The sequence below is a fragment of the Oncorhynchus nerka genome, linkage group LG5 (assembly GCF_034236695.1).
Source record: "Oncorhynchus nerka isolate Pitt River linkage group LG5, Oner_Uvic_2.0, whole genome shotgun sequence".
NCBI classification, from domain to species: Eukaryota; Metazoa; Chordata; class Actinopteri; order Salmoniformes; family Salmonidae; genus Oncorhynchus; species Oncorhynchus nerka.
This window is the reverse complement of record NC_088400.1, coordinates 38136946-38208281: the sequence shown is the minus strand read 5'-3', so window position 1 is coordinate 38208281 and position 71336 is coordinate 38136946. Positions and strand designations below refer to the sequence as shown.

General features: G+C 45.1%; 1 protein-coding gene across 3 annotated transcripts; it reads right to left on the bottom strand.

Annotated features, from left to right (window-relative positions):
- Positions 1–60444: 60444 nt before the first annotated feature.
- Positions 60445–67109, bottom strand: LOC115124536 (protocadherin-18-like). Of its 3 annotated transcripts, none has more exons than XM_029653973.2 (4): positions 64199–67109; positions 63615–63703; positions 63135–63319; positions 60445–61961 (listed from the first exon to the last, which is right to left on the bottom strand). In XM_029653973.2, exons 1-4 carry the CDS (start codon positions 66695–66697, stop codon positions 61012–61014), a joined length of 3723 nt encoding a protein of 1240 aa, XP_029509833.2. In that variant the 5' UTR covers positions 66698–67109; the 3' UTR covers positions 60445–61011. The 3 variants fall into 3 exon arrangements, with proteins under 3 accessions (XP_029509833.2, XP_029509835.2, XP_029509834.2); XM_029653975.2 differs by having other exon boundaries at positions 63204–63319; XM_029653974.2 differs by having other exon boundaries at positions 63615–63670.
- Positions 67110–71336: the final 4227 nt, after the last annotated feature.

Below are 71336 nucleotides of genomic sequence, written 5' to 3'. Positions count from 1 at the left end.
CACTGTCCTCTCCTGTTGTTCCAAAGCTTCAATACTGTCCTCTCATTTTGTTCCAAAGCTTCAACACTGTCCTCTCCTGTTGTTCCAAAGCTTCAACACTGTCCTCTCCTTTTGTTCCAAAGCTTCAATACTGTCCTCTCATTTTGTTCCAAAGCTTCAACACTGTCCTCTCCTGTTGTTCCAAAGCTTCAACACTGTCCTCTCCTGTTGTTCCAAAGCTTCAACACTGTCCCCTCCTTTTGTTCCAAAGCTTCAACACTGTCCTCTCCTTTTGTTCCCAAACTTCAACACTGTCCTCTCCTTTTGTTCCAAAGCTTCAACACTGTCCTCTCCTGTTGTTCCAAATCTTCAACACTGTCCTCTCCTTTTGTTCCAAAGCTTCAACACTGTCCTCTCCTTTTGTACCAAATCTTCAACACTGTCCTCTCCTGTTGTTCCAAAGCTTCAACACTGTCCTCTCCTTTTGTTCCAAAGCTTCAATACTGTCCTCTCCTGTTGTTCCAAAGCTTCAACACTGTCCTCTCCTTTTGTTCCAAAGCTTCAACACTGTCCTCTCCTTTTGTTCCAAAGCTTCAACACTGTCCTCTCCTGTTGTTCCAAAGCTTCAACACTGTCCTCTCCTGTTGTTCCAAAGCTTCAACACTGTCCTCTCCTTTTGTTCCAAAGCTTCAACACTGTCCTCTCCTTTTGTTCCAAAGCTTCAACACTGTCCTCTCCTGTTGTTCCAAAGCTTCAACACTGTCCTCTCCTGTTGTTCCAAAGCTTCAACACTGTCCTCTCCTTTTGTTCCAAAGCTTCAACACTGTCCTCTCCTTTGTTCCAAAGCTTCAACACTGTCCTCTCCTTGTTCCAAAGCTTCAACACTGTCCTCTCCTTTTGTTCCAAAGCTTCAACACTGTCCTCTCCTGTTGTTCCAAAGCTTCAACACTGTCCTCTCCTGTTGTTCCAAAGCTTCAACACTGTCCTCTCCTTTTGTTCCAAAACTTCAACACTGTCCTCTCCTGTTGTTCCAAAGCTTCAATACTGTCCTCTCATTTTGTTCCAAAGCTTCAACACTGTCCTGTCCTCTGTCCTGTTGTTCCAAAGCTTCAACACTGTCCTCTCCTGTTGTTCCAAAGCTTCAACACTGTCCTCTCCTGTTGTTCCAAAGCTTCAACACTGTCCTCTCCTTTTGTTCCAAAGCTTCAACACTGTCCTCTCCTGTTGTTCCAAAGCTTCAACACTGTCCTCTCCTTTTGTTCCAAAGCTTCAACACTGTCCTCTCCTGTTGTTCCAAAGCTTCAACACTGTCCTCTCCTGTTGTTCCAAAGCTTCAACACTGTCCTCTCCTGTTGTTCCAAAGCTTCAACACTGTCCTCTCCTTTTGTTCCAAAGCTTCAACACTGTCCTCTCCTTTTGTTCCAAAGCTTCAACACTGTCCTCTCCTTTTGTTCCAAAGCTTCAACACTGTCCTCTCCTGTTGTTCCAAAGCTTCAACACTGTCCTCTCCTTTTGTTCCAAAGCTTCAATACTGTCCTCTCCTTTGTTCCAAAGCTTCAACACTGTCCTCTCCTGTTGTTCCAAAGCTTCAACACTGTCCTCTCCTTTTGTTCCAAAGCTTCAACACTGTCCTCTCCTGTTGTTCCAAAGCTTCAACACTGTCCTCTCCTGTTGTTCCAAAGCTTCAACACTGTCCTCTCCTGTTGTTCCAAAGCTTCAACACTGTCCTCTCCTGTTGTTCCAAAGCTTCAATACTGTCCTCTCCTGTTGTTCCAAAGCTTCAACACTGTCCTCTCCTTTTGTTCCAAAGCTTCAACACTGTCCTCTCCTTTTGTTCCAAAGCTTCAACACTGTCCTCTCCTGTTGTTCCAAAGCTTCAACACTGTCCTCTCCTTTGTTCCAAAGCTTCAACACTGTCCTCTCTTTTGTTCCAAAGCTTCAACACTGTCCTCTCCTTTTGTTCCAAAGCTTCAACACTGTCCTCTCCTGTTGTTCCAAAGCTTCAACACTGTCCTCTCCTTTTGTTCCAAAGCTTCAACACTGTCCTCTCCTTTTGTTCCAAAGCTTCAACACTGTCCTCTCCTGTTGTTCCAAATCTTCAACACTGTCCTCTCCTTTTGTTCCAAAGCTTCAACACTGTCCTCTCCTGTTGTTCCAAAGCTTCAACACTGTCCTCTCCTTTTGTTCCAAAGCTTCAACACTGTCCTCTCCTGTTGTTCCAAAGCTTCAACACTGTCCTCTCCTGTTGTTCCAAAGCTTCAACACTGTCCTCTCCTGTTGTTCCAAAGCTTCAACACTGTCCTCTCCTGTTGTTCCAAAGCTTCAACACTGTCCTCTCCTGTTGTTCCAAAGCTTCAACACTGTCCTCTCCTTTTGTTCCAAAGCTTCAACACTGTCCTCTCCTTTGTTCCAAAGCTTCAACACTGTCCTCTCCTGTTGTTCCAAAGCTTCAACACTGTCCTCTCCTTTGTTCCAAAGCTTCAACACTGTCCTCTCCTGTTGTTCCAAAGCTTCAACACTGTCCTCTCCTTTTGTTCCAAAGCTTCAACACTGTTCCAACACTGTCCTCTCCTGTTGTTCCAAAGCTTCAACACTGTCCTCTCCTTTTGTTCCAAAGCTTCAACACTGTCCTCTCCTGTTGTTCCAAAGCTTCAACACTGTCCTCTCCTGTTGTTCCAAAGCTTCAACACTGTCCTCTCCTGTTGTTCCAAAGCTTCAACACTGTCCTTTTTGTTCCAAAGCTTCAACACTGTCCTCTCCTGTTGTTCCAAAGCTTCAACACTGTCCTCTCCTTTTGTTCCAAAGCTTCAACACTGTCCTCTCTGTTGTTCCAAAGCTTCAACACTGTCCTCTCCTTTTGTTCCAAATCTTCAACACTGTCCTGTTTTGTTCCAAAGCTTCAACACTGTTCTCCTTTTGTTCCAAAGCTTCAACACTGTCCTCTCCTGTTGTTCCAAAGCTTCAACACTGTCCTCTCCTTTGTTCCAAAGCTTCAACACTGTCCTCTCCTTTTGTTCCAAAGCTTCAACACTGTCCTCTCCTGTTTGTTCCAAAGCTTCAACACTGTCCTCTCCTTTTGTTCCAAAGCTTCAACACTGTCCTCTCCTGTTGTTCCAAAGCTTCAACACTGTCCTCTCCTGTTGTTCCAAAGCTTCAACACTGTCCTCTCCTTTTGTTCCAAAGCTTCAACACTGTCCTCTCCTGTTGTTCCAAAGCTTCAACACTGTCCTCTCCTTTTGTTCCAAAGCTTCAACACTGTCCTCTCCTTTGTTCCAAAGCTTCAACACTGTCCTCTCCTTTGTTCCAAAGCTTCAACACTGTCCTCTCCTGTTGTTCCAAAGCTTCAACACTGTCCTCTCCTGTTGTTCCAAAGCTTCAACACTGTCCTCTCCTTTGTTCCAAAGCTTCAACACTGTCCTCTCCTTTTGTTCCAAAGCTTCAACACTGTCCTCTCCTGTTGTTCCAAAGCTTCAACACTGTCCTCTCCTGTTGTTCCAAAGCTTCAACACTGTCCTCTCCTGTTGTTCCAAAGCTTCAACACTGTCCTCTCCTTTGTTCCAAAGCTTCAACACTGTCCTCTCCTGTTGTTCCAAAGCTTCAACACTGTCCTCTCCTTTTGTTCCAAAGCTTCAACACTGTCCTCTCCTTTTGTTCCAAAGCTTCAACACTGTCCTCTCCTTTGTTCCAAAGCTTCAACACTGTCCTCTCCTGTTGTTCCAAAGCTTCAACACTGTCCTCTCCTTTGTTCCAAAGCTTCAACACTGTCCTCTCCTGTTGTTCCAAAGCTTCAACACTGTCCTCTCCTTTTGTTCCAAAGCTTCAACACTGTCCTCTCCTGTTGTTCCAAAGCTTCAACACTGTCCTCTCCTGTTGTTCCAAAGCTTCAACACTGTCCTCTCCTGTTGTTCCAAAGCTTCAACACTGTCCTCTCCTTTGTTCCAAAGCTTCAACACTGTCCTCTCCTGTTGTTCCAAAGCTTCAACACTGTCCTCCTTTTGTTCCAAAGCTTCAACACTGTCCTCTCCTTTGTTCCAAAGCTTCAACACTGTCCTCTCCTGTTGTTCCAAAGCTTCAACACTGTCCTCTCCTTTTGTTCCAAAGCTTCAACACTGTCCTCTCCTGTTGTTCCAAAGCTTCAACACTGTCCTCTCCTTTTGTTCCAAAGCTTCAACACTGTCCTCTCCTGTTGTTCCAAAGCTTCAACACTGTCCTGTTCCAAAGCTTCAACACTGTCCTCCTGTTGTTCCAAAGCTTCAACACTGTCCTCTCCTTTTGTTCCAAAGCTTCAACACTGTCCTCTCCTTTGTTCCAAAGCTTCAACACTGTCCTCTCCTGTTGTTCCAAAGCTTCAACACTGTCCTCTCCTTTGTTCCAAAGCTTCAACTGTCCTCTCCTTTTGTTCCAAATCTTCAACACTGTCCTCTCCTGTTGTTCCAAAGCTTCAACACTGTCCTCTCCTGTTGTTCCAAAGCTTCAACACTGTCCTCTCCTGTTGTTCCAAAGCTTCAACACTGTCCTCTCCTTTGTTCCAAAGCTTTGTCCTTCCTTTTGTTCCAAAGCTTCAACACTGTCCTCTCCTGTTGTTCCAAAGCTTCAACACTGTCCTCTCCTTTGTTCCAAAGCTTCAACACTGTCCTCTCCTTTTGTTCCAAAGCTTCAACACTGTCCTCTCCTGTTGTTCCAAAGCTTCTACACTGTCCTCTCCTGTTGTTCCAAAGCTTCAACACTGTCCTCTCCTTTTGTTCCAAAGCTTCAACACTGTCCTCTCCTGTTGTTCCAAAGCTTCAACACTGTCCTCTCCTTTTGTTCCAAAGCTTCAACACTGTCCTCTCCTGTTGTTCCAAAGCTTCAACACTGTCCTCTCCTTTGTTCCAAAGCTTCAACACTGTCCTCTCCTTTTGTTCCAAAGCTTCAACACTGTCCTCTCCTTTTGTTCCAAAGCTTCAACACTGTCCTCTCCTGTTGTTCCAAAGCTTCAACACTGTCCTCTCCTTTTGTTCCAAAGCTTCAACACTGTCCTCTCCTTTGTTCCAAAGCTTCAACACTGTCTCCTCCAAAGCTCTCCTGTTGTTCCAAAGCTTCAACACTGTCCTCTCCTGTTTGTTCCAAAGCTTCAACACTGTCCTCTCCTTTTGTTCCAAAGCTTCAACACTGTCCTCTCCTTTTGTTCCAAAGCTTCAACACTGTCCTCTCCTGTTGTTCCAAAGCTTCAACACTGTCCTCTCCTTTTGTTCCAAAGCTTCAACACTGTCCTCTCCTGTTGTTCCAAAGCTTCAACACTGTCCTCTCCTTTTGTTCCAAAGCTTCAACACTGTCCTCTCTTTTGTTCCAAAGCTTCAACACTGTCCTCTCCTTTTGTTCCAAAGCTTCAACACTGTCCTCTCCTTTTGTTCCAAAGCTTCAACACTGTCCTCTCCTGTTGTTCCAAAGCTTCAACACTGTCCTCTCCTTTGTTCCAAAGCTTCAACACTGTCCTCTCCTGTTGTTCCAAACACTGTCTTCAAACACTGTCCTCTCCTGTTGTTCCAAAGCTTCAACACTGTCCTCTCCTGTTGTTCCAAAGCTTCAACACTGTCCTCTCCTGTTGTTCCAAAGCTTCAACACTGTCCTCTCCTTTTGTTTCAAATCTTCAACACTGTCCTCTCCTCTTGTTCCAAAGCTTCAACACTGTCCTCTCCTTTTGTTCCAAAGCCTCACCACTGTCCTCTCCTGTTGTTCCAAAGCTTCAACACTGTCCTCTCCTTTTGTTCCAGAGCTTCAACACTGTCCTCTCCTGTTGTTCCAAAGCTTCAATACTGTCCTCTCCTTTTGTTCCAAAGCTTCAATACTGTCCTCTCCTGTTGTTCCAAAGTTTCAACACTGTCCTCTCCTTTTGTTCCAAAGCTTCAATACTGTACTCTCCTGTTGTTCCAAAGCTTCAACACTGTCCTCTCCTTTTGTTCCAAACCTTCAACACTTTCCTCTCCTGTTGTTCCAAAGCTTCAACACTGTCCTCTCCTGTTGTTCCAAAGCTTCAACACTGTCCTCCTTTTGTTTCAAAGCTTCAACACTGTCCTCTCCTTTTGTTCCAAAGCTTCAACACTGTCCTCTCCTGTTGTTCCAAAGCTTCAATACTGTCCTCTCATTTTGTTCCAAAGCTTCAACACTGTCCTCTCCTGTTGTTCCAAAGCTTCAACACTGTCCTCTCCTTTTGTTCCAAAGCTTCAACACTGTCCTCTCCTTTTGTTCCAAAGCTTCAACACTGTCCTCTCCTGTTGTTCCAAAGCTTCAACACTGTCCTCTCCTGTTGTTCCAAAGCTTCAACACTGTCCTCTCCTGTTGTTCCAAAGCTTCAACACTGTCCTCTCCTTTTGTTCCCAAACTTCAATACTGTCCTCTCCTGTTGTTCCAAAGCTTCAACACTGTCCTCTCCTGTTGTTCCAAAGCTTCAACACTGTCCTCTCCTTTTGTTCCAAAGCTTCAACACTGTCCTCTCCTGTTGTTCCAAAGCTTCAACACTGTCCTCTCCTTTTGTTCCAAAGCTTCAATACTGTCCTCTCCTTTTGTTCCAAATCTTCAACACTGTCCTCTCCTGTTGTTCCAAAGCTTCAACACTGTCCTCTCCTTTTGTTCCAAAGCTTCAACACTGTCCTGTCCTTTTGTTCCAAAGCTTCAACACTGTCCTCTCCTTTTGTTCCAAAGCTTCAACACTGTCCTCTCCTTTTGTTCCAAAGCTTCAACACTGTCCTCTCCTGTTGTTCCAAAGCTTCAACACTGTCCTCTCCTTTTGTTCCAGAGCTTCAACACTGTCCTCTCCTGTTGTTCCAAAGCTTCAATACTGTCCTCTCCTTTTGTTCCAAAGCTTCAATACTGTCCTCTCCTGTTGTTCCAAAGTTTCAACACTGTCCTCTCCTTTTGTTCCAAAGCTTCAATACTGTACTCTCCTGTTGTTCCAAAGCTTCAACACTGTCCTCTCCTTTTGTTCCAAACCTTCAACACTTTCCTCTCTTGTTGTTCCAAAGCTTCAACACTGTCCTCTCCTGTTGTTCCAAAGCTTAAACACTGTCCTCCCTTTTTGTTTCAAAGCTTCAACACTGTCCTCTCCTTTTGTTCCAAAGCTTCAACACTGTCCTCTCCTGTTGTTCCAAAGCTTCAATACTGTCCTCTCATTTTGTTCCAAAGCTTCAACACTGTCCTCTCCTGTTGTTCCAAAGCTTCAACACTGTCCTGTCCTTTTGTTCCAAAGCTTCAATACTGTCCTCTCCTTTTGTTCCAAAGCTTCAACACTGTCCTCTCCTGTTGTTCCAAAGCTTCAACACTGTCCTCTCCTGTTGTTCCAAAGCTTCAACACTGTCCCCTCCTTTTGTTCCAAAGCTTCAACACTGTCCTCTGCTTTTGTTCCCAAACTTCAATACTGTCCTCTCCTGTTGTTCCTAAGCTTCAACACTTTCCTCTCCGGTTGTTCCAAAGCTTCAACACTGTCCTCTCCTTTTGTTCCAAAGCTTCAATACTGTCCTCTCCTGTTGTTCCAAATCTTCAACTCTCCTGTTGTTCCAAAGCTTCAACACTGTCCTCTCCTGTTGTTCCAAAGCTTCAACACTGTCCTCTCCTTTGTTCCAAAGCTTCAATGTCCTCTCTTTGTTCCAAAGCTTCAACACTGTCCTCCTTTTGTTCCAAAGCTTCAACACTGTCCTCTCCTTTTGTTCCAAAGCTTCAACACTGTCCTCTCCTGTTGTTCCAAAGCTTCAACACTGTCCTCTCCTTTTGTTCCAAAGCTTCAACACTGTCCTCTCCTTTTGTTCCAAAGCTTCAACACTGTCCTCTCCTTTTGTTCCAAAGCTTCAACACTGTCCTCTCCTTTTGTTCCAAAGCTTCAACACTGTCCTCTCCTGTTGTTCCAAAGCTTCAACACTGTCCTCTCCTTTTGTTCCAAAGCTTCAACACTGTCCTCTCCTGTTGTTCCAAAGCTTCAACACTGTCCTCTCCTTTTGTTCCAAAGCTTCAATACTGTCCTCTCCTGTTGTTCCAAAGCTTCAACACTGTCCTCTCCTTTTGTTCCAAACCTTCAACACTTTCCTCTCTTGTTGTTCCAAAGCTTCAACACTGTCCTCTCCTGTTGTTCCAAAGCTTAAACACTGTCCTCCCTTTTTGTTCCAAAGCTTCAACACTGTCCTCTCCTTTTGTTCCAAAGCTTCAACACTGTCCTCTCCTGTTGTTCCAAAGCTTCAATACTGTCCTCTCATTTTGTTCCAAATCTTCAACACTGTCCTCTCCTGTTGTTCCAAAGCTTCAACACTGTCCTCTCCTGTTGTTCCAAAGCTTCAACACTGTCCTCTCCTTTTGTTCCAAAGCTTCAACACTGTCCTCTCCTTTGTTCCAAAGCTTCAACACTGTCCTCTCCTTTGTTCCAAAGCTTCAACACTGTCCTCTCCTGTTGTTCCAAAGCTTCAACACTGTCCTCTCCTTTTGTTCCAAAGCTTCAACACTGTCCTCTCCTGTTGTTCCAAAGCTTCAACACTGTCCTCTCCTTTTGTTCCAAAGCTTCAACACTGTCCTCTCCTGTTGTTCCAAAGCAACACTGTCCTGTTCCAAAGCTTCAATACTGTTCTCCTGTTCCAAAGCTTCAACACTGTCCTCTCCTTTTGTTCCAAAGCTTCAACACTGTCCTCTCCTGTTGTTCCAAAGCTTCAACACTGTCCTCTCCTGTTGTTCCAAAGCTTCAACACTGTCCTCTCTTTTTGTTCCAAAGCTTCAACACTGTCCTCTCCTTTTGTTCCAAAGCTTCAACACTGTCCTCTCCTGTTGTTCCAAAGCTTCAATACTGTCCTCTCCTTTTGTTCCAAAGCTTCAACACTGTCCTCTCCTGTTGTTCCAAATCTTCAACACTGTCCTCTCCTTTTGTTCCAAAGCTTCAATACTGTCCTCTCCTGTTGTTCCAAAGCTTCAACACTGTCCTCTCCTGTTGTTCCAAAGCTTCAACACTGTCCTCTCCTTTTGTTCCAAAGCTTCAACACTGTCCTCTCCTTTTGTTCCAAAGCTTCAACACTGTCCTCTCCTTTTGTTCCAAAGCTTCAATACTGTCCTCTCCTGTTGTTCCAAAGCTTCAACACTGTCCTCTCCTGTTGTTCCAAAGCTTCAACACTGTCCTCTCCTTTGTTCCAAAGCTTCAACACTGTCCTCTCCTGTTGTTCCAAATCTTCAACACTGTCCTCTCCTTTTGTTCCAAAGCTTCAACACTGTCCTCTCCTGTTGTTCCAAAGCTTCAATACTGTCCTCTCCTCAAAAGCTTCAACACTGTCCTCTCCTTTGTTCCAAAGCTTCAACACTGTCCTCTCCTTTGTTCCAAAGCTTCAACACTGTCCTCTCCTTTTGTTCCAAAGCTTCAACACTGTCCTCTCCTTTTGTTCCAAAGCTTCAACACTGTCCTCTCCTGTTGTTCCAAAGCTTCAACACTGTCCTCTCCTTTTGTTCCAAAGCTTCAACACTGTCCTCTCCTGTTGTTCCAAAGCTTCAACACTGTCCTCTCCTTTTGTTCCAAAGCTTCAATACTGTCCTCTCCTGTTGTTCCAAAGTTTCAACACTGTCCTCTCCTTTTTGTTCCAAAGCTTCAACACTGTCCTCTCCTGTTGTTCCAAAGCTTCAACACTGTCCTCTCCTTTTGTTCCAAACTTCAACACTGTCCTCTCCTGTTGTTCCAAAGCTTCAACACTGTCCTCTCCTGTTGTTCCAAAGCTTCAACACTGTCCTCCCTTTTGTTCCAAAGCTTCAACACTGTCCTCTCCTTTTGTTCCAAAGCTTCAACACTGTCCTCTCCTGTTGTTCCAAAGCTTCAACACTGTCCTCTCCTTTGTTCCAAAGCTTCAACACTGTCCTCTCCTGTTGTTCCAAAGCTTCAACACTGTCCTGTCCTTTGTTCCAAAGCTTCAATACTGTCCTCTCCTTTTGTTCCAAAGCTTCAACACTGTCCTCTCCTGTTGTTCCAAAGCTTCAACACTGTCCTCTCCTGTTGTTCCAAAGCTTCAACACTGTCCCCTCCTTTTGTTCCAAAGCTTCAACACTGTCCTCTGCTTTTGTTCCCAAACTTCAATACTGTCCTCTCCTGTTGTTCCTAAGCTTCAACACTTTCCTCTCCGGTTGTTCCAAAGCTTCAACACTGTCCTCTCCTTTTGTTCCAAAGCTTCAATACTGTCCTCTCCTTTTGTTTCAAATCTTCAACACTGTCCTCTCCTGTTGTTCCAAAGCTTCAACACTGTCCTCTCCTGTTGTTCCAAAGCTTCAACACTGTCCCCTCCTTTTGTTCCAAAGCTTCAACACTGTCCTCTGCTTTTGTTCCCAAACTTCAATGCTGTCCTCTCATTTTGTTCCAAAGCTTCAACACTGTCCTATCCTGTTGTTCCAAAGCTTCAACACTGTCCTCTCCTGTTGTTCCAAAGCTTCAACACTGTCCTCTCCTTTTGTTTCAAATCTTCAACACTGTCCTCTCCTCTTGTTCCAAAGCTTCAACACTGTCCTCCTTTTGTTCCAAAGCTTCAACACTGTCCTCTCCTTTTGTTCCAAAGCTTCAACACTGTCCTCTCCTTTTGTTCCAAAGCTTCAACACTGTCCTCTCCTGTTGTTCCAAAGCTTCAACACTGTCCTCCTTTTTGTTCCAAAGCTTCAATACTGTCCTCTCCTGTTGTTCCAAAGCTTCAACACTGTCCTCTCCTTTTGTTCCAAAGCTTCAATACTGTCCTCTCCTGTTGTTCCAAAGCTTCAACACTGTCCTCTCCTTTTGTTCCAAAGCTTCAACACTGTCCTCTCCTGTTGTTCCAAAGCTTCAACACTGTCCTCTCCTGTTGTTCCAAAGCTTCAACACTGTCCTCTCCTTTGTTCCAAAGCTTCAACACTGTCCTCTCCTTTTGTTCCAAAGCTTCAACACTGTCCTCTCCTGTTGTTCCAAAGCTTCAATACTGTCCTCTCCTTTTGTTCCAAAGCTTCAACACTGTCCTCTCCTGTTGTTCCAAAGCTTCAACACTGTCCTCTCCTTTTGTTCCAAAGCTTCAACACTGTCCTCTCCTTTTGTTCCAAATCTTCAACACTGTCCTCTCCTTTGTTCCAAAGCTTCAACACTGTCCTCTCCTTTTGTTCCAAAGCTTCAACACTGTCCTCTCCTGTTGTTCCAAAGCTTCAACACTGTCCTCTCCTTTTGTTCCAAAGCTTCAACACTGTCCTCTCCTGTTGTTCCAAAGCTTCAATGTCCTCTCCTTTTGTTCCAAAGCTTCAACACTGTCCTCTCCTGTTGTTCCAAAGCTTCAACACTGTCCTCTCCTTTTGTTCCAAAGCTTCAATACTGTCCTCTCCTGTTGTTCCAAAGCTTCAACACTGTCCTCTCCTTTGTTCCAAAGCTTCAACACTGTCCTCTCTGTTGTTCCAAAGCTTCAACACTGTCCTCTCCTTTTGTTCCAAAGCTTCAACACTGTCCTCTCCTTTTGTTCCAAAGCTTCAACACTGTCCTCTCCTTTTTGTTCCAAAGCTTCAACACTGTCCTCTCCTGTTGTTCCAAAGCTTCAACACTGTCCTCTCTCCTTTTGTTCCAAAGCTTCAACACTGTCCTCTCCTGTTGTTCCAAAGCTTCAACACTGTCCTCTCCTTTTGTTCCAAAGCTTCAACACTGTCCTCTCCTTTTGTTCCAAAGCTTCAACACTGTCCTCTCCTGTTGTTCCAAAGCTTCAACACTGTCCTCTCCTGTTGTTCCAAAGCTTCAACACTGTCCTCTCCTTTTGTTCCAAAGCTTCAACACTGTCCTCTCCTTTTGTTCCAAAGCTTCAATACTGTCCTCTCCTGTTGTTCCAAAGCTTCAACACTGTCCTCTCCTGTTGTTCCAAAGCTTCAACACTGTCCTCTCCTTTTGTTCCAAAGCTTCAACACTGTCCTCTCCTGTTGTTCCAAAGCTTCAACACTGTCCTCTCCTTTTGTTCCAAAGCTTCAACACTGTCCTCTCTGTTGTTCCAAAGCTTCAACACTGTCCTCTCCTGTTGTTCCAAAGCTTCAACACTGTCCTCTCCTTTTGTTCCAAAGCTTCAACACTGTCCTCTCCTTTGTTCCAAAGCTTCAACACTGTCCTCTCCTTTTGTTCCAAAGCTTCAACACTGTCCTCTCCTTTTGTTCCAAAGCTTCAACACTGTCCTCTCCTTTGTTCCAAAGCTTCAACACTGTCCTCTCCTTTTGTTCCAAAGCTTCAACACTGTCCTCTCCTGTTGTTCCAAAGCTTCAACACTGTCCTCTCCTTTTGTTCCAAAGCTTCAATACTGTCCTTCCTTTTGTTCCAAAGTTTCAACACTGTCCTCTCCTTTGTTCCAAAGCTTCAACACTGTCCTGTCCTATTGTTCCAAAGCTTCAACACTGTCCTCTCCTTTTGTTCCAAAGCTTCAACACTGTCCTCTCATGTTGTTCCAAAGCTTCAACACTGTCCTCTCCTGTTGTTCCAAAGCTTCAACACTGTCCTCTCCTTTTGTTCCAAAGCTTCAACACTGTCCTCTCCTTTTGTTCCAAAGCTTCAACACTGTCCTCTCCTGTTGTTCCAAAGCTTCAATACTGTCCTCTCATTTTGTTCCAAATCTTCAACACTGTCCTCTCCTGTTGTTCCAAAGCTTCAACACTGTCCTCTCCTCTTGTTCCAAAGCTTCAACACTGTCCTCTCCTTTTGTTCCAAAGCTTCAACACTGTCCTCTCCTGTTGTTCCAAAGCTTCAACACTGTCCTCTCCTTTGTTCCAAAGCTTCAACACTGTCCTCTCCTTTTGTTCCAAAGCTTCAACACTGTCCTCTCCTTTTGTTCCAAAGCTTCAATACTGTCCTCTCCTTTGTTCCAAAGCTTCAACACTGTCCTCTCCTGTTGTTCCAAAGCTTCAACACTGTCCTCTCCTTTCAACACTGTCCTCTCCTTTTGTTCCAAAGCTTCAACACTGTCCTCTCCTGTTGTTCCAAAGCTTCAACACTGTCCTCTCCTGTTGTTCCAAAGCTTCAACACTGTCCTCTCCTTTGTTCCAAAGCTTCAACACTGTCCTCTCCTTTTGTTCCAAAGCTTCAACACTGTCCTCTCCTTTTGTTCCAAAGCTTCAACACTGTCCTCTCCTGTTGTTCCAAAGCTTCAACACTGTCCTCTCTTTTGTTCCAAAGCTTCAACACTGTCCTCTCTTTTGTTCCAAAGCTTCAACACTGTCCTCTCCTGTTTGTTCCAAAGCTTCAACACTGTCCTCTCCTTTTTGTTCCAAAGCTTCAACACTGTCCTCTCCTGTTGTTCCAAAGCTTCAACACTGTCCTCTCCTGTTGTTCCAAATCTTCAACACTGTCCTCTCCTTTTGTTCCAAAGCTTCAACACTGTCCTCTCCTGTTGTTCCAAAGCTTCAACACTGTCCTCTCTTTTTGTTCCAAAGCTTCAACACTGTCCTCTCCTGTTGTTCCAAAGCTTCAACACTCTCCTCTCCTTTTGTTCCAAAGCTTCAACACTGTCGTCTCCTTTTGTTCCAAAGCTTCAACACTGTCCTCTCCTGTTGTTCCAAAGCTTCAACACTGTCCTCTCCTTTGTTCCAAAGCTTCAACACTGTCCTCTCCTGTTGTTCCAAATCTTCAACACTGTCCTCTCCTTTGTTCCAAAGCTTCAACACTGTCCTCTCCTTTTGTTCCAAATCTTCAACACTGTCCTCTCCTTTTGTTCCAAAGCTTCAATACTGTCCTCTCCTTTTGTTCCAAAGCTTCAACACTGTCCTCTCCTGTTGTTCCAAAGCTTCAACACTGTCCTCTCCTTTTGTTCCAAAGCTTCAACACTGTCCTCTCCTGTTGTTCCAAAGCTTCAACACTGTCCTCTCCTGTTGTTCCAAAGCTTCAACACTGTCCTCTCCTTTTGTTCCAAAGCTTCAACACTGTCCTCTCCTTTTGTTCCAAAGCTTCAACACTGTCCTCTCCTGTTGTTCCAAAGCTTCAACACTGTCCTCTCCTTTTGTTCCAAAGCTTCAACACTGTCCTCTCCTGTTGTTCCAAATCTTCAACACTGTCCTCTCCTTTTGTTCCAAAGCTTCAATACTGTCCTCTCCTGTTGTTCCAAAGCTTCAACACTGTCCTCTCCTGTTGTTCCAAAGCTTCAACACTGTCCTCTCCTTTTGTTCCAAAGCTTCAACACTGTCCTCTCCTTTTGTTCTAAATCTTCAACACTGTCCTCTCCTGTTGTTCCAAAGCTTAAATACTGTCCTCTCCTTTTGTTCCAAAGCTTCAACACTGTCCTCTCCTGTTGTTCCAAACTTCAACACTGACCTCTCCTTTTCTTCCAAAGCTTCAACACTGTCCTCTACTGTTGTTCCAAAGCTTCAATACTGTCCTCTCCTGTTGTTCCAAAGCTTCAACACTGTCCTCTCCGGTTGTTCCAAAGCTTCAACACTGTCCTCTCCTTTTGTTCCAAAGCTTCAATACTGTCCTCTCCTGTTGTTCCAAAGCTTCAACACTGTCCTCTCCTTTTGTTCCAAAGCTTCAACACTGTCCTCTCCTGTTGTTCCAAAGCTTCAACACTGTCCTCTCCTGTTGTTCCAAATCTTCAACACTGTCCTCTCCTTTTGTTCCAAATCTTCAACACTGTCCTCTCCTGTTGTTCCAAAGCTTCAACACTGTCCTCTCCTTTTGTTCCAAAGCTTCAACACTGTCCTCTCCTGTTGTTCCAAAGCTTCAACACTGTCCTCTCCTTTTGTTCCAAAGCTTCAATACTGTCCTCTCCTGTTGTTCCAAAGCTTCAATACTGTCCTCTCCTGTTGTTCCAAAGCTTCAACACTGTCCTCTCCTGTTGTTCCAAAGCTTCAACACTGTCCTCTCCTTTTGTTCCAAAGCTTCAACACTGTCCTCTCCTGTTGTTCCAAAGCTTCAACACTGTCCTCTCCTGTTGTTCCAAAGCTTCAACACTGTCCTCTCCTTTGTTCCAAAGCTTCAACACTGTCCTCTCCTTTTGTTCCAAAGCTTCAACACTGTCCTCTCCTTTGTTCCAAAGCTTCAACACTGTCCTCTCCTGTTGTTCCAAAGCTTCAACACTGTCCTCTCCTTTTGTTCCAAAGCTTCAACACTGTCCTCTCCTGTTGTTCCAAAGCTTCAACACTGTCCTCTCTTTTGTTCCAAAGCTTCAACACTGTCCTCTCCTTTGTTCCAAAGCTTCAACACTGTCCTCTCCTTTTGTTCCAAAGCTTTTTTTGTTCCAAAGCTTCAACACTGTCCTCTCCTTTTGTTCCAAAGCTTCAACACTGTCCTCTCCTGTTGTTCCAAAGCTTCAACACTGTCCTCTCCTTTTGTTCCAAAGCTTCAACACTGTCCTCTCCTTTTGTTCCAAAGCTTCAACACTGTCCTCTCCTGTTGTTCCAAAGCTTCAACACTGTCCTCTCCTGTTGTTCCAAAGCTTCAACACTGTCCTCTCCTTTTGTTCCAAAGCTTCAACACTGTCCTCTCCTTTTGTTCCAAAGCTTCAACACTGTCCTCTCCTTTTGTTCCAAAGCTTCAACACTGTCCTCTCCTGTTGTTCCAAAGCATCAACACTGTCCTCTCTTTTTGTTCCAAAGCTTCAACACTGTCCTCTCCCAAAGCTTCAACACTGTCCTCCAAAGCTTCAACACTGTCCTCTCCTTTTGTTCCAAAGCTTAAACACTGTCCTCTCCTGTTGTTCCAAAGCTTCAACACTGTCCTCTCCTTTTGTTCCAAAGCTTCAACACTGTCCTCTCCTTTTGTTCCAAAGCTTAAATACTGTCCTCTCCTTTTGTTCCAAAGCTTCAACACTGTCCTCTCCTGTTGTTCCAAATCTTCAACACTGTCCTCTCCTTTTCTTCCAAAGCTTCAATACTGTCCTCTACTGTTGTTCCAAAGCTTCAACACTGTCCTCTCTTTTTGTTCCAAAGCTTCAACACTCTCCTCTCCTTTTGTTCCAAAGCTTCAACACTGTCCTCTCCTTTTGTTCCAAAGCTTCAATACTGTCCTCTCATTTTGTTCCAAATCTTCAACACTGTCCTCTCCTGATTTTCCAAAGCTTCAACACTGTCCTCTCCTTTTGTTCCAAAGTTTCAACACTGTCCTCTCCTTTTGTTCCAAAGCTTCAACACTGTCGTCTCCTGTTGTTCCAAAGCTTTAACACTGTCCTCTCTTTTTGTTCCAAAGCTTCAACACTGTCCTCTCCTTTTGTTCCAAATCTTCAACACTGTCCTCTCCTGTTGTTCCAAAGCTTCAATACTGTCCTCTCATTTTGTTCCAAATCTTCAACACTGTTCCCTCCTGTTGTTCCAAAGCTTCAACACTGTCCTCTCCTGTTGTTCCAAAGCTTCAACACTGTCCTCTCCTTTTGTTCCAAAGCCTCAATACTGTCCCCTCCTGTTGTTCCAAAGCTTCAACACTGTCCTCTCCTTTTGTTCCAAAGCTTCAATACTGTCCTCTCCTGTTGTTCCAAAGCTACAACACTGTCCTCTCCTTTTATTCCAAAGCTTAAATACTGTCCTCTCCTGTTGTTCCAAATTTTCAACACTGTCCTCTCCTGTTGTTCCAAAGTTTCAACACTGTCCTCTCCTTTTGTTCCAAAAGCTTCAATACTGTCCTCTCCGGTTGTTCCAAAGCTTCAACACTGTACTCTCCTTTTGTTCCAAAGCTTCAATACTGTCCTCTCCTGTTGTTCCAAAGCTTCAACACTGTCCTCTCCTGTTGTTCCAAAGCATCAACACTGTCCTCTCTTTTTGTTCCAAAGCTTCAACACTGTCCTCTCCTTTTGTTCCAAAGCTTCAACACTGTCCTCTCCTTTTGTTCCAAAGCTTAAATACTGTCCTCTCCTTTTGTTCCAAAGCTTCAACACTGTCCTCTCCTGTTGTTCCAAATCTTCAACACTGTCCTCTCCTTTTCTTCCAAAGCTTCAATACTGTCCTCTACTGTTGTTCCAAAGCTTCAACACTGTCCTCTCCTGTTGTTCCAAAGCTTCAACACTGTCCTCTCTTTTTGTTCCAAAGCTTCAACACTGTCGTCTCCTGTTGTTCCAAAGCTTTAACACTGTCCTCTCTTTTTGTTCCAAAGCTTCAACACTGTCCTCTCCTTTTGTTCCAAATCTTCAACACTGTCCTCTCCTGTTGTTCCAAAGCTTCAATACTGTCCTCTCATTTTGTTCCAAATCTTCAACACTGTCCTCTCCTGTTTTTCCAAAGCTTCAACACTGTCCTCTCCTTTTGTTTCAAAGTTTCAACACTGTCCTCTCCTTTTGTTCCAAAGCTTCAATACTGTCCTCTCCGGTTGTTCCAAAGCTTCAACACTGTCCTCTCCTTTTGTTCCAAAGCTTCAATACTGTCCTCTCCTGTTGTTCCAAAGCTTCAACACTGTCCTCTCCTGTTGTTCCAAAGTTTCAACAATGTCCTCTCTTTTTGTTCCAAAGCTTCAACACTGTCCTCTCCTTTTGTTCCAAAGCTTCAACACTGTCCTCTCCTTTTGTTCCAAAGCTTAAATACTGTCCTCTCCTTTTGTTCCAAAGCTTCAACACTGTCCTCTCCTGTTGTTCCAAAGCTTCAACACTGTCCTCTCATTTTGTTCCAAAGTTTCAACACTGTCCTCTCCTTTTGTTCCAAAGCTTCAATACTGTCCTCTCCTGTTGTTCCAAAGCTACAACACTGTCCTCTCCTTTTGTTCCAAAGCGTCAACACTGTCCTCTCCTGTTGTTCCAAAGCTTCAACACTGTACTCTCCTTTTGTTCCAAAGCTTCAACACTGTCCTCTCCTGTTGTTCCAAAGCTTCAACACTGTCGTCTCCTGTTGTTCCAAAGCTTCAACACTGTCCTCTCCTTTTGTTCCAAAGCTTCAACACTGTCCTCTCCTTTTGTTCCAAAGCTTCAACACTGTCCTCTCCTGTTGTTCCAAAGCTTCAACACTGTACTCTCCTTTTGTTCCAAAGCTTCAACACTGTCCTCTCCTGTTGTTCCAAAGCTTCAACACTGTCGTCTCCTGTTGTTCCAAAGCTTCAACACTGTCCTCTCTTTTTGTTCCAAAGCTTCAACACTGTCCTCTCCTTTTGTTCCAAAGCTTCAACACTGTCCTCTCCTGTTGTTCCAAAGCTTCAATACTGTCCTCTCATTTTGTTCCAAATCTTCAACACTGTCCTCTCCTGTTGTTCCAAAGCTTCAACACTGTCCTCTCATTTTGTTCCAAAGCTTCAACACGGTCCTCTCCTTTTTACTGTTGTTTTTATTTCTTTACTTACCTATTGTTCACCTAATACCTTTTTTGCACTATTGGTTAGAGCCTGCAAGTAAGCATTTCACTCTACACCTGTTGTATTTGGCACACGTGACAAATAAACATTGATTTAATTTGAAATGCCTCAACCCTGTCTTCTCCTGTTGTGCCAATGCCTCAACCCTGTCCTCTCCTTTTGTGCCAATGCATCAACCCTGTCCTCTCCTGTTGTGCCAATGCCTCAACCCTGTCCTCTCCTGTTGTGCCAATGACTTAAACCTGTCCTCTCCTGTTGTGCCAATGCCTCAAACCTGTCCTCTCCTGTTGTGCCAATGCCTCAAACCTGTCCTCTCCTGTTGTGCCAATGCATCAACCCTGTCCTCTCCTGTTGTGCCAATGCCTCAACCCTGTCCTCTCCTGTTGTGCCAATGCCTCAACCCTGTCCTCTCCTTTTGTGCCAATGCATCAACCCTGTCCTCTCCTGTTGTGTCAATGCCTTAACCTGTCCTCTCCCGCTGTGCCAATGCCTCAACCCTGTCCTCTCCTTTTGTGCCAATGCCTCAACCCTGTCCTCTCGTTTTGTGCCAAGGCCTCAACCCTGTCCTCTCCTTTTGTGCCAATGCCTCAACCCTGTCCTCTACTGTTGTGCCAATGCCTCAACCCTGTCCTCTCCTGTTGTGCCAATGACTCAAACCTGTCCTCTCCTGTTGTGCCAATGCCTCAAACCTGTCCTCTCCTGTTGTGCCAACGCCTCAAACCTGTCCTCTCCTGTTGTGCCAATGCCTCAAACCTGTCCTCTCCTGTTGTGACAATGCCTCAACCCTGTCCTCTCCTGTTGTGCCAATGCATCAACCCTGTCCTCTCCTGTTGTGCCAATGCCTCAAACCTGTCCTCTCCTGTTGTGCCAATGCCTCAAACCTGTCCTCTCCTGTTGTGCCAATGCCTCAAACCTGTCCTCTCCTGTTGTGCCAATGCCTCAAACCTGTCCTCTCCTGTTGTGCCAATGCCTCAAACCTGTCCTCTCCTGTTATGCCAATGCATCAACCCTGTCTTCTCCTGTTGTGCCAATGCATCAACCCTGTCCTCTCCTGTTGTGCCAATGCCTCAAACCTGTCCTCTCCTGTTATGCCAATGCATCAACCCTGTCTTCTCCTGTTGTGCCAATGCATCAACCCTGTCCTCTCCTGTTGTGCCAATGCCTCAAACCTGTCCTCTCCTGTTATGCCAATGCATCAATCCTGTCCTCTCCTGTTGTGCCAATGCCTCAACCCTGTCCTCTCCTGTTATGCCAATGCCTCAAACCTGTCCTCTCCTGTTGTGCCAATGCCTCAAACCTGTCCTCTCCTGTTGTGCCAATGCCTCAACCCTGTCCTCTCCTGTTGTGCCAATGACTCAAACCTGTCCTCTCCTGTTGTGCCAATGCCTCAAACCTGTCCTCTCCTGTTGTGCCAACGCCTCAAACCTGTCCTCTCCTGTTGTGCCAATGCCTCAAACCTGTCCTCCCCTGTTGTGCCAATGCCTCAAACCTGTCCTCTCCTGTTATGCCAATGCATCAACCCTGTCCTCTCCTGTTGTGCCAATGCCTCAACCCTGTCCTCTCCTGTTATGCCAATGCCTCAAACCTGTCCTCTCCTGTTGTGCCAATGCCTCAACCCTGTCCTCTCCTTTTGTGCCAATGCCTCAACCCTGTCCTCTCCTTTTGTGCCAATGCCTCAAACCTGTCCTCTCCTTTTGTGCCAATGCCTCAAACCTGTCCTCTCCTGTTATTCCAAAGCTTCAATACTGTCCACTCCTGTAGCTGCAGTTTTGAACACTGCCCTCTCCTGTTGTTACAATGTTGAACACAGTCCTCTCCTGTTGTTACAGTGTTGAACACAGTCCTCTCCTGTTGTTACAGTGTTGAACACAGTCCTCTCCTGTTGCTAGAGTGTTGAACACAGTCCTCTCCTGTTGTTACAGTGTTGAACACAGTCCTCTCCTGTTGTTACAGTGTTGAACACAGTCCTCTCCTGTTGTTACAGTGTTGAACACAGTCCTCTCCTGTTGTTACAGTGTTGAACACAGTCCTCTCCTGTTGCTAGTGTTGAACACAGTCCTCTCCTGTTGTTACAGTGTTGAACACAGTCCTCTCCTGTTGCTACAGTGTTGAACACAGTCCTCTCCTGTTGTTACAGTGTTGAACACAGTCCTCTCCTGTTGCTACAGTGTTGAACACAGTCCTCTCCTGTTGTTACAGTGTTGAACACTGCCCTCTCCTGTTGCTACAGTGTTGAACACAGTCCTCTCCTGTTGCTACAGTGTTGAACACAGTCCTCTCCTGTTGCTACAGTGTTGAACACAGCCCTCTCCTGTTGCTACAGTGTTGAACACAGTCCTCTCCTGTTGCTACAGTGTTGAACACAGTCCTCTCCTGTTGCTACAGTGTTGAACACAGTCTCCTCCTGTTGCTACAGTGTTGAACACAGTCCTCTCCTGTTGTTACAGTGTTGAACACTGCCCTCTCCTGTTGCTACAGTGTTGAACACAGTCCTCTCCTGTTGCTACAGTGTTGAACACAGCCCTCTCCTGTTGCTACAGTGTTGAACACAGTCTCCTCCTGTTGTTACAGTGTTGAACACTGTCCTCTCCTGTTGCTACAGTGTTGAACACAGTCCTCTCCTGTTGTTACAGTGTTGAACACAGTCCTCTCCTGTTGTTACAGTGTTGAACACAGTCCTCTCCTGTTGCTACAGTATTGAACACAGTCCTCTCCTGTTGTTACAGTGTTGAACACTGCCCTCTCCTGTTGCTACAGTGTTGAACACAGTCCTCTCCTGTTGCTACAGAGTTGAACACAGCCCTCTCCTGTTGCTACAGTTTTGAACACTGCCCTCTCCTGTTGCTACAGTGTTGAACACAGTCTCCTCCTGTTGCTGCAGTTTTGAACACTCCCCTCTCCTGTTGCTACAGTGTTGAACACAGTCCCCTCCTGTTGCTAGAGTGTTGAACACAGTCCTCTGCTGTTGCTGCAGTTTTGAACACTGCCCTCTCCTGTTGCTGCAATGTTGAACACAGTCCTCTCCTGTTGCTACAGTGTTGAACACAGTCCTCTCCTGTTGCTAGTGTTGAACACTGACCTCTCCTGTTGCTGCAGTGTTGAACACAGTCCTCTCCTGTTGCTACAGTGTTGAACACAGCAACTCCTGTTGCTACAGTTTTGAACACAGTCCTCTCCTGTTGCTAGTGTTGAACACTGTCCTCTCCTGTTGCTACAGTTTTGAACACAGTCCTCTCCTGTTGCTACAGTTTTGAACACAGTCCTCTCCTGTTGCTACAGTTTTGAACACAGTCCTCTCCTGTTGCTAGTGTTGAACACTGTCCTCTCCTGTTGCTAGTGTTGAACACTGCCCTCTCCTGTTGCTAGAGTGTTGAACACAGTCCTCTCCTGTTGCTAGTGTTGAACACTGTCCTCTCCTGTTGCTACAGTGTTGAACACTGTCCACTCCTGTTGCTACATTGTTGAACACTGTCCTCTCCTGTTGCTACAGTGTTGAACACTGTCCTCTCCTGTTGCTACAGTGTTGCTCTTTCGAAGAGGGAGGGAAACAATGGGAGGGAACAACGCTGCTAGAGGTCAAGATAAACAGGAGACCAGGAGCGAGATGAGCGGGAGGTATAGGAGGACAGGGGGAACATGAAAAAGGAAGAGGAGAGGAGGATAGCCAAACAAAGAAGACAGGCAGGAGCAAAGGGAGAGAAGGGAGTGAAGGGGAGAAGGAAGGAAAGGGAGCAAAGGGAGAGAAGGGAGTGAAGGGGAGAAGGAAGGAAAGGGAGCAAAGGGAGAGAAGGGAGTGAAGGGGAGAAGGAAGGAAAGGGAGCAAAGGGAGAGAAGGGAGTGAAGGGGAGAAGGAAGGAAAGGGAGCAAAGGGAGAGAAGCGAGTGAAGGGGAGAAGGAAGGAAAGGGAGCAAAGGGAGAGAAGGGAGTGAAGGGGAGAAGGAAGGAAAGGGAGTAAAGGGAGATAAGCGAGTGAAGGGGAGAAGGAAGGAAAGGGAGGAAAGGGAGAGAAGGGAGTGAAGGAGAGAAGGAAGGAAAGGGACGAACGGGAGAGAAGGGAGTGAAGGGGGGGGATATGAAAGAAAGGGAGAGAAGGGAGTGAAGGGGAGAAGGAAGGAAAGGGAGGAAATGGAGAGCAGGGAGTGAAGGGGAGAAGGAAGGAAAGGAGGAAAGGGAGAGAAGGGAGTGAAGGGGAGAAGGAAGGAAAGGGAGGAAATGGAGAGCAGGGAGTGAAGGGGAGAAGGAAGGAAAATAGGGAAAGGGAGAGAAGGGAGTGAAGGCGAGAAGGAAGGAAAGGAGGAAAGGGAGAGAAGGGAGTGAAGGGGAGAAGGAATGAAAGGGAGGAAATGGAGAGCAGGGAGTGAAGGGGAGAAGGAAGGAAAATAGGGAAAGGGAGAGAAGGGAGTGAAGGCGAGAAGGAAGGAAAGGGAGGAAAGGGAGGAAATGGAGAGAAGGGAGTGAAGGGGAGAAGGAAGGAAAGGGAGAGAATGGAGTGAAGAGGAGAAGGAAGGACAGGAAGGAAAGGGAGAGAAGGGAGTGAAGGCGAGAAGGAAGGAAAGGGAGGAAAGGGAGGAAAGGGCGAGAAGGAAGGAATGGGAGAGAAGGAAAGGGAGAGAAGGGAGTGAAGGGGAGAAGGAAGGAAAGGGAGGAAAGGGAGAGAGGGAGAGAAGGGGAGAAGGGAGGAAAGGGAGAGAATAGAGTGAAGGGAGGAAAGGGAGAGAAGGGAGTGAAGGGGAGAAGGAAGGAAAGGGAGGAAAGGGAGAGAGGGAGTGAAGGGGAGAAGGAAGGAAAGGGAGAGAAGGGAGGAAAGGGAGATGAGGGAGGGGTTACTGTAGGTGTTACAGAGACTTCATCTTGTTGGTCTCAGACAAGAAGACAGTGGCCATAACTAGGTCCTTGATATAATTGAATCACCAAAAATAGGTTGTTTTTTGTGAGAATGTAGGTTGCTCACATGAGCAACACAAGGCCAGGCTTTACCCATGTTCTGCCGAGGTATGCCAGCACACAGCTTTCATCTAGTACACTAGCTATGTTGGTCTACTGTACAACATGTAGGCAGGTTGCTTAGGATTCAAAACTTCAATCTTCAAATCAACTATCGAGAAAAAGTTAGGCAGAGAGAGTGATATGTATATACTGTATATAGAGAGAGAGAGAGGGGGAGAAAGAGTACAAGGGAGTAACCTATAGAATATATGTGAAGTCAGAGATAAAAGGGAAGAGACTTTATGTGTATGGGTGTAGGGATGTCCTTGCATGGATGCATGTGTGCATGAATGTAGAATGGAAGTGTGTGTGTATGTATGTAAATGTGTGTGTACGTGCATGTGTGTGATTGCATGTGCATGTGTGTGAATGCATGTGCATGTGTGTGAATGCATATGCTTTCCACTTCTTTCTCTGTACAGGCAGAACAGAATAGAACTGTACATTATCAGAGCTCATTGGACGCAGGCCTCATAATTCGTCATAGAAATCCCCCTTCATGCAAGATGAATGTCCCTCTAAAAGCTTCCACTATGAAAGGTTATGAATGGGCTTTAATATAGCTTTGCCTAGAGGATAGGAAACTCATTCGTGTTAGTATACCTACTCCGTTCTCTTTTTCATTCTCTCCCTCTCACTCTCTCTCGATCTCTCGCTCCCTTTTCTTTGCCCTCCATTTCTAGCACTTTCTCCCTCTCGTTCTCTCCCTCTCTCTCCCTATCTCCTCTCCCTCCTCCGCGGCACGCATCGTAAGCAATGGTACGCGTTCACATAATGGAAGGCGATAACACATCGGAATTATACTGTGGAAAGAGTGCTTTCATTTGTCTAACACTCACAGTGCGTGCACTCTGAAATGGGGTTGGGGAAATTAAAGGGATTCTTCACATGGAAAATAGATCATTATGAAAATGAATGCGTAGCATTTCGGACACACTCGTTTTATAATTGCATGTCCATGTCCTCTCAGCTGCTAGTGCTTCAAAATATGAACAGAAAGGGGAAACATATTTGGCTATAGTCCCGGAGACATTACAAATATCCAGTGTTAAGACATGGTTCAGGCCTCAAATGGAACAAGAATAAAGGAGGATGAAATGTACCTCTGTGTGTGTGTGTTTGTGTGTGTGTGTGTGTGTGTGTGTGTGTGTGTGTGTGTGTGTGTGTGTGTGTGTGTGTGTGTGTGTGTGTGTGTGTGTGTGTGTGTGTACCAATGATGTACACTGAGTATACCAAACATCTACGCATAGTCACTTTAATGAACTAATCATACATGTACTGTACATATTACCTCAAATAGCCCAACTAACCGGTGCACCCGCACATTGACTCAGTACCGGTACCACCTGTATATAGCCTCACAACTGTTAATTATTATTATTTTATTTTTTAACTGTCTTTACTTATCTCTTGTTTACCTAATAAACAGTTTTTACTTAAAACTTCTTGGTGACAGGGGGCAGTATTTTCACGTCCGAATGAAATGCATGCCCAAATTCAACTGCCTGCTACTCATCCCCAGAAGATAAGATATGCATTAGTAGATTTGGATGGAAAACACTCTGAAGTTTCAGAAACTGTTTGAATCATGTCTGTGAGTATAACAGAACGTATGTAGCAGGCGAAACCCCGGGGAAAAAACATTCCGATTATTTTTTTGAGGTCACTCCCTTTTCAATGTGATTTCATTTGGAATCCAGATTTCTAATGGACCTTCTTGCAGTTCCTACCACTTCCACTGGATGTCACCAGTCTTTAGAAATTGGTTGAGGTTTTTCCTTTGTGTAATGAAGAAGTAGCCCTGTTCAAAACGAGGGTCACTTCAACTGTACTGTTAGATAGAGGCGCATGACGAGAAAGGTAGCGTCAGTTTGTTTTCTTCCTGTATTGAACACAGATCATCCCGTCTTCAATTTGATCGATTATTTACTTAAAAAAATACCTAAAGTGGTATTACAAAAGTAGTTTGAAATGTTTTGGCAAAGTCTACAGGTGAGTTTTGAGATATTTTGTAGTCACGTTGCGCAAGCTGGAACCGGTGTTTTTATCTGGATCAAACGCGCCAAATAAGTTGACATTTTGGATATATATCGACGGAATTAATCGAACAAAAGGACCATTTGTGATGTTTATGGGACATATTGGAGTGCCATCAAAAGAAGCTCAGGGTGATTCTACTGTCTCTATATCAGAGTATGGCTGTGAGGGTGATTCTACGGTCTCTATATCAGAGTATGGCTGTGAGGGTGATTCTACAGTCTCTGTATCAGAGTATGGCTGTGAGGGGGATTCTACTGTCTCTGTATCAGAGTATGGCTGTGGGGGTGATTCTACTGTCTCTGTATCAGAGTATGGCTGTGAGGGTGATTCTACTGTCTCTGTATCAGAGTATGGCTGTGAGGATGATTCTACTGTCTCTGTATCAGAGTATGGCTGTGAGGGTGATTCTACTGTCTCTATATCAGAGTATGGCTGTGACGGTGATTCTATTGTCTCTATATCAGAGTATGGCTGTGAGGGTGATTCTACTGTCTCTGTATCAGAGTATGGCTGTGAGGGTGATTCTACTGTTTCTGTATCAGAGTATGGCTGTGAGGGTGATTCTACTGTCTCTATATCAGAGTATGGCTGTGAGGGTGATTCTACTGTCTCTATATCAGAGTATGGCTGTGAGGGTGATTCTACTGTCTCTATATCAGAGTATGGCTGTGGGGGTGATTCTACTGTCTCTGTATCAGAGTATGGCTGTGAGGGTGATTCTACTGTCTCTATATCAGAGTATGGCTGTAGGGGTGATTCTACTGTCTCTGTATCATAGTATGGCTGTGGGGGTGATTCTACTGTCTCTATATCAGAGTATGGCTGTGAGGGGGATTCTACTGTCTCTGTATCAGAGTATGGCTGTGGGGGTGATTCTACTGTCTCTGTATCAGAGTATGGCTGTGAGGGTGATTCTACTGTCTCTGTATCAGAGTATGGCTGTGAGGATGATTCTACTGTCTCTGTATCAGAGTATGGCTGTGAGGGTGATTCTACTGTCTCTATATCAGAGTATGGCTGTGACGGTGATTCTATTGTCTCTATATCAGAGTATGGCTGTGAGGGTGATTCTACTGTCTCTGTATCAGAGTATGGCTGTGAGGGTGATTCTACTGTCTCTGTATCAGAGTATGGCTGTGAGGGTGATTCTACTGTCTCTGTATCAGAGTATGGCTGTGAGGGTGATTCTACTGTCTCTATATCAGAGTATGGCTGTGGGGGTTATTCTACTGTCTCTGTATCAGAGTATGGCTGTGGGGGTGATTCTACTGTCTCTGTATCAGAGTATGGCTGTGAGGGTGATTCTACTGTCTCTATATCAGAGTATGGCTGTGAGGGTTATTCTACTCTCTGTATCATAGTATGGCTGTGGGGGTGATTCTACTGTCTCTATATCAGAGTATGGCTGTGAGGGTGATTCTACTGTCTCTATATCAGAGTATGGCTGTGAGTGTGATTCTACTGTCTCTATATCAGAGTATGGCTGTAGGGGTGATTCTACTGTCTCTGTATCAGAGTATGGCTGTGGGGGTTATTCTACTGTCTCTATATCAGAGTATGGCTGTGGGGGTTATTCTACTGTCTCTGTATCAGAGTATGGCTTTGAGGGTGATTCTACTGTCTCTGTATCAGAGTATGGCTGTGCGGGTGATTCTACTGTTTCTGTATCAGAGTATGGCTGTGAGGGTGATTCTACTGTCTCTATATCAGAGTATGGCTGTGAGGGTGATTCTACTGTCTCTATATCAGAGTATGGCTGTGAGGGTGATTCTACTGTCTCTATATCAGAGTATGGCTGTGGGGGTGATTCTACTGTCTCTGTATCAGAGTATGGCTGTGAGGGTGATTCTACTGTCTCTATATCAGAGTATGGCTGTAGGGGTGATTCTACTGTCTCTGTATCATAGTATGGCTGTGGGGGTGATTCTACTGTCTCTATATCAGAGTATGGCTGTGAGGGGATTCTACTGTCTCTGTATCAGAGTATGGCTGTGGGGGTGATTCTACTGTCTCTGTATCAGAGTATGGCTGTGAGGGTGATTCTACTGTCTCTGTATCAGAGTATGGCTGTGAGGATGATTCTACTGTCTCTGTATCAGAGTATGGCTGTGAGGGTGATTCTACTGTCTCTATATCAGAGTATGGCTGTGACGGTGATTCTATTGTCTCTATATCAGAGTATGGCTGTGAGGGTGATTCTACTGTCTCTGTATCAGAGTATGGCTGTGAGGGTGATTCTACTGTCTCTGTATCAGAGTATGGCTGTGAGGGTGATTCTACTGTCTATGTATCAGAGTATGGCTGTGAGGGTGATTCTACTGTCTCTATATCAGAGTATGGCTGTGGGGGTTATTCTACTGTCTCTGTATCAGAGTATGGCTGTGGGGGTGATTCTACTGTCTCTGTATCAGAGTATGGCTGTGAGGGTGATTCTACTGTCTCTATATCAGAGTATGGCTGTGAGGGTTATTCTACTCTCTGTATCATAGTATGGCTGTGGGGGTGATTCTACTGTCTCTATATCAGAGTATGGCTGTGAGGGTGATTCTACTGTCTCTATATCAGAGTATGGCTGTGAGTGTGATTCTACTGTCTCTATATCAGAGTATGGCTGTAGGGGTGATTCTACTGTCTCTGTATCAGAGTATGGCTGTGGGGGTTATTCTACTGTCTCTATATCAGAGTATGGCTGTGGGGGTTATTCTACTGTCTCTGTATCAGAGTATGGCTGTGACGGTGATTCTATTGTCTCTATATCAGAGTATGGCTGTGAGGGTGATTCTACTGTCTCTGTATCAGAGTATGGCTGTGAGGGTGATTCTACTGTCTCTGTATCAGAGTATGGCTGTGAGGGTGATTCTACTGTCTCTGTATCAGAGTATGGCTGTGACGGTGATTCTACTCTCTGTATCAGAGTATGGCTGTGAGGGTGATTCTACTGTCTATGACGGTGATTCTACTGTCTCTATATCAGAGTATGGCTGTGAGGGTGATTCTACTGTCTCTGTATCAGAGTATGGCTGTGGGGGTGATTCTACTGTCTCTATATCAGAGTATGGTTGTGGGGTGATTCTACTGTCTCTGTATCGGAGTATGGCTGTAGGGGTGATTCTACTGTCTCTATATCAGAGTATGGCTGTGACGGTGATTCTACTGTCTCTGTATCAGAGTTTGGCTGTGAGGGTGATTCTACTGTCTCTATATCAGAGTATGGCTGTAGGGTGATTCTACTGTCTCTGTATCGGAGTATGGCTGTAGGGGTGATTCTACTGTCTCTATATCAGAGTATGACTGTGACGGTGATTCTACTGTCTCTGTATCAGAGTATGGCTGTGAGGGTGATTCTACTGTCTCTGTATCAGAGTATGGCTGTGAGGGTGATTCTACTGTCTCTGTATCAGAGTATGGCTGTGAGGGTGATTCTACTGTCTCTATATCAGAGTATGGCTGTGACGGTGATTCTACTGTCTCTATATCAGAGTATGGCTGTGAGGGTGATTCTACTGTCTCTGTATCAGAGTATGGCTGTGGGGGTGATTCTACTGTCTCTGTATCAGAGTATGGCTGTGAGGGTGATTCTACTGTCTCTGTATCAGAGTATGGCTGTGAGGATGATTCTACTGTCTCTGTATCAGAGTATGGCTGTGAGGGTGATTCTACTGTCTCTATATCAGAGTATGGCTGTGACGGTGATTCTATTGTCTCTATATCAGAGTATGGCTGTGAGGGTGATTCTACTGTCTCTGTATCAGAGTATGGCTGTGAGGGTGATTCTACTGTTTCTGTATCAGAGTATGGCTGTGAGGGTGATTCTACTGTCTCTATATCAGAGTATGGCTGTGAGGGTGATTCTACTGTCTCTATATCAGAGTATGGCTGTGGGGGTGATTCTACTGTCTCTGTATCAGAGTATGGCTGTGAGGGTGATTCTACTGTCTCTATATCAGAGTATGGCTGTAGGGGTGATTCTACTGTCTCTGTATCATAGTATGGCTGTGGGGGTGATTCTACTGTCTCTATATCAGAGTATGGCTGTGAGGGGGATTCTACTGTCTCTGTATCAGAGTATGGCTGTGGGGGTGATTCTACTGTCTCTGTATCAGAGTATGGCTGTGAGGGTGATTCTACTGTCTCTGTATCAGAGTATGGCTGTGAGGATGATTCTACTGTCTCTGTATCAGAGTATGGCTGTGAGGGTGATTCTACTGTCTCTATATCAGAGTATGGCTGTGACGGTGATTCTATTGTCTCTATATCAGAGTATGGCTGTGAGGGTGATTCTACTGTCTCTGTATAGGAGTATGGCTGTGAGGGTGATTCTACTGTCTCTGTATCAGAGTATGGCTGTGAGGGTGATTCTACTGTCTCTGTATCAGAGTATGGCTGTGAGGGTGATTCTACTGTCTCTATATCAGAGTCTGGCTGTGGGGGTTATTCTACTGTCTCTGTATCAGAGTATGGCTGTGGGGGTGATTCTACTGTCTCTGTATCAGAGTATGGCTGTGAGGGTGATTCTACTGTCTCTATATCAGAGTATGGCTGTGAGGGTTATTCTACTCTCTGTATCATAGTATGGCTGTGGGGGTGATTCTACTGTCTCTATATCAGAGTATGCCTGTGAGGGTTATTCTACTCTCTGTATCATAGTATGGCTGTGGGGGTGATTCTACTGTCTCTATATCAGAGTATGGCTGTGAGGGTGATTCTACTGTCTCTATATCAGAGTATGGCTGTGAGTGTGATTCTACTGTCTCTATATCAGAGTATGGCTGTAGGGGTGATTCTACTGTCTCTATATCAGAGTATGGCTGTGGGGGTGATTCTACTGTCTCTGTATCATAGTATGGCTGTGGGGGTGATTCTACTGTCTCTATATCAGAGTATGGCTGTGAGGGGGATTCTACTGTCTCTGTATCAGAGTATGGCTGTGGGGGTGATTCTACTGTCTCTGTATCAGAGTATGGCTGTGAGGGTGATTCTACTGTCTCTGTATCAGAGTATGGCTGTGAGGATGATTCTACTGTCTCTGTATCAGAGTATGGCTGTGAGGGTGATTCTACTGTCTCTATATCAGAGTATGGCTGTGACGGTGATTCTATTGTCTCTATATCAGAGTATGGCTGTGAGGGTGATTCTACTGTCTCTGTATCAGAGTATGGCTGTGAGGGTGATTCTACTGTCTCTGTATCAGAGTATGGCTGTGAGGGTGATTCTACTGTCTCTGTATCAGAGTATGGCTGTGAGGGTGATTCTACTGTCTCTATATCAGAGTCTGGCTGTGGGGGGTTATTCTACTGTCTCTGTATCAGAGTATGGCTGTGGGGGTGATTCTACTGTCTCTGTATCAGAGTATGGCTGTGAGGGTGATTCTACTGTCTCTATATCAGAGTATGGCTGTGAGGGTTATTCTACTCTCTGTATCATAGTATGGCTGTGGGGGTGATTCTACTGTCTCTATATCAGAGTATGGCTGTGAGGGTGATTCTACTGTCTCTATATCAGAGTATGGCTGTGAGTGTGATTCTACTGTCTCTATATCAGAGTATGGCTGTAGGGGTGATTCTACTGTCTCTGTATCAGAGTATGGCTGTGGGGTTATTCTACTGTCTCTATATCAGAGTATGGCTGTGGGGGTTATTCTACTGTCTCTGTATCAGAGTATGGCTGTGAGGGTGATTCTACTGTCTCTGTATCAGAGTATGGCTGTGGGGGTGATTCTACTGTCTCTGTATCAGGTATGGCTGTGATGATTCTACTGTCTCTATATCAGAGTATGGCTGTGAGGGTGATTCTACTGTCTCTGTATCAGAGTATGGCTGTGGGGGTGATTCTACTGTCTCTATATCAGAGTATGGCTGTGGGGGTGATTCTACTGTCTCTTTATCAGAGTATGGCTGTGAGGGTGATTCTATTCTCTGTATCTGGTTATTCTACTGCTCTATATCAGAGTATGTCTGTGGGGGTTATTCTACTGTCTCTGTATCAGAGTATGGCTGTGAGGGTGATTCTACTGTCTCTGTATCAGAGTATGGCTGTGAGGGTGATTCTACTCTCTGTATCAGAGTATGGCTGTGAGGGTGATTCTACTGTCTCTATATCAGAGTATGTCTGTGACGGTGATTCTACTGTCTCTATATCAGAGTATGGCTGTGAGGGTGATTCTACTGTCTCTGTATCAGAGTATGGCTGTGGGGGTGATTCTACTGTCTCTATATCAGAGTATGGTTGTGGGGGTGATTCTACGGTCTCTATATCAGAGTATGGCTGTAGGGTGATTCTACTGTCTCTGTATCGGAGTATGGCTGTAGGGGTGATTCTACTGTCTCTATATCAGAGTATGGCTGTGACGGTGATTCTACTGTCTCTGTATCAGAGTATGGCTGTGAGGGTGATTCTACTGTCTCTATATCAGAGTATGGCTGTGAGGGTGATTCTACTGTCTCTATATCAGAGTATGGCTGTGGGGGTTATTCTACTGTCTCTGTATCAGAGTATGGCTGTGGGGGTGATTCTACTGTCTCTGTATCAGAGTATGGCTGTGAGGGTGATTCTACTGTCTCTATATCAGAGTATGGTTGTGGGGATGATTCTACTGTCTCTATATCAGAGTATGGTTGTGGGGGTGATTCTACGGTCTCTATATCAGAGTATGGCTGTGAGTGTGATTCTACTGTCTCTGTATCAGAGTATGGCTGTGAGGGTGATTCTACAGTCTCTATATCAGAGTATGGTTGTGGGGGTGATTCTACTGTCTCTGTATCAGAGTATGGCTGTGAGGGTGATTCTACTGTCTCTGTATCAGAGTATGGCTGTGAGGGTGATTCTACTGTCTCTATATCAGAGTATGGCTGTGACGGTGATTCTACTGTCTCTATATCAGAGTATGGCTGTGAGGGTGATTCTACTGTCTCTGTATCAGAGTATGGCTGTGAGGGTGATTCTACTGTCTCTGTATCAGAGTATGGCTGTGAGGATGATTCTACTGTCTCTGTATCAGAGTATGGCTGTAGGGGTGATTCTACTGTCTCTGTATCAGAGTATGGCTGTAGGGGTGATTCTACGGTCTCTATATCAGAGTATGGCTGTAGGGGTGATTCTACTGTCTCTGTATCATAGTATGGCTGTGAGGGTGATTCTACTGTCTCTGTATCAGAGTATGGCTGTGGGTGTGATTCTACTGTCTCTGTATCAGAGTATGGCTGTGAGGGTGATTCTACTGTCTCTGTATAATAGTATGGCTGTGAGGGTGATTCTACTGTCTCTATATCAGAGTATGGTTGTGGGTGTGATTCTACTGTCTCTGTATCAGAGTATGGCTGTAGGGGTGATTCTACGGTCTCTATATCAGAGTATGGTTGTGGGTGTGATTCTACTGTCTCTGTATCAGAGTATGGCTGTGAGGGTGATTCTACTGTCTCTATATCAGAGTATGGCTGTGAGGGTGATTCTACAGTCTCTGTATCAGAGTATGGCTGTGAGGGTGATTCTACTGTCTCTATATCAGAGTATGGCTGTGAGGGTGATTCTACTGTCTCTATATCAGAGTATGGTTGTGACGGTGATTCTACTGTCTCTATATCAGAGTATGGCTGTGAGGGTGATTCTACTGTCTCTTTATCAGAGTATGGCTGTGAGGGTGATTCTACTGTCTCTGTATCAGAGTATGGCTGTGAGGGTGATTCTACTGTCTCTGTATCAGAGTATGGCTGTGAGGGTGATTCTACTGTCTCTATATCAGAGTATGGCTGTGACGGTGATTCTACTGTCTCTATATCAGAGTCTGGCTGTGGGGGTTATTCTACTGTCTCTGTATCAGAGTATGGCTGTGGGGGTGATTCTACTGTCTCTGTATCAGAGTATGGCTGTGAGGGTGATTCTACTGTCTCTATGTCAGAGTATGGCTGTGAGGGTTATTCTACTCTCTGTATCATAGTATGGCTGTGGGGGTGATTCTACTGTCTCTATATCAGAGTATGGCTGTGACGGTGATTCTACTCTCTGTATCAGAGTATGGCTGTGAGGGTGATTCTACTGTCTCTATATCAGAGTATGTCTGTGACGGTGATTCTACTGTCTCTATATCAGAGTATGGCTGTGAGGGTGATTCTACTGTCTCTGTATCAGAGTATGGCTGTGAGGGTGATTCTACTGTCTCTATATCAGAGTATGGTTGTGGGGGTGATTCTACGGTCTCTATATCAGAGTATGGCTGTAGGGTGATTCTACTGTCTCTGTATCAGAGTATGGCTGTGGGGTGATTCTACTGTCTCTATATCAGAGTATGGCTGTGACGGTGATTCTACTGTCTCTGTATCAGAGTATGGCTGTGAGGGTGATTCTACTGTCTCTATATCAGAGTATGGCTGTGAGGGTGATTCTACTGTCTCTATATCAGAGTATGGCTGTGGGGGTTATTCTACTGTCTCTGTATCAGAGTATGGCTGTGGGGTGATTCTACTGTCTCTGTATCAGAGTATGGCTGTGAGGGTGATTCTACTGTCTCTATATCAGAGTATGGTTGTGGGGATGATTCTACTGTCTCTATATCAGAGTATGGTTGTGGGGGTGATTCTACGGTCTCTATATCAGAGTATGGCTGTGAGTGTGATTCTACTGTCTCTGTATCAGAGTATGGCTGTGAGGGTGATTCTACAGTCTCTATATCAGAGTATGGTTGTGGGGGTGATTCTACTGTCTCTGTATCAGAGTATGGCTGTGAGGGTGATTCTACTGTCTCTGTATCAGAGTATGGCTGTGAGGGTGATTCTACTGTCTCTATATCAGAGTATGGCTGTGACGGTGATTCTACTGTCTCTATATCAGAGTATGGCTGTGAGGGTGATTCTACTGTCTCTGTATCAGAGTATGGCTGTGAGGGTGATTCTACTGTCTCTGTATCAGAGTATGGCTGTGAGGATGATTCTACTGTCTCTGTATCAGAGTATGGCTGTAGGGGTGATTCTACTGTCTCTGTATCAGAGTATGGCTGTAGGGGTGATTCTACGGTCTCTATGTCAGAGTATGGCTGTAGGGGTGATTCTACTGTCTCTGTATCATAGTATGGCTGTGAGGGTGATTCTACTGTCTCTGTATCAGAGTATGGCTGTGGGTGTGATTCTACTGTCTCTGTATCAGAGTATGGCTGTGAGGGTGATTCTACTGTCTCTGTATAATAGTATGGCTGTGAGGGTGATTCTACTGTCTCTATATCAGAGTATGGTTGTGGGTGTGATTCTACTGTCTCTGTATCAGAGTATGGCTGTAGGGGTGATTCTACGGTCTCTATATCAGAGTATGGTTGTGGGTGTGATTCTACTGTCTCTGTATCAGAGTATGGCTGTGAGGGTGATTCTACTGTCTCTATATCAGAGTATGGCTGTGAGGGTGATTCTACAGTCTCTGTATCAGAGTATGGCTGTGAGGGTGATTCTACTGTCTCTATATCAGAGTATGGCTGTGAGGGTGATTCTACTGTCTCTATATCAGAGTATGGTTGTGACGGTGATTCTACTGTCTCTATATCAGAGTATGGCTGTGAGGGTGATTCTACTGTCTCTTTATCAGAGTATGGCTGTGAGGGTGATTCTACTGTCTCTGTATCAGAGTATGGCTGTGAGGGTGATTCTACTGTCTCTGTATCAGAGTATGGCTGTGAGGGTGATTCTACTGTCTCTATATCAGAGTATGGCTGTGACGGTGATTCTACTGTCTCTATATCAGAGTATGGCTGTGAGGGGGATTCTACTGTCTCTGTATCAGAGTATGGCTGTGAGGGTGATTCTACTGTCTCTGTATCAGAGTATGGCTGTGAGGATGATTCTACTGTCTCTGTATCAGAGTATGGCTGTAGGGGTGATTCTACTGTCTCTGTATCAGAGTATGGCTGTAGGGGTGATTCTACTGTCTCTATATCAGAGTATGACTGTGACGGTGATTCTACTGTCTCTGTATCAGAGTATGGCTGTGAGGGTTATTCTACTCTCTGTATCATAGTATGGCTGTGGGGGTGATTCTACTGTCTCTATATCAGAGTATGGCTGTGAGGGTTATTCTACTCTCTGTATCATAGTATGGCTGTGGGGGTGATTCTACTGTCTCTATATCAGAGTATGGCTGTGAGGGTGATTCTACTGTCTCTATATCAGAGTATGGCTGTGAGTGTGATTCTACTGTCTCTATATCAGAGTATGGCTGTAGGGGTGATTCTACTGTCTCTGTATCAGAGTATGGCTGTGGGGGTTATTCTACTGTCTCTATATCAGAGTATGGCTGTGGGGGTTATTCTACTGTCTCTGTATCAGAGTATGGCTGTGAGGGTGATTCTACTGTCTCTGTATCAGAGTATGGCTGTGGGGGTGATTCTACTGTCTCTGTATCAGAGTATGGCTGTGAGGGTGATTCTACTGTCTCTATATCAGAGTATGGCTGTGAGGGTGATTCTACTCTCTGTATCATAGTATGGCTGTGGGGGTGATTCTACTGTCTCTATATCAGAGTATGGCTGTGAGGGTGATTCTACTGTCTCTTTATCAGAGTATGGCTGTGGGGGTTATTCTACTGTCTCTATATCAGAGTATGGCTGTGGGGGTTATTCTACTGTCTCTGTATCAGAGTATGGCTGTGAGGGTGATTCTACTGTCTCTGTATCAGAGTATGGCTGTGACGGTGATTCTACTCTCTGTATCAGAGTATGGCTGTGAGGGTGATTCTACTGTCTCTATATCAGAGTATGTCTGTGACGGTGATTCTACTGTCTCTATATCAGAGTATGGCTGTGAGGGTGATTCTACTGTCTCTGTATCAGAGTATGGCTGTGGGGGTGATTCTACTGTCTCTATATCAGAGTATGGTTGTGGGGGTGATTCTACGGTCTCTATATCAGAGTATGGCTGTAGGGTGATTCTACTGTCTCTGTATCGGAGTATGGCTGTAGGGGTGATTCTACTGTCTCTATATCAGAGTATGGCTGTGACGGTGATTCTACTGTCTCTGTATCAGAGTATGGCTGTGAGGGTGATTCTACTGTCTCTATATCAGAGTATGGCTGTGAGGGTGATTCTACTGTCTCTATATCAGAGTATGGCTGTGGGGGTTATTCTACTGTCTCTGTATCAGAGTATGGCTGTGGGGGTGATTCTACTGTCTCTGTATCAGAGTATGGCTGTGAGGGTGATTCTACTGTCTCTGTATCAGAGTATGGCTGTGAGGGTGATTCTACTGTCTCTATATCAGAGTATGGCTGTGGGGGTGATTCTACTGTCTCTATATCAGAGTATGGCTGTGAGGGTGATTCTACTGTCTCTGTATCAGAGTATGGCTGTGAGGGTGATTCTACTGTCTCTGTATCAGAGTATGGCTGTGAGGGTGATTCTACTGTCTCTGTATCAGAGTATGGCTGTGAGGGTGATTCTACTGTCTCTGTATCAGAGTATGGCTGTGAGGGTGATTCTACTGTCTCTATATCAGAGTATGGCTGTGAGGGTGATTCTACTGTCTCTGTATCAGAGTATGGCTGTGAGGGTGATTCTACTGTCTCTATATCAGAGTATGGCTGTGAGGGTGATTCTACTGTCTCTGTATCAGAGTATGGCTGTGATGGTCTCTGTATCAGAGAGGGTGATGATTCTACTGTCTCTGTATCAGAGTATGGCTGTGAGGGTGATTCTACTGTCTCTGTATCAGAGTATGGCTGTGAGGGTGATTCTACTGTCTCTATATCAGAGTATGGCTGTGACTGATTCTACTGTCTCTATATCAGAGTATGGCTGTGAGGGTGATTCTACTGTCTCTGTATCAGATTGGCTGTGAGGGTGATTCTACTGTCTCTGTATCAGAGTATGGCTGTGAGGATGATTCTACTGTCTCTGTATCAGAGTATGGCTGTAGGGGTGATTCTACTGTCTCTGTATCAGAGTATGGCTGTAGGGGTGATTCTACGTCTCTATATCAGAGTATGGCTGTAGGGGTGATTCTACTGTCTCTGTATCATAGTATGGCTGTGAGGGTGATTCTACTGTCTCTGTATCAGAGTATGGCTGTGGGTGTGATTCTACTGTCTCTGTATCAGAGTATGGCTGTGAGGGTGATTCTACTGTCTCTGTATAATAGTATGGCTGTGAGGGTGATTCTACTGTCTCTATATCAGAGTATGGTTGTGGGTGTGATTCTACTGTCTCTGTATCAGAGTATGGCTGTAGGGGTGATTCTACGGTCTCTATATCAGAGTATGGTTGTGGGTGTGATTCTACTGTCTCTGTATCAGAGTATGGCTGTGAGGGTGATTCTACTGTCTCTATATCAGAGTATGGCTGTGAGGGTGATTCTACAGTCTCTGTATCAGAGTATGGCTGTGAGGGTGATTCTACTGTCTCTATATCAGAGTATGGCTGTGAGGGTGATTCTACTGTCTCTATATCAGAGTATGGTTGTGACGGTGATTCTACTGTCTCTATATCAGAGTATGGCTGTGAGGGTGATTCTACTGTCTCTTTATCAGAGTATGGCTGTGAGGGTGATTCTACTGTCTCTGTATCAGAGTATGGCTGTGAGGGTGATTCTACTGTCTCTGTATCAGAGTATGGCTGTGAGGGTGATTCTACTGTCTCTATATCAGAGTATGGCTGTGACGGTGATTCTACTGTCTCTATATCAGAGTATGGCTGTGAGGGGGATTCTACTGTCTCTGTATCAGAGTATGGCTGTGAGGGTGATTCTACTGTCTCTGTATCAGAGTATGGCTGTGAGGATGATTCTACTGTCTCTGTATCAGAGTATGGCTGTAGGGGTGATTCTACTGTCTCTGTATCAGAGAATGGCTGTAGGGGTGATTCTACGGTCTCTATATCAGAGTATGGCTGTAGGGGTGATTCTACTGTCTCTGTATCATAGTATGGCTGTGAGGGTGATTCTACTGTCTCTATATCAGAGTATGGTTGTGAGGGTGATTCTACTGTCTCTGTATCAGAGTATGGCTGTGAGGGTGATTCTACTGTCTCTGTATCAGAGTATGGCTGTGAGGGTGATTCTACTGTCTCTATATCAGAGTATGGTTGTGGGTGTGATTCTACTGTCTCTGTATCAGAGTATGGCTGTAGGGGTGATTCTACTGTCTCTATATCAGAGTATGGCTTGTGGGTGTGATTCTACTGTCTCTGTATCAGAGTATGGCTGTGAGGGTGATTCTACTGTCTCTGTATCAGAGTATGGCTGTGACGGTGATTCTACTGTCTCTATATCAGAGTATGGCTGTGAGGGGATTCTACTGTCTCTGTATCAGAGTATGGCTGTGAGGGTGATTCTACTGTCTCTGTATCAGAGTATGGCTGTGAGGATGATTCTACTGTCTCTGTATCAGAGTATGGCTGTAGGGGTGATTCTACTGTCTCTGTATCAGAGTATGGCTGTAGGGGTGATTCTACGGTCTCTATATCAGAGTATGGCTGTAGGGGTGATTCTACTGTCTCTGTATCATAGTATGGCTGTGAGGGTGATTCTACTGTCTCTATATCAGAGTATGGTTGTGGGTGTGATTCTACTGTCTCTGTATCAGAGTATGGCTGTGAGGGTGATTCTACTGTCTCTGTATCAGAGTATGGCTGTGAGGGTGATTCTACTGTCTCTATATCAGAGTATGGTTGTGGGTGTGATTCTACTGTCTCTGTATCAGAGTATGGCTGTAGGGGTGATTCTACGGTCTCTATATCAGAGTATGGTTGTGGGTGTGATTCTACTGTCTCTGTATCAGAGTATGGCTGTGAGGGTGATTCTACTGTCTCTATATCAGAGTATGGCTGTGAGGGTGATTCTACAGTCTCTGTATCAGAGTATGGCTGTGAGGGTGATTCTACTGTCTCTATATCAGAGTATGGCTGTGAGGGTGATTCTACTGTCTCTATATCAGAGTATGGTTGTGACGGTGATTCTGTGAGGGTGATTTCTGTCTCTATATCAGAGTATGGCTGTGAGGGTGATTCTACTGTCTCTTTATCAGAGTATGGCTGTGAGGGTGATTCTACTGTCTCTGTATCAGAGTATGGCTGTGAGGGTGATTCTACTGTCTCTGTATCAGAGTATGGCTGTGAGGGTGATTCTACTGTCTCTATATCAGAGTATGGCTGTGACGGTGATTCTACTGTCTCTATATCAGAGTATGGCTGTGAGGGGATTCTACTGTCTCTGTATCAGAGAGTATGGCTGTGAGGGTGATTCTACTGTCTCTGTATCAGAGTATGGCTGTGAGGATGATTCTACTGTCTCTGTATCAGAGTATGGCTGTAGGGTGATTCTACTGTCTCTGTATCAGAGTATGGCTGTAGGGGTGATTCTACGGTCTCTATATCAGAGTATGGCTGTAGGGGTGATTCTACTGTCTCTGTATCATAGTATGGCTGTGAGGGTGATTCTACTGTCTCTATATCAGAGTATGGTTGTGGGTGTGATTCTACTGTCTCTGTATCAGAGTATGGCTGTAGGGGTATGGCTGTGAGGGTGATTCTACTGTCTCTGTATCATAGTATGGCTGTGAGGGTGATTCTACTGTCTCTATATCAGAGTATGGTTGTGGGTGTGATTCTACTGTCTCTGTATCAGAGTATGGCTGTAGGGGTGATTCTACGGTCTCTATATCAGAGTATGGTTGTGGGTGTGATTCTACTGTCTCTGTATCAGAGTATGGCTGTGAGGGTGATTCTACTGTCTCTGTATCAGAGTATGGCTGTGAGGGTGATTCTACTGTCTCTGTATCAGAGTATGGCTGTGAGGGTGATTCTACTGTCTCTATATCAGAGTATGGCTGTGAGGGGGATTCTACTGTCTCTGTATCAGAGTATGGCTGTGAGGGTGATTCTACTGTCTCTGTATCAGAGTATGGCTGTGAGGATGATTCTACTGTCTCTGTATCAGAGTATGGCTGTAGGGGTGATTCTACTGTCTCTGTATCAGAGTATGGCTGTAGGGGTGATTCTACGGTCTCTATATCAGAGTATGGCTGTAGGGGTGATTCTACTGTCTCTGTATCATAGTATGGCTGTGAGGGTGATTCTACTGTCTCTATATCAGAGTATGGTTGTGGGTGTGATTCTACTGTCTCTGTATCAGAGTATGGCTGTAGGGGTGATTCTACGGTCTCTATATCAGAGTATGGTTGTGGGTGTGATTCTACTGTCTCTGTATCAGAGTATGGCTGTGAGGGTGATTCTACTGTCTCTGTATCAGAGTATGGCTGTGAGGGTGATTCTACTGTCTCTATATCAGAGTATGGCTGTGACGGTGATTCTACTGTCTCTATATCAGAGTATGGCTGTGAGGGGGATTCTACTGTCTCTGTATCAGAGTATGGCTGTGAGGGTGATTCTACTGTCTCTGTATCAGAGTATGGCTGTGAGGATGATTCTACTGTCTCTGTATCAGAGTATGGCTGTAGGGGTGATTCTACTGTCTCTGTATCAGAGTATGGCTGTAGGGGTGATTCTACGGTCTCTATATCAGAGTATGGCTGTAGGGGTGATTCTACTGTCTCTGTATCATAGTATGGCTGTGAGGGTGATTCTACTGTCTCTATATCAGAGTATGGTTGTGGGTGTGATTCTACTGTCTCTGTATCAGAGTATGGCTGTGAGGGTGATTCTACTGTCTCTGTATCATAGTATGGCTGTGAGGGTGATTCTACTGTCTCTATATCAGAGTATGGTTGTGGGTGTGATTCTACTGTCTCTGTATCAGAGTATGGCTGTAGGGGTGATTCTACGGTCTCTATATCAGAGTATGGTTGTGGGTGTGATTCTACTGTCTCTGTATCAGAGTATGGCTGTGAGGGTGATTCTACTGTCTCTATATCAGAGTATGGCTGTGAGGGTGATTCTACAGTCTCTGTATCAGAGTATGGCTGTGAGGGTGATTCTACTGTCTCTATATCAGAGTATGGCTGTGAGGGTGATTCTACTGTCTCTATATCAGAGTATGGTTGTGACGGTGATTCTACTGTCTCTATATCAGAGTATGGCTGTGAGGGTGATTCTACTGTCTCTGTATCAGAGTATGGCTGTGAGGGTGATTCTACTGTCTCTGTATCAGATTATGGTTGTGGGGGTGATTCTACTGTCTCTATATCAGAGTATGGTTGTGGGTGTGATTCTACGGTCTCTATATCAGAGTATGGCTGTGAGGGTGATTCTACTGTCTCTGTATCAGAGTATGGCTGTGAGGGTGATTCTACTGTCTCTATATCAGAGTTTGGCTGTGAGGGTGATTCTACTGTCTCTATATCAGAGTATGGCTGTGAGGGTGATTCTACTGTCTCTGTATCAGAGTATGGCTGTGACGGTGATTCTACTGTCTCTGTATCAGAGTATGGCTGTGAGGATGATTCTACTGTCTCTGTATCAGAGTATGGCTGTGAGGGTGATTCTACTGTCTCTATATCAGAGTATGGCTGTGACGGTGATTCTATTGTCTCTATATCAGAGTATGGCTGTGAGGGTGATTCTACTGTCTCTGTATCAGAGTATGGCTGTGAGGGTGATTCTACTGTCTCTGTATCAGAGTATGGCTGTGAGGGTGATTCTACTGTCTCTATATCAGAGTATGGCTGTGAGGGTGATTCTACTGTCTCTATATCAGAGTATGGCTGTGAGGGTGATTCTACTGTCTCTGTATCAGAGTATGGCTGTGAGGGTGATTCTACTTTCTCTATATCAGAGTATGGCTGTGGGGGTGATTCTACTGTCTCTGTATCAGAGTATGGCTGTGGGGGTAATTCTACTGTCTCTGTATCATAGTATGGCTGTGGGGGTGATTCTACTGTCTCTGTATCATAGTATGGCTGTGGGGGTGATTCTACTGTCTCTATATCAGAGTATGGCTGTGGGGGTGATTCTACTGTCTCTGTATCATAGTATGGCTGTGAGGGTGATTCTACTGTCTCTGTATCAGAGTATGGCTGTGGGGGTGATTCTACTGTCTCTGTATCAGAGTATGGCTGTGAGAGTGATTCTACAGTATGTCTCTAGTCATTCTCACTGCCGCTCAGCAGGTAATACACTCACTACATCAACATTATGAGGTCATTGCATCTCATCTGTGTAGAAAACCCCTTTCCTCCTCATTTCTCAAGCCGATGGAGCCCATGCAAAGCAGCAGTCATTCCACCTTCCTGTCGGTGGTCGGGAGGAGGGCGATATGTTAGCAGCCAGCATGTCCGCCACGCTCCCGGGCCTGGCCTAGCCGCTTCAGCAGAACAGGGGGGTAACAGAAAGGGCCGTTAGCAAGGCGAGATGCAGCCTGCCTGAACACTAATCGAGGACTGTGAATGTGATTGCACGTTAAAGCCCGATTAGACCCAGCCAGGGATGGTGGTTTGGGGGGGGGGGGGGGGGGGAGGGGACAGAGGCTAGCTCCATGATGATGAATAGATCAGGATCCATTCAGCAGGATTTAGGGCGGGGAGACGTCAGTCAGCTAGGCAGGGAGACTCGCGGCTAGGGGGAAGTGGAGGGAGTGAGGGGGCTCTGTGGCCGCGGAGGTTCTCTCTGCCTCCACCCACCACCGTGGCTCAATAATCGAAGCAGGCTGTTTGACTGGGGGTCAGCACAAGGCTGTGATCTCTCCCCAGCAGTCGTTAAAATCCATCACGCCCACAGCGGATACAGACTGAGATGCATAGCCGATAGGGCTTCATCAGAGAAATCTGCTGGTCGAATAAGGATCCCGCATCGATCCGGCCTCACCTCTCCATAACCCTTGAACTCTGGCCTCTATCACTCAGGGCAAACGAGTTTAGAGGCTTGACAGTACATTGAATAAGGGTGCATTCACACCAAATTGTTTTGGAGCGTTTAGGTGCTTTTCCCCCTAAGTTTAGTTTGTTTGTACTAGTGTGAACACTCTGTCCGCACTCAGGAAGAGCGATTTAAACAATTCAGCGCGGTACGCTGTAAAAGGGTGGTCTGATTCCATTCGACTAAACAATGCACCCTGGTTCACTCTAAAAGGGTGGTCTGATTCCATTCGACTAAACAATGCACCCTGGTTCACTCTAAAAGGGTGGTCTGATTTCATTTGACTAAACAATGTACCGTGGTTTACTCTAAAAGGGTGGTCTGATTTCATTCGACTAAACAATGCACCGTGGTTCACTCTAAAAGGGTGGTCTGATTTCATTTGACTAAACAATGCACCGTGGTTTACTCTAAAAGGGTGGTCTGATTTCATTAGACTAAACAATGCACCGTGGTTTACTCTAAAAGGGTGGTCTGATTTCATTCGACTAAACAATGCACCGTGGTTCATCCTAAAATTATCCCAGAAACCCTAGACCCACTCCAATTTGCCTTCCTCCCTAACAGATCCACAGATGACGCAATCTCTATTGCACTCCACACTGCCCTTTCCCACCTGGACAAAAGGAATACCTATGTGAGAATGCTATTCATTGACTACAGTTCAGCGTTCAACACCGTAGTGCCCTCAAAGCTCATCACTAAGCTAAGGACCCTGGGACTAAACAACTCCCTGTGCAACTGGATCCTGGACTCCGCCCCCAGGTGCTAAGGGTAGGTAACAACGCATTCGCCACGCTGATCCTCAACACAGGGGCCCCTCAAGGGTGTATTCTCTTTCCCCTCCTGTACTCCCTGTTCACTCATGACTGCACGGCCAGGCACAACTCCAACACCATCATTAAGTTTGCTGATGACACAACAGTGGTAGGCCTGATCACAGACAACGACGAGAGAGTCTATAGGGAGGAGGTCAGAGACCTGGTCTTGTGGTTCCAGGACAACAACCTCTCCCTCAACGTGATCAAGACAAAGGAGATGATTGTAGACTAAAATAGGACTGAGCACGCCCCCAATCTCATCGACGTTGCTGCAGTGGAGCAGGTTGAGAGCTTCAAGTTCCTTGGTTTCCACATCACCAACAAACTAACATGGTCCAAGCACACCAAGACAGTCGTGAAGAGGACACAACAAAACCTATTCCCCCTCAGGAGACTGAAAAGACTTAGCATGGGTCCTCAGATCCTCAAAAGGTTCTGCAGCTGCACCATCGAGAGCATGGTTGCATCACTACCTGGTATGGCAACTGCTCAGCCTCTCACTGCAAGGCACTACAGAGGGTAGTGCGTACAGCCCAATACATCACTGAGGCCAAGCCTCCTGCCATCCAGGACCTCTACACCAGGTGGTGTCAGAGGAAGGCCCTAAAATTGTCAAAGACTCCACCCACCCTAGTCATAGACTCTTCTCTCTGTTACCACACGGCAAGCGGTACCCGAGCACCAAGTCTTGGTCGAAGAGGCTTCTACCCCCAAGCCATAAGACTCCTGAGCATCTAATCAAATGGCTACCGAGACTATTTGCTGCTACTCTCTGTTGTTATCATCTATTCATAGTCACTTTAATAACTCTACCTACATGTACATATTACCTCAACTAAACCCCCCTGTATATAGTCTTGGGGTTGTTATTTTACTGCTGCTCTTTAATTACATGTTACTTTTATTTCTTATTCTTATTCATATTTTTTTTTCAAACTGCATAGTTGGTTAGGGGCTCGTAAGTAAGCATTTCACTGTAAGGTCTCCACCTGTCGTATTCGGCGCATGTGACTAATAAAATTTGATTTGATTTGTGTAGCAGCACATTTATAAACTCATTTGATGCCACCCGGCACAGTCAGAAGAGGACTGGCAACTCCTTAGAGCCTGGTTCCTCTATAGTTCTTCCTAGGTTCCGGCCTTTCTAGGGAGTTTTTCCTAGAAGCCGGGCTTCTCCATCTGCATTGCTTGCTGTTTGGGGTTTTCGGCTGGGTTTCTGTATAGCACTTTGTGACATCGGCTGACGTAAAAAGGTCTTTATAAATGCATTTGATAGATTGATTGAGATTAGGGGAGATCGGGATATAGGCTACTGAATTGCTCTGTTTCCTCCCATATGTTGTTGGAAGACCAAAGGGAAAGTAATATGAAGTGTGGGATACATGGCTCGTTTTTTGAATCTGAATCAAACTATAGCTCACAACTATGTGAAAACGCACTAAGAGGATGGATCTAAAATGTCTATTTATCAAAAGGATGACATTTCCTCTCAGTTCTATTTCCCTGTTGATGTGGGTTTGTTTGGGGACACGTTTGTGTTGAAGCACAGATATTTTGAACCACTGATTATTACACAAACACTGCCTGGTGCAATTAGCACAGCAAGCAGTGTCAAACACAGCAACACAAACACACACTCTGGTTGCTGCTCTCTCACTCTCTGTCTCTATCTATCTCTCTCTGTCTGTCTGTCTGTCTGTCTGTCTGTCTGTCTGTCTGTCTGTCTGTCTGTCTGTCTGTCTGTCTGTCTGTCTGTCTGTCTGTCTGTCTGTCTGTTCTGTCTGTCCGTCCGTCCGTCCGTCCGTCCCTCCCTCCCTCCCTCCCTCCCTCCCTCCCTCCCTCCCTCCCTCCCTCCCTCCCTCCCTCATTCTCTCACTCTCATTCTCTCTCTCTCATTCTCTCATTCTCTCTCTCACACTCTCTCTCATTCTCTCACTCCCTCTCTCATTGCTCTCTATCTAGCTCCCCATCTCCCTCTCTCTCTATCTCTCTCCCTCCCCTCTCTCTCTCTCTCCCCTCTCTCTCCCCTCTCTCTCTCTCTCTCTCTCTCTCTCTCTCTCTCTCTCTCTCTCTCTCTCATTATCTCTCTCGCTCCCTATATCCACTCTTCCTCCCCTCTCCCTCCTCTCTCTCCTGTCTCTCTCCCCTCTCCCTCCTCTCTCTCCTGTCTCTCTCCCCTCTCTCGCTACCTCTCTCTCATTCACTCTCTCGCTCCCCTCTCCCTCCTCTCTCCCCTCTCACCTCTCTCCCTCTCTCTCCCTCTCTACCCCTCCCTCTCTCCCTTCTCCCTCTCACCTCTCTCTCTCTGTGTTTGTGCGTGTACCATGTCCATGTGTATTTGTGTTTGAAGGAGAGTGTTTCTTGACAATAATATAACAAGGACTGGAAGCTACAGGTATACATACCATTTTAATCTGATACTGAGAGTCCTATATGGTGATTAGTGGACTACACGGGTAAATTTGCAATGAAATCAATAATATTCTCAACTTCTCTATCTAACTTGATTTTTGTGATTAGGAGGAATGCCTTATGGTGCAAAGAGACAGTGACAGATGAGTGAACTGACGTTATAAAATATTAGCAGAATTCTTTCTCTGCCAAAGCAGTAGCTCAAATGAATAGATTGTGGTCTGTCTCTCCTCTCGGTGCTCCGTGGAGGTGGAATGGGTAATGTCTGTGCCAGTGGAGACTAGAGATTCATTAAGCTCTGTTCTGTCTGGCAGTGAGAAGCAATCAGTTCTGATACACTGACTGAGTGATAGAAGACCCTGCAATAATGGAGGAGACCTAAGAGCACCTAACATTACACTGGGAGAAGAGAGGAAATAACATTTGTTTTGTCTATTTCAGATCAATTTGTTACCTTTGTTTCTAAACCCCTAGGTCAGATCTTGAGAGGATGGTAAAAGTTAAATGAATGGCAACATTAATTCAAAACCTATGTTGTTGATGTACACTTTACATATTCATACACACTGAAAATAACTGGTGCTGAATGAAGGGAACAGAAACAGTACCATCTAGTGGTGTAAAGGAGAAACACACAAATTGCACACATACGCAGTTCGGCACGCATGCATGCACGCACACGCTCTCTCTTTCTCTCTCTCACACACACACACACACACACCCACACACACGCACACACACCTACATGCACAGTCGGAGAGAGTAGAATGGTGACTATGGCAACATACAATCTCATAGAAATACTTAGAGAATTCAATGACGTGTAAGGAAACTGTAAATTGCAGGCATTTCTGAAATATTATTCTCAATGTTCAATGTAAAGGTAGTGAAATCCCAATACACACACGTACACACACACACCGAAGTTATGAAAACACACACACACACAAACTCTCTCCTTAAAGGGGCAGTCCATAGTTGAAACAATATAGCGCATCCCAACCTCTGTTTTGGTATAAAGCTGAGGGACGGGCCTGGAGAAATGTAACCACTCTCAAACTCATTGACAGAGCTACGAATGCAAGGACTGACCAATCCACGATATCAACATTATAGTTTTAACCATGTTTTGAGGTTAAACAGTGTTTGTTAACATTTACAATGTTTGCAAAACTGGAGTGAAACAAGCTCATATTTGGGGGTCTGAGGAGATAAGGCAATATTATATGTTATATTCTTCAATGTTATATTCTTCAATGTTATATTCTTCAAGAATCAATCAGTATATATCAGTAGTTCCTTCCTGCTGTTTTTTTAAACCACTGAAAATCCGGTGTTTGTATTTCAAATGGTTTTGTCATATTTCAGTCTTCTGTGATGTATATAAAGTGTAATATTGGGATGCAAACTCCAAATGTAATACATTTCAACTCTGTATCTGACATGGTACAGGTGTCTTCTTTTTTTAAAGCCCATAACCATGTGTGTGAGGTGGATACTTTTGTTTCAAAGTAGATTTCGTTGAGACTACCATGAAACACTCTATACGACCCAGATTTTACCCAGTGCAGTGGACAAAATGTACTTAGAAACTGCAGATTGCACCTTTAAGAAAGTAGAGGCTTCCACAGCAAGTGTGCTGTGTAGTTTTTAATAGAGTGAAGCCATTAGTCTTGGGCCCACAGGTGCCAGCCAGGGCTGGGGTGGTGTACTTAAAGAGAGAGGCATTTCTAGCAGCCCATTAATCTCCTGCTCTGATCCCCCACCCCACGCCAACATATTTACCCTAATTAAACAAGACAAACGAGAGGGAGCCAAACACTCCTAAATCTCCCTGATAAACATCTCAGCGACTGGCTGCAATATGGAACATTTTGGGAGACATCATTGTTTCACCTTGTATAATTACCCAGAGATCTTCATTAATATGCACAGCTCCCCTTCGTTCCGGATTCATTAATCAATCTCAATGTACATTTCTTTCTTTCTTTCTTTGGCAAGGGGAATGAGACAGTTTATTTATTTTCTGACTGACTGTAAATAAAAGCTGCTGATGTGATTAATATTAACACAGCTGGATGAACATTAGGCGGACACACTGAAACAGGTGTTAAATAGTTTGGAATAGATTCAAGTGTGCTACGAAGGATAACGTTCATCCTGGAAGGACACACACTCAAAATCTCTCTCTCTCTCTCACTCACTCACTCACTCACTCACTCCACACTCACCACACCACACCACACCACACCACACCACACCACACCACACACACACACACACCACACCACACACACACACACACACACACACACACAGCTCCCCTTGATGTAGCAGTCCATGACTAAACAATTTCCCTCTCCATGACAGTAGATAATGTGGATAGACTCCTCTCTAACTGTTAGATATCAGTCGGTGTTGACACGGTTCACTACAACCCTGACAGCTACAACACAGATGCTGACAATACAGTCTGTTTACAGTAATTACACAGAACCGTACAGGAGGCCAACTGGAAATGTCCTAGATAATCAGAATAAGTGTTTAGAAATATAGCCAATTTGAGGTTGCTTGTCATTCACAATATGATCATTCTTTCTCTAACAGATGGCCTAAACGTGAGTGTGCTAGGCATGTGTGTGATATATTTTAGAATGCATTGTTATGAATTATAATGACCCAGCCGCTTTGACACCTCGCTTAATTAGAATGTCTCTAGTTTTGCATTTTATCACTGGCGCTGTAGTCACACAAACTAATACAAACGTTGTCTTTATTTTATTCGAGCTCATCTGAATTGGAAGAGGTAGCTAAGGAGTGAGACTTTACCATACGTGCTGAATTAGACCAATTCTAACATTGGATACGACATCGCTATTAGCAATGATGAGTGGAGATGTAAACTACCCTGCTAGCATACAGTTAGTCACTGCTCTGCTCTGCCTGTCCTGTCTTTTTCACACGTCCGCTTCTGGTGAGTTTTTCTCTTTTCTTGACGTTTTTTCCGGGCGGTTTACTTGTCCTCATTCAAGGTTGTTCCTGTCATCTTCGTCTTGTCCTCGTCCAAGATGGATCCTGTCATCTTCGTCTTGTCCTCATTCAAGGTGGTCCCTGCCATCTTCATCTTGTCCTCATTCAAGGTGGTTCCTGCCATCTTCATCTTGTCCTCATTCAAGGTGGTTCCTGCCATCCTCTTCTTGTCCTCATTCATCGTTCTCCATGTCTTCTCTGGGTGGCCTCTACCAGAAGCAACACCAAATTGTTCCGCTAATAAACCCTGGCAGCACCGTCCAGCAAGGTGTTTACAGACATGCAAGGGGATTACATTGGACTAACACAGCTAACACTGACCCCAGAGCACGCCTACCTACCACACACACATACACACACACACACACACACACACACACACACACACACACACACACACACACACACACACACACACTGTGATGGTGACAGGTTAGCCTCCTGTAGATTGGAATCACATCACTCAACGTTGTACTGCCTACTCGTACCCAGAATATTTAGCAGTCCTCTGGTTTACCTGTCTCTGAAAAACGTTTCCCATCACCAAGGGCATAACCTGGAATTCCTTGGCTGCTTGGCAGGTTGTAATACGTGGGAACTGAAGGTGAAATAAACATAGGCCTAAAATGAATATTCTCAAAATGATCAATAAAATAAGTCCTTTCGAGCTCCCCCCGCCCTCCCCCCTCTTTTCTGACAACTAGTAGCTACCTGGAAATGCAGAGTTGCCAGGTTTTTTGAGCAAAATGGCTACCGCCAAAATAGCCAAAAACACTTATTCTTTATGTGATTTAACTGTGGTTGGTATCCAATAAATGTAGTATTACTGCCACCAACTAGACTGGGGTATAAATCCCTTGTACATTAAATAAAAAAACAAATACATTTAAATAATACCCTGCCATCTAACCCTACACACTTTAAAAACCCACTACCCTGTTCCACCATTCAAACCTATTTAGTCCAACCTCAGGCCAACGCCCTGGAAGGACGAGACACCACTACTCAACACACCCTGTAACCCTTCTGACGTCAAGTCTTGTCCACCTAAATACTTCTCTGCAGCTGCCACCACAGCCTCTGTTTTCTGCCACGTATTGTGTCTTCAGAAAGTCTTCACACCCCTTTTTCCACATGTTGTTGTGTTACAGCCTGAATTTAAAATGTATTCAATGGAGATTTATTTGTCACTGACCTACACACAGTACCCCATAATGTCAAAGTGGAATGATGTTTTTCGCCCACAAAATGGTAGATGGGTAAACAAACTAAAAAACAGACATGAATATCCCTCTGAGCAGGGTGAAGTTATTAATTACACATTGGATGGTGTATTAATACACCCAGTCACTACAAATATTGCAGAAGAGGAAGGAAACAGCTCAGGGATGTCACCATGATGCCAATGGTGACAGAGTTTAATGGCTGTGATAGGTGAAAACTGAGGATGGATCAACAACATCGTGATTACTCCACAATACTAACCTAATTGACAGAGTGAAAAGAAGGAAGCCTGTACAGAATAAAAATATTCAAAACATGCATCCTGTTTGCAACAAGGCACTAAAGTAATAGTGCAATAAAGTGTTATGGGGCAAATCCAATACAACACATTACTGACCACCACCATCCATATTTCCAAGCATAGTGGTGGATACATTTTGTTATGTCTGTGCTTGTAATCGTTAAGGACTTGGGAGTTGTTCAGGATGAAAAAGAAATGGAATGGACTTAACCTCTCTAGGGTAGGGGGCAGCATTCGGAATTTTGGATGAAAATCATGCCCAAATTAAACGGCCTGCTACTCGGGCCCAGAAGATATGATATGCATATAACTGGTAGATTTGGATAGATAACACTCTAAAGTTTCCAAACCTGTTAACATAGTGTCTGTGAGTATAACATAACTGATTTAGCAGGCGAAAACCTGAGAAAAATCCATTCAGGAAGTCGTTTTTTTTTTTTTTTAGTTTTCTATTCAATGCCATTACAGTATCCATTGACTTAGGACTCCATTTGCAGTTCCTATGCCTTCCACTAGATGTCAACAGTCTTTAGAAATGGTTTCAGGCTTGTATTCATATAAGTGAGGGAGTAATACCAGTCTGAACCCTATCGTGATGCAGAGTTTTTTCAGACTCATGTGCATTTCTTGTTTACCTTTTAAATTGACACGTTATTGTCCGGTTGAAATATTATAGATAATTTATGCTAAAAAACAACCCGAGGATTGAACATAAACATCGTTTGACAACTTTACGGATACAATTTGGATTTTTTGTCTGATTGTTTTGACTGAGTTTGAGCCTGTGAATTACTGAAGAAAACGCACTAACAAAACTGAGTTTTTTTTAGATATAAAGAGAACATATATAAAATAACATTTATTGAGTAAATTAATGTCTACTGAGTGCCACCAAATGAAGATCATCAAAGGTAAGTGTAATGAATTTCCTCCTCCTCCTCCGAAGAGGAGAGGCGAAACGGATCTGAGGACCAATATGCGTCGTGGTAAGTGTCCATGGTTCTTTTTAATACGTTAAGGTACACATGAACAACTGACTACAAAAAACAAGAAATGTGAAAACTCAAAACAGTCCTATCTGGTGCAAACACAGAGACAGGAACAATCACCCACAAACACACAGTGAAACCCAGGCTACCTAAGTATGATTCTCAATCAGAGACAACTAATGACACCTGCCTCTGATTGAGAACCATACTAGGCCGAAAACAAAGAAATACCCAAAACTTAGAAAAACAAACATAGACTGCCCACCCAACTCACGCCCTGACCATACTAACTAAATACAAAACACAGGAAATAACAGTCAGAACGTGACAGTAAGGGAATTAATTTGATCTCTATTTCTGAGTTTTGTAACGCTTCTGCTTGGCTGGTTACTGTTTGTAATAATTTGTCAACTGGGCTATGTTCTGGGCTAGGTATGTTCTGGGCTAGGTATGCTTTCACCAAAAAGCATTTTATAAATATGACACTGTGGTTGGTTTAACAAGAAGTTCATCTTTAAACCTTTGTAAAATATGTTTTGTTTTCTGAATTTTTATAATGAGCATTTCTGTAATGCTCTGCAACCTCACTGGATGTTGGCCAGATGGGACGCTAGAGTCCCACATACCATAGAGAGGTTTTAAGCACAGGCAAAATCATAGAGGAAAACCTGGTTCAGTCTGCTTTCCACCAGACACTGGGAGATTAATTCAGCTTCCAGCAGGGGAATAACCTTAGCCAAGTTTACAGTGGGGTTGCTTACCAATAAACAGTGAATGTTCCTGAGTGGCTTAGTTACAGTTTTGAATTAAATCTAGTTGAAAATCTATGGCAAGACCTTCAAATGGTTTTCTAGCAATGATCAACAACCAATTTCACAGCTTGAATATTTTTTGTTTAATATTAATGGCCAAATGTTGCACAATCCAGGTGTGCAAAGATCTTAGAGACTTACCCAGAAACACTCTGATGTTTCCTGCCAAAGATGTAATTCCTGCCAAAGGTGTTTTTACAATGCATTGACTCAGGGATATGAGATATTTCTGCATTTGTGTGAGAATTTCTAAAAATATGTTTCACTTTGTCATTATGGATAGATGTGTAGATGGGTGAGACATTTTTTTATTTAACCCGTTTTGAATTCAGGCTGTAACACAACAAAATGTTGAATAAGTCAAGCAGGATGAATACTGTACGTTCCATCCCTGCGGTACAGATGATAACCATTACTATGAACGCTAAAAATTGGCCTATCCCTCTGCACCAGTACAGACGTACTACTCACACAAATCTTCTCAGGATCCCTCCCCCTTACGCCATCTTCCTCTATTTTCCTCATTACCTCAGCATATGACAACTTCTGCACTACTCTAACCCTGAAAACCTCAACCTGCCTCTCTCCCACCGGACATTTCTGAACCCCAGCCCCATGGGCACCCCTACAATTAACCCATGCCGCTTCTTTCCACAATACTAAACATTCCTTTGTCTCATGCCCTTCTGCACACTTCTCACACCTAGGAACCTCCCTCCTACACGCTGCTGCCACAGGCCCATAAGCTTGACACCTGTAACAACATAATGGATACGGCACAAAAGCTTGCACGGGATAATTGAAATATCCTAACATTCTTTTGTCGGGCACTCAACATCAAAACTCAAAAGAACGGACAATGACTCTTCTGTTTCACCACTCACGCCACCCTGTCTACGATGCAACAAACGATGAGCATCACAAACACAGGGAGTCTTTCCCTTCAATTGGTCCACTTTCACATGTACAGCTACCCTAGTAACCACACCTTTCAATGGCTCCCTTTTCTTCTTGTCCCCATTTGTGTGGCGCGGAGCGCCCGCTCCCTCTGTCTGGCAGAAACACAAACAATTATCACAAGACCACTGTGCAGTACATACACAGATTCCACAGCACCCAACTCCATTTTCACCCACCCTGAAACCACATATGGATCAGCCAAAATGCAGCTTTCCACTTTCTCCCGAAATGTCACTCCTACCATCACAGACTCATCTTTATCCTGAACATCGGTGCAAGCCTCAGGCTCCGAGAACTTCACCACACCTGCCACCTCCGATAATTTGCCCTCATTCCCCTCCATTTCTTCTCCCGACCTCGATCTGACGTACAGCTCAATTTGCTTACACTTTCCGCCATTCTTCGACAAACCATCTCCCTTTTTTCCACCATCTTCAACTGAGTCAATCTCACCCTCTACCTCCCTCAATTTCTTCGACCTCCTCCGCCTCTCTTTTTCCCTACATTCCTCCTCTGTATTCCAATTATATGTCTTCTTATAATATTGCACTTCTCCTGACATAGATCTCGTTCTTGTCCTCTCAAGGGACACTATTTTCCGTTACTCCGACAACCTCTGTACTCCTTCATGGTCCTGCCCCCCAGAAAAACACACGACACTGGTATATACTACATTTTTTGTATTTCTGCCTGGCTAACAGCTGTACTTTTGGGAATTTGTTTGGGAATGCAAGCAGCTGAATTTTCAAATAATGTTGCATAGGAAAAGGTCTACATTACAGTGAAGTTGTATTCCATTCAACTAATATTCTCCAACTTTGCTGCTGATTTTAAAGAGCCACTGAACACGTTGGTTGGCACGTGTGTTTTCTGCTCATTCTAAAAATTAGATTTCAGTCTTGTTTCCTGACGTTTGTTCCCCCGGGAAGCCTATTTAACTTCCTCAAAATATACACAATGAACGTAAGATAACTCAAGAAATCTGTAAATAATGGACGTAAATAATTGACGTTTTAGTTGCACAATTTTACATCTAACTAAGGTGTCTGGTGCAGTATTTCTCAAGTAAAATGTTCTTCTATGTGTTGTCTTATGTAAACAAAGTCGGAGCTGCAGGGCAGATCTGTCTCACTGTGTACAGTATGCTACTGGATAGAGAGCAATCACTGCAGCTGTTCACCATGTTAGTAAGCAAATGGACATCATCAAATCGAAAGCCAACCTTCATTTATTGTGACTCACTGATGTTCCAAACTCTGTTTTTAACAAAACCGATGTTATGGCCAAAATGATCTTATTTACACTTTGTAGACAATTTTGACACTAGAATCAATGTTTCTGACTCCTATCGACGCCACATAGGCCATTATCAAAGGGATTAGCTGTTTTTTAAGGGCAGTCCTCTTTAAACAACTGCTAAATGCTTCTGTATTTCGAGTGAAATTGCTTTACTTCAGTGTGTGCATTTATTTTGAGTGTTTACTTTGTGTTTGTCTTGTGTGTTGCCATTTCTCGAAGTTCCGCTCCTACACGTCTGGCGAGCCTAAGGACTTGTGTCTGTACTGGCATGCTTGAGAAACGAGCACCCTTTTTTTCCCCACAGATTCGGTTATTGTATTCTGGTGCACCCCTGATAATTGTGTCTATGGTTTAGCCCAGAAAGTGGAATTTGCTATTTGCAGATATTTGTATTCTAATGTTATTTCCACCTGTCTTCGCCAGTGTTCTGTATAATTCTGATGAGGATAGTGTCCGTGTGTGTGTAATGTGTGTGTGTGTTTGTGTTGTGCCGATGTGCGTGTGTGTGTAATGTGTGTGTGTGTGTGTGTTTGTGTTGTGCCGATGTGCGTGTTTGTGTTATGTGTGTGTGTGTGTGCGTATTCATGAATGTGTACACACACACACAGCACTACCCACCTCCGCCAGAGAGACGATGGTGATGAGAGGTGCTGTCTGGCTGGTTTAGCGGAGGGTTAGGATCCATCAGCAGCATAAACAACAGTGATTGTTTCTCTGGAGTGTCTCTCACCTGTGTGTCCATATCCCAATGCTCCAATCCACAGCCCTTGGCCCATAGCAAGGCTCTCCTTCAGCTGACTTGCTGTGAAAACACATGAAAAAAAACAACACGAGATGAACTGAAGAGCCACTGACTGACAACACACTGACAGGCAACCAATAGAGTAAGCCCTGATTGGCAGACATACAATAGACTGGTTATACAGGAGAATGTGATTAAGTACTGTTACCTTGAAAATGGCTGATGATTATGGACCAGATGGCCTTGTTTTCTTTTCATGACAAATTACTTTAATCAGTCTGCTTCTGTCTTGTGTGTGTCTTTGTGCAAAGTCAATACAAATGTGGATGCCGTTGAAAAGTCAGATCAGTCCAAACAAAACCTCACAGATTATGACACCACTAGCGCAGCTGGACCTTGTCCGTATTGAGTGGAGAGGAGATTATAGGGTTCGGTTAGATGGGGTGTTTTTCTGGGTGCAGTTGTCTGCAAAGGGGTAAGAGGGAAGGGAGGGGATGTTGTCAGAGAGGATATGTTAAGCAGCATTCATGAAAAACGGCTGACAACATGAAATGCCAAATTCTGGCTTCCTTTTACACAACAGACTCCGGTGTACAGCTCTGTGTTCTCCTAACAATACCCCGCTGTCTTTTTCTCTCTCTATCCCTCCCTCGCACTCATTATCTCTCTCTCTCTCTCTCTCTCTCTCTCCATGTTTCTTTATCATTCTCTTTCTCTATCCTTCGGTCTCTCTCTATCCCTCAGTCTCTCTCTCTCTCTATCCTTCTGTCTCCCTCTATCCTTCTGTCTCTCTCTATCCCTCAGTCTCTCTCTCTCTCTCTCTCTCTCTCTCTCTCTCTCTCTCTCTCTCTCTTTCTCCCCTCAGTCTCTCTCTCTCCCTCAGTCTCTCTCTCTCCCTCAGTCTCTCTCTAACCCTCAGTCTCTCTCTATCCCTCAGTCTCTCTCTATCCCTCAGTCTCTCTCTATCCTTCAGTCTCTCTCTATCCTTCTGTCTCTATCTATCCTTCTGTCTCTCTCTATCCCTGTCTCTCTCTATCCCTGTCTCTCTCTATCCTTCTGTCTCTCTCTATCCCTCAGTCTCTCTCTCTCTCTCTCTCTCTCTCTCTATCCTTCGGTCTCTCTCTATCCCTCAGTATCTCTCTATCCTTCTGTCTCTCTCTATCCTTCTGTCTCTCTCTATCCTTCTGTCTCTCTCTATCCTTCTGTCTCTCTCTATCCCTCAGTCTCTCTCTATCCTTCTGTCTCTCTCTATCCCTGTCTCTCTCTATCCCTGTCTCTCTCTATCCTTCGGTCTCTCTCTATCCCTCAGTCTCTCTCTACCCTTCTGTCTCTCTCTATCCCTGTCTCTCTCTATCCCTGTCTCTCTCTATCCTTCTGTCTCTCTCTATCCCTGTCTCTCTCTATCCTTCTGTCTCTCTCTATCCTTCTGTCTCTCTCTATCCCTCAGTCTCTCTCTATCCTTCTGTCTCTCTCTATCCCTGTTCTCTCTCTATCCCTCCACTGTTCTCTGTAGTCATGTCATTCTGCTCTCCCTCCCTGCAGCCCATCTCTGTTTCTACCTCTTACTCTCTCGATCACAAGCACACTCTCTCTCACATTTTCTCTCCCACTACCTCTGTCCTCCTCTACCGCTGCCTCTTCTCTCATTCCCTCCATCTAGCACTCCCTCGTTCTCCCCTGCTACCTCTCCCTACCTCTTTCACTCGCTCTCCCACTACCTCTGTCCTCCTCTACCGCTGCCTCTCCTCTCATTCCCTCCATCTAGCACTCCCTCGTTCTCCCCTGCTACCTCTCCCTACCTCTTTCACTCGCTCTTCCACTCGAGAAAAACAAAGGCCTTTAACGGTAGCTACCTGCCTCAGATATATACAGACTGATATGTAAACATTGAGGCGAGGTCGAAACACCTAAAACAATGAGCTCTTGATAATTGTGTTGTAGCTCTAGTGGTTTCTTCCATCTCACCTTATCTTTGCAAGAAAAGAGTCTGTGATTTTAGCAGGTTATGGGCTCAGTGTGGGAAAGTATAAATGGGTAAAATACAGATGGGTCAAAATACAGACCCACAAAGGTTCAGAGGTCATAGAACGCCTACTAAATGACTGAAATGTCAAAACGAAATATACTACCACACTAAATGTTTTCTCCTACGGTACAGTTAAGCTCATCTGGTTTATTTTGACATACTGAATGAGTGAGTGAATGTCTTCGGTTTGTAGGCAGCGCCACGGTGGAGTGTCTGTGAATTATTTCGACTACAGGGTTGAGAGCGTGTGGTGAATTCAGCTCCAGTTGCTTGCCAATGTTGGAACCTGATTCTGCAGTACTTCAATACGGCCTCCAGGGGGCTCTGTTCTGTTTCAAACTGAGCCTCAGACCTTCAGATGGGTAAAGTCATCAGAAGAAGCAGGAGTAAGCGGTGATGGTAGAACCAAGGTTTTTCAGTGCACTATTAACACCTGTAGGTATCGTAACAGCCATCCACCAGGAGGAAAGTAGGAGAGAGCACTATATTGGCATGAACAGCCTCCCTCCAAATATCTAGGACATGAATAAGAGAAGCTCTGACTATTGTATCCAAGAACAGTGTGCTGGAATAGATCTGACCGCTATTGGACCAATTGTGAGCTCTTTTTCCCGATAGGGCGGAGCTCCTATTTATCTCTTCTCGTGGCAATCTAAATCAATCAAATCAAATTGTATTTGTCACATGCTTCGTAAACAACAGGTGTAGAATAACAGTGAAATGCTTATTCACGGGCCCTTCCCAACAATGCAGAGCAAAATAACTTGGGTAAATAATTGTAAAATAATAACATAATGAATACATACACAATGAGTAACGATAACTTGGCTATATACACGGGGTACCAGAACCGAGTCGACGTGCAGGGGTACGAGGTAATGGAAGTAGATACAGAATGTACATATAGGTAGGGATAAAGTGACTAGGCAACAGGATAAATCATAATACCCCCTAGAGTCTACTGACGCACCTGTGCGTCAATATAAGTAACATAACAAAAACAATCCCCATAAAAATCAGTCAGTTTAAGTATGGAGGTACATGTAGTTTTGTACCAACCCCAAAAAGGGTTAAATATGTGTCAAATATATATATATGTATATATTTCCTCAGCTTTATCATATCTCCTTGATATAGGACAGATACTTTTTATCAATGTTATTCCATGCATTTCTATGGGATTTATCAATAAAAATAAAATAATTTATACTTAAAGGAGTCCTAAAATTCAAAATCAAATAGCTAAATGATCCATGGTATGGCCATCTTAAAACTATTCCATATGTCAGCACCACTACGGCTCCGTCGATGTGGATGGGGGTGTGCTCGGCCCTCCGTTTCCTGTAGTCCACGATTAGCTAATTTGTCTTTGCTGACTCTGAGGGAGAGGTTGTTGTCCTGGCACCGCACTGCCAGGTCTCTGACCTCCTTCCTATAGGCTGTCGCAACGTTGTCTGTGATCAGACCAACCACTGTTGCGTCGTCAGTAAACTTCACGATGGTGTTGGGAGTCGTGCGCGGCCACGCAGGAAGTACAGGGGCTAAGCATGCACCACCGAGGGGGTCCCTGTTTTGAGGGTCAGCGTGGTGGATGTGTTGTTGTCTACCCTCCCGTCAGGAAGTCCTGGATCCAGTTGCAGAGGGAAGTGTTCAGTCCCAGGGTCCTGAGCTTAGTGATGAGCTTGGAGAGCACTATGGTGTTGAGCTATAGTCAATGAACAGCATTCTCACATAGTTGTTCATCTTGTCCAGGTGGGAGAGGACATTTTGGAGTGTAATAGAGATTGTGCCATCTGTGGATTTGTTGGGGCGGTATGCGAATTGGAGGGGGTCTAGCGTGTCTGGGAAGATGCGTTGATATGAGCCATGACCAGCAAATCTAGACAGTATTGTGCTATCAGCATCTCTTTGTAGGAATATACATTCTCTCTTTCTCAAACACACACGAGGTTCTCAACCTCCTATGGAAACATTTCATTTATACTGAACAAAAATATAAATGCAACATGCAACAATTTCAAAGATTTTACTAAATTACAGTTCATATGAGGAAATCAGTCAATTGAAATGAATGAATTAGTCCCTAATCTATGGATTTCTCATCAATAGGCAGGGGTGCAGCCATGGCTGGGACTTGGAGGGCTTAGGCCCACCCACTTGACAGCCAAGCCCACCCATTGGGGAGCCACGCCCAGCCAATCAGAAAGAGTCTCCCCCACAAAATGGCATTATTACAGATGAAAGTACTCTCCCACTCAGACGATCCCGCAGGTGAAGAAGCCAGATGTGGAGGTCCTAGGCTGGCGTAGTTACAAGTGTTCTGTGGTTGTGAGGCTGATTGGACGTACTGCCAAATTCTCTAAAACAATAAATGAGCATTACAATTTCTCTGGCAACAGCTCTAGGGGACATTTCTGCAGTCAGCATGCCAACTGCACGCTCCCTCGAAACTTGAGACATCTGTGTTATTGTGTTTTGTGACAAAACTGCACATTTTCAAGTGGCCTTTTATTGTCCCCAGCACAAGGGGCACCTGTGTAATGATCATGCTGTTTAATCAGCTTCTTGATATGCCATACCTGTTAGGTGGACAGATTATCTTGGGTAAGGAGAAATGCTCACTAACAGGGATGTAAACAAATGTGTGCACAAATTTGAGAGAAATAAGCTTTTTGTGCGTATAGAAAATTTTGGGGATTTTTGATTTCAGCTCATGAAACACTTTACATGTTGAGTTTCTATTTTTTCTCAGTGTAGTTAATAGATCTGTCTCTGACATCCTTCCTCTAATACAATGGCAACATTCGTCAAAGATTAAACAGAGACAAACTCATATTAGTTCTGTGTCTTCCACTTTATTTGTGTTTCTCCACACGTTCCCACAATGCACCACAAAGACTTGTGTCCAATAATGAATATATTCACGTATACATATAATAATAGTGACATAAAAAACATTTCACAAAAGACAATATTAAATATGTAGATTTTCAGTTGCATGTCAAATTCTTGATTTTTTTTTCTTCTCCCATTTAACATGCATTCAATATATAAAAATATAATTCTGATTGATTAAGTTTATATACATATTTTTTAATAAATATAAGAATACAAATGTATTTTTAAAATACAAAGATAAATACAGTCACATTGTGTACATTGTGTACCAAACCAGAAAATACAAACATTATTTGGATATTTAGCATTCACAAAACACAAATACGTTAGAAATGCAACTCTAATGACAATTGCAGGTCTATGTCTTTAGTTTGTTTCTCTTTTCTTTTTTCCTACCCAGGCTCCTCAGCTCCCCCTCCATACACATGGCAGGACTCCTGACAGGAAGTCAGGAAGTTGGAGGTCAGAGTTCAAAGGTGTGGAGTGGAGGGTATTTAAGAATGTCTAGCTCTGCCGGACGTCCTGTAACAGTTTGTTGATCTCAGCCACTAGCTCGCTGGCGTCCATCAACTCATGGCGGCTGTCGCTCCTCTTCCCCTGCAGGTGTCCCAGCTGCCCCAGCACCGAGTCAAACTCATCCTCCTCAAAGTTCTCTGGGATCTCCTCCATGGCGGGGAGCCACTTACCGCAAGGCCCCGGGAGGGGGACAGGGACAGGGATGGGGGCAGGGGCCAGGGAGGGTACCACCAGGGTAGGGCTAACCAGGGCAGTGAGGAGAGGGCTGTTCTTGGGGGTGGGGGCGTGCTGTCCGTGCCCAACGACCTGGTTCTTGTGGTTATTCTGGGGGCTGAGCTTGGTGCTGGGTTTGAGGGTGTGGTAGCTGCCGTTCTGGGGGTGTGGATGGCCTGAGGGCCCGATGCTAGATCCGGGGTTTTGGAAATGGGTGTTAGCAGCCCACGCTGCCACACCTTGCTGGTGGGCTGCAGCACTGGGCTTACCTGGCAAGTGACTCCTCCTCCTGTCCAGTGACCCCGTCATTGGGACACTTACACCCCCCACACTCGCACCTCCCTTCTGGGTCTCACTGACCTGGACGTAGGAGTCCAGCGACAGGGGGAGGAGCCTCTGGAACACGCTGCTCATCTCTGACAGCAGGGAGGTGGTTCCACAGAGGTCCTCCCCATCCTCTCCCCCATCTTCCGCCTCTCCCTCCTCGGCCCCCTCCTGGTTGTCCTTCCCAAAGGTGGAGAAGCTCTGGTTGCTGCGTTGGGCATGAGGGTGGGTGGGGTCGGAGGACTGTGGGGGCTGCTCGGGGTCTCTGGCCTGGTGGGGGTCATCTCCTGGGATGAAGAGGTTGCTGCGGTAGTCAGAGGAGGCTGGGGAGGGCAAGGGAGGCATCCAGCACTGGTCAGAATGACCCAGGACACGACACTCCTCAGTGCACAGTCTCATCGCTACAGAGAGAGAGACATCGTCATGGATACATTCACAAGGCACTTGCATAGATGAAATACATAGAAGGTGGGCCCCATGTGGCCATGCATTTCAACATACACACACCATAGATTGTTCTGGGTATTACTGTTCTTTTGTTGATAGACTTGTGATGAGGGGAGATGGTTAGTAGCAGGCATAGAATTGGGGAGTGGTTTTGAGGGGAGGAGATGAGAGATTGTCTTTCATACAGTCTTTTAACATCAAACATTTGATATCCATTCATCTTTAAACACAGTTGTGTGATCTGGGTTTCAAACATGGGTTGAAATCTAAGCTAATTAGATTGCACAGCACTCTGTGGGCGAGAGCATACTACCTATAACATGCAATTAACATGCCGGGACAATTCACTAGGCCAGATCAATGGCTATTATTACTCGTTCAAAAGCCGGCATTTTACCCTTTCATGTCACGTCTATTCAACATTAAATCTTCAAATGAAAAATCTCTGAAGAATAAATTAGACAAATCAAATATGCCAAGTTAAAGCCTTCATTAAAGAGCGCTGGTTATTCACTCACACTATTCAGGGACTTCATTACGCTCACATTACCATAAAAGGACCATTTGTAATACATCTTAGAGCTGATGAAGGAAGAGTGCATTGGGGAACATTAGATAAGCAGCAGCCACGGCCATGCAGGCAGGCAGGCAGGCAGGCAGGCAGGCAGGCAGGCAGGCAGGCAGGCAGGCAGCAGATTGGCTCCCCCGCTGATGAAAGATTAACCGGACTGATTTACCAAAAACGCCTTTCAAAGCTGTCGATAAAACCACTCCAACCTGCCTCTCTACCTGCCTGCCTGGCTGCCTGATCGCACTCTGAAATAATTGTGTTGTGGAGGACATGAGAGCTTTTTTCTCGCCAGAGAAACAAGTGATAATTCTCCCTATTTTCTCCATCCACAGTCCCACCCAGTCACTGTGCTGATAAGCAGCTGGGGAGTGAATATCTCACAGGTGTTGGGGATGAGGGGTGACTGAGAGTGGGAGGGGTGAGGATGGAATACCTGCATGCAGTGTGTTGGTAGACGTCAGTAAATAATGGACATGTAGAGGAAGGGAGTTGATATTGGATTGGTGGAGAGTGGTGATGGGGGTGAGGGGTTTGAAACGCGGTGAGGGGTGTATACCTGCATGCGGATGCTGTGGATGGGGTCTGTGTTGGCCGTCAGGGGGGTAAAGCTCAGTAAAGGCCTCACCCAGGAGCCTGTCGATGGGAGACTCTCTCCCTGCCTCGTAGTCACTGTCCCCAGCGTCGCTGTCACCACGACCACTGTCCTTCAGACTAAACTTATCCATGTCATTTAGAGCATACCTGGAGGCGGTGAGAAGAAATGATGGTTGAACTTTCATAGAAAACCACATTGGAGGATGGTTCAAGGCTTATGCATGTATCAAAACTAAGTGCAGTGGAGGTTTTTGCATACAATTATTAAGTCCTAAAATAGAACATGGCACATATAGGCCTAAGAGGGAATAGCACCACAAGCTTTATAGGAATATGTAAAGCATTGTAGGATATGCCTTAGAGCCTTACTGAGTTATGCACACATTCTTAAACACGTACATTCTGATTCCCTCCGGGCGTGTTTATTTTAAGATGTAGGTACCTGTAGCTCCTAGTGTATTTGTTGCCACGGAAACTGGGTCTTGGCTGGTACTGGCCCTGATGGAGCATGGACAGAAGCTGTGAGACTTGCTACAATCCAAACAAAAAAAGGGGAACAAAAGAAAGAACAAAAAGAAAGGAAAGTGAAAATAAAGGGGAAAATGAAAAGGGGAAATGAATGAACACTGATGGGAGCAGACAGGCATAAGGACACATGATCTGGATGAAGGTTGTTATGACGGGCTATAAAACACGAGATGATCATGGGAAATAAGGGACGGCTTACTGAACACAACACAACGTGGGGCACACAAATAGAAAATATATAACGCAAATATCCTCATTATAAACATCATTACATTTCTATATCACCATAATATGAGGCAAAGCTTAAACTCAGTCATTTTTTTATTCTATAGATCCATAGTTGATGGTAGTCTATTTTATTCCAAATGCATTTAAGAGATTCAAAGACTACCATTAGCAGATAACATATTCATATAACCATCTAGTAATACATCACTAAGGACTTAGGGTATGAAATGAAACCCTCTCTCTCTCTCTCTCTCTCTCTCTTCTTCTTACCTCGACAGGGGGCGTGGCGTGGGCCAGTTCCAGAGCAAAGTTCTCTGCGACGTGATTGGAGGAGATGGTGACTAGGCTGTTAAGCGACTGGCGGCTGTGTTGGCTCTGCCGGCTGCCCATGGTGCCCCTCTCTGGGGCAGGCGAAGCAGAAGGTGAGCGTGGGTGTGCCCGTACGGGCAGGGTGCCGTTGACAGTGGGAACCAGGGTGATGTCTCCCTTGTGGATCTGCCTAGAGGGCTTCTTCGGGTGGTTTTGGTACGTGTTCTCTGCCACCCTGCAGTTGTATGAGTTGCGTGGGTCCTTCTTCTCCCTGTTGCAGCGTGCCGTGGTGAACATCACCATGACCACCAGCAGCAGGGCACACACGGCCCCCAGGGAGATGATGATGATGAGGGAGAGGTCCAGTGTTGGATGGCTTGGGCCCGTGGGGAGGCCTGGGGGCAGGATGTCCATGTTCTCCTGGAGGGAAAGGCGGAGCAGGGCCCCCGTGGACAGGCGAGTGGTGCCCCTGTCCTGCACCTCCACCCTGATCTCCAGCACGTCCTTGGGAACCCCTTCCAGACTGCCATTGGTCCGCAGCTCGCATCGCCGCGCATCCATCACAAACAGGCCCTCCTCGTTGCCCCCGACGATGGAGCAGCTCAGCTCGCCATTGGCACCGGTGTCGCGGTCGGTGGCCTTAATGATGGTGACCAGCTGACCGGCGGAGGCGTGTCTCCAGAGAGGTAGATCCGCGGTGTGGTTCCGTAGGGGTGGGGACTGGATGGTGGGCGGATTGTCGTTATCGTCGAGCACGGTCAGGAGGACGGTGGCATTGGAGGAGAGGGCGGGGTTCCCTCCATCACGGGCCTGGACGGTGAAGGCGATGCGGCTGACGTCCTCGTGGTCGAAGCTCCGTAGAGCGTAGATGGCGCCGTTGGACGGGTCGATGGTGACGTAGGTGGAGATGGGGCTTCCCTGAACCAGAGCTTCCACCACCGTGTAGGTCACCTGACCGTTAGTGCCCAGGTCAGGGTCGGACGCCACCACTGTCATCAGGTAGGCCCCTGGAGAGTTGTTCTCTGACTTGAAGACCTCGTAGCGACTCTTCTCAAAGCGAGGCGGGTTATCGTTTTCATCCAACACCTGTACAGTGAAGTGTTTGACTGTGGAAAGGCTTGGAGAGCCACGGTCCTCAGCTATGACTGTCAGACTGTACTCTGACCTCTTCTCTCTGTCCAAAGACACGTTGGTCAGGATCATGTAATTCTTCTCATAGGTCTTCTGCAGCCGGAAGTGACCGTGGCCGTGCAGGCGGCACACCACGTCACCGTTGAGCCCCGTGTCACTGTCGTCCACACGCACCAGTGCTATAAAGGTGTCCACTGGCGCGCCCTCCGAGATGTAGGCCACCTCCTCCTTGCCAGGAGTCATCAGGTTAATGTTGATCTCCGGTTTGTTGTCGTTCACGTCCACCACTTTGATTACGATTTTACAAAGTCCAGGGATGGAGTTGGGACCCAGATCCTGTGCCTGAATGTCCAGCTCATAAGATGATGTAGATTCATAGTCCACTTTTTTAATCAAAGTGATTTGACCATTTTCAGGGTTAATTTTAAACGTCTCCAGTATTTTGGGAGAGACATGACTGCTGAAAGAGTAAACTATTTTACCGTTTGTGCCCTCATCCGGATCTGTGGCGTTTAAATCAATCAGTAGAGTCCCTAGTGGTGAGTTTTCCATGAGATTAATAACGTAAGCCTGCTCGTCAAAAGCCGGACTGTTGTCATTAGAGTCCGAGATGCTTATCTTGAGCAAAGTGGAGCCGGACTTCGGGGGGACTCCATTGTCCGAGGCCGTTAGCTGCAACTGGTAGTTGGACTGCACCTCCCTGTCCAGCTCTTTCACCACAACAAGCTCCGCGTATTTGGCACCATCGTTTCTGGTCCTAATGTCGATTTTGAAAAAGTGATTCGGTGTCAGAGAATAAGAGTAAAGGGAGTTATCTCCCACGTCTGGGTCCGTGGCGCTGTCCAGCTGGATCCGGTTTCCCACAGATGCGCTCTCGGAGATCTCAATGGGTATGATGGCACGAGAGAACTGTGGCGAGTTATCGTTAATGTCCAAGACTTCCACCTCGACGTGGAAGAGCTGGAGGTATTCAGTAGGCAGAGTGATAACGTCAAATTCGATGGAACAGTTGAGGTTCTTTTCACAAATCTTCTCCCGGTCAATCTTGGTCCCTATGGTGATTTCACCGTCCTCCTCCCGAACCGACAGAAACGGAGTGCTCCCCCGCTGCATAGCACGGAACAGAAAGGACACTGAACTCGGTAATTTAGAAAGAACACCCGCCACGTCTTCCTTTAGCCTTGCAATCACTGTGCCCACTTTTTGCTCTTCATAAACTTTATATTTCAAAGTCTTACCAGAAACGTCCTGCATAATTCCAACCAAAAATAATAATAGCGCTGTGGAAGATACTATATTCCCTCTGGGTGTATTCATTTTGGCAACCATCTTCAGCACCCAGGTTAGGGCTGCAGTTCCACAGAGGAGCAAGGTCTGGAAGAAAATACGCTTTCTCAAAAGTATGTCATGTTAAATCCCACCAATAAGTCACCGTCGGTGAAAAGTCGCGCAAATCGACTTAAAGATAGAAATTTGAGAACCCAAGATGAACCAGGTCACAGCTTTCTTTTTAGCTTCGATTTTACAACAAAGAACACCAACTCAAATGCATTTTTTTCTTGCTATCGTAGACGGATCTGTTGCATACATCCACTTACACGGTCTCTGTGTGTGAGTGTGTGTCTGGAAATCTGAGCGAGGAGAAAAGGCGCAGCTCCGCTTGTGTTGCTGTGCGCTCTGCTCTGTCGCGCGCTCCTGCCGTCTGTGTCTCGTCTCGGTAGACAGACTGGCCCTGATAGCCCGCCCCTCACCCAAACTGCGTCTTTTTCCTCAGCTCACACAAAAACATTCCCCCACCCCTCCTCCCTCTCCTCTTCACCCCTCCCTAAATCAAGTGCTGCCCCTTCGCTGCGTCCAGGATGTCCACTCACGACACAGAGGGCCCATTGATTGCAGAAGCCGGGAGGACCAACCCAAAGATGTAGTTTTAAAGTGTGCCAAAACAATAGGTAAAGGGGATTATTCAGGGATAACTTTAAACACGTCCAGATTGACCCAAGGCTGCCTCGGCACTCGCATATTGTTATAGCTGCAATTCACAAACGTGTGCCACTGTCATTTTCCCCCTACCTTAAACATGACAAAGAACTTTAACATTCCGTATACTATCCCCCAAAATAGCACTGCTTGAATTGTATGCTCTGGTTATACGCATAAATTCACTATATATTTTGAGGTGATTTGTATATGTAGTTGTCTCGTATATTTAACTGGAAAACATTGAACAAAATATGTAACATAGGACACAATATCTGAAGGTGTATTCAGGTTGGTTTACAGTGGATACAATTTGGTTACCAATTTTGTTCCTAAAGTTATGGTGATAAGAAGGTTGCATAGCCTCACATTTCCAAGCCACCAGTGTGTAGAGAGGACTATAAGAGTGAAGGTTTGTGGATCCCCAAATCTAGCTTTTTACTGAGTGAGGGTAGAAGACCTCTCCGTGCCCTCCCTATTGTGTGTTCCACCAGGGCCCCGAATCTCCGAAAGGATTCCTTGGTGCTAAATGCGCCTCGCCGCGGGTCACGCGGGCAAACACTTTCCCCCGGTGCATAATACTGCTTTACAATCCCTGCCGAATTAACATCCTCAAACTCTCGCTCAGAGAGCAAACACGAGCAACTGGAGCTTGAAGAAGGCACCGGACCATCTGCGCGAGGTTCAGACAAACCAAACCCATAATTAGGCCTACGTCAATTCCGGGCCTAAACGCACTTTCAGATGGAATTCAAACATAATCTAATGCCGTTCCGTCGCACCTTGTCTCAATAAACATCTCCAAAACGGTTGGCCCCATTCTCTGCGCAATTAGACACAAGTATGACACATGACTTCCCACTAAGCTATTTGATGTGGTAAACCAGAGCACTCAGATATTATTGTATCACTGATGGCTATTTAAGCCCAATGGACAAACACATATATTTGTATTCTCTCTGTAAAACTGGATAGAGCATATTTACGGAGGTTCGCTTCATTTTAAATTCCTGGAGTGACTCGTGGGGAAAAGGAGGAGATGCACTCGCTCTCTGCCATCTGGCTCCATGAGCGCGCACACATGGACTTTGATTCAGCAGAGCTGTAAATCAATATAGCTTTCTCCCTAATGATTCAGCACATATCATTTACACATATAAAAGACAATTACCAGCTAATAAAAAAAATGTATGTGTTTGATTTTGGGATTTTAGTAAGATCATCACGTGCTACAGTAATATGTGGCGTTAGAACAACATACATATGGCCCAAGTATTTGTTTGAGGCGATGTGTAAAAAGGTTCTCAACGCAGCATCCAACGTAAACGTTCACACTTTCAATGAAATAACTGGTGCCAAATTTATTTTTGGCTGGCGCTGGGGAGGCCGGACGAGCAATAGGCCTAAAATCTTCTCTCACCAGGGCAGACATGACCCGTTTGCTGTGTGAAAGGTAGCTAGGGAGCCGGGTGAAAACTCCCCGCTAACGTTTAACAATGTTAGCCACGGGCCGGTGCTTCGATTCTCTCCGTCTCTCACCCCGCTCTGAGAAAACCCCGGGTGAGCTCGTGGTGCCCAAATGCAATGGGGAATGCAAGCTAATCACATTTCCTCCACGAAGACCAACAACCGCTCGAGTTTAAACAAGAACGGGTTTAATTCGAATAAAACCCATGGAAACACAACATCAATGGGGTATGTTTGCAGAAAGCAGATGCAAACTCAATACATTTCGATACGCTCTTCTCTGGGCTAAAATGTAGGAACTGTATTTTTAGAAAAACAGTCCATGTTAATCTTACGTCAAGGGTTTAGATGGCAGGTGATAAAACAGTTAACTTCTTCTAATGTGCCTTAAGCCGTGGTTGGCAATACAATTAAAATAACTATAGGCTGTGGGCTACATGAATGAGCCTAAGTCAGATATTTACGTTTCAGTGTTGATATGTAAGATAATCAGATGAATATATCAAAGCAATAGGCTATTTGGTAATGCAATTAACTAGGCTATAGCTTCCCTTCATAAATGATCTCAAATACCAAATCAACATTTAACACAACTCTGGATGCAATTTCATGCTAATATGCTGTTTTAGGTTTCAATCATAGGGCTGCCCATATTACTTCAGAAAATGTTTCATTGTGTTATTTTGGCGAAGTCAGTCTCGCATCCTCATATGGTACTCTCTGTGGATGGAGAGGGGGTGCAGTGATTCCGCCCACTGGGGTCGTAAAGCTAGTTCTGGGAGCCTCGTGAGATGGGGGAGGGGAGAGATGAACTTTCATTGAAATGAAGGAGATCCCAATGACAAAAGCGCTTAGCAGGTGTAACCAGGCCGCCCCGGGGCCCACCAAAAACCCCAAACGACGGGGGAGCTGCGTGCGCGAGCCACTCACAAAGGGGAAAGTTTCTCCCCCACCCCATCCGGGTCGGTGCGCCAGCCGGCGGAATGCTCCTGCTCTGGCGCGCGCGGGGGTCGCGGGCGTTTGTAAAGGCATCCGAGCATCTGCCGCCTCGCCTCTCATTATCATTCTGTTAGCTCGCGCGGATCTCTCGCCAGGATAGGATTGGAGACGGGCTGGGTGAGGAGGGGGAGAAGCACGGGTCTCTTCCGTGTGGCCTCGCGACAATGCTTATTGTTATTCATCCCCAGCAAGAATTGCAGTGGTAACTAGGGGGTTTATTGCCACAAGACACGTGTAGCAGGGCGGCTATATGTCTCACACGGAGACGGACATGGTCATATAAATAGTTACAATTAGCCTCCTCTGTCATTAAGGTGGCCGACGCAGAGTTTACAACAACTTGTATCAACATTTACATCACGCACGCGCACTGCGCCTTTCGTCTGAGACGTGTCCATGATTTATTTGGTTCAAATGAATGGTATGGAATTAGTACAGTTATTAAACAATCCCAGCTAATACAGGTTTTACATAAGTATTACTTCACCTAAGTGTATAATTCCCCAAGAACTGCAGTTGGCAAATAGGCCTATCTAAATAACGACACAATGCATAGGCTACCCACAATTCCATTCATGATGCCATGTTTTACTGTAGCACCTACCCGGTATGGAAATCATAAATGTCATCATTTTCAAATTTATCGAGTAGCTTCACATAGCCTACATTGAAATAGGCCCCAACATGTTTGACTCTCTGTCACAGTGTCCTTTCCTTGGTCACGAAGGTCTGTATACAAGTCAGAAGCGCCCACAAAGATAAACCCTATCTGCTATTGTTTTACATTGTTACATTTAGCAGATGTTCTTATCCAGCACGACTTACAAGAGCAGGTGGTTGCTCAAGGGCACATCGGCAGATTTTTCACCTAGTCAGCTCAAGGATTTGAACCAGTGATCTTTCAGTTACTGGCCCAACACTCTTAACCGCTAGGCTAACTGTTTGCCCATTCGTTATACACTGAACAAACATATTAACACAACATTCAACAATTTCAAAGATTTTACTAAGTTACAGTTCACATAAGGAAATCAGTCAATATAAATAAATGAATGAGGCCCTAATTTATGGATTTAACATGCCTGGGCAGGGGCTAGGCCATGGGTGGGCCCTGCAGGGCATAGGCCTACCCACTGAGGAGTCAGGCCCAGCCAGTCAGAATACATTTTTCCCCACAAAAATGTCTTTATTACAGAATTAAATACTCCTCCGCACTTCCTCCCAGTCCCCGGGGGCCTGATTTTCTCCATTCCTAGCAAACACAGCTGATTAATCAAATTGCATTCTAAATTGAAGACCATGACTAGCAGATTGTTGGAGTCAGGTGTGTTAGCTGGGGCTGGGGAAAAACTGTGACACCAATCAGGCCCCCGAGGACTGGAATTGCTCACCCCTGCCTTAGACGTTCCCGCAGGTGAAGAAACCGTATGTGGAGGTCCTGGGATGGCGTGAGGCCGGTTGGACATACTGCCAAATTATCAAACATTTAATTGGAGGCGACTTATGGTAGAGAAAGGAACATTCA

Coding starts and splice junctions, on each gene's coding strand:
- LOC115124536 (XM_029653973.2), bottom strand. CDS start 66,697: ATGGTTGCCAAAATGAATACACCCAGAGGGAATATAGTATCTTCCACA. Junction 63,704..64,198: donor ACGCCACGCCCCCTGTCGAG/GTAAGAAGAAGA, acceptor TTTGGATTGTAG/CAAGTCTCACAGCTTCTGTC. Junction 61,962..63,134: donor TCCACAGCATCCGCATGCAG/GTATACACCCCT, acceptor CTCTCTCTGTAG/CGATGAGACTGTGCACTGAG.